This window comes from Fistularia commersonii, chromosome 23, assembly GCF_037954325.1.
Source record: "Fistularia commersonii isolate RoL2024-O1a breed Wild chromosome 23, RoL_Fcom_v1.0, whole genome shotgun sequence".
Lineage (NCBI taxonomy): Eukaryota > Metazoa > Chordata > Actinopteri > Syngnathiformes > Fistulariidae > Fistularia > Fistularia commersonii.
Window position 1 is genome coordinate 13937653 of NC_141306.1, and position 69251 is coordinate 14006903.

Below are 69251 nucleotides of genomic sequence, written 5' to 3' on the forward strand. Positions count from 1 at the left end.
TCCAGAATCTGGGGGGCGTGGAGAGAAGATATTAGCATTTAATTGGGAAAACAAATACGTGTTAGCCCTCACATTTCAGCATGTGAGGAGCAGCTTACGGAACGGTAACAGATGTGCTACAATCACTGCTTGTGTAGCATAAATCGCTTCTTAAAGATACGAGATATATATCAGAGGCAATCCTTTGCTTTTGCAACTAACCTTCATTCCTCTCCTCTCCAGAGCATACCTCCATACCTCCACCTCTCTAGATTTTCCTCAACCTGTTCTCTGCTCTCACTACAGATCCCAATGTCATCTGCAAACATCATGGTCCATGGAGATTCCTGTGTAACCTCATCTGTCAGCCTGTCAATCACCACTGTAAACAACAAGGGGCTCAGCGCTGATCTCTGATGGAGTCCCACCTCCAGCAATTTCCTTCGGGATTAATAAAGTTGTTCTTATTCCTATTCTTATTCTTACCTCCACCTTGAACTTCTCTCTCACACCTACAGCACACCTCACCACTGTCTCACAGCTGGCATACATGTCCTGCACCAGTCTATCATACTTCTTTGCCACTCCAGACTTCCTCATATTGTTCCTCTCTCGAGGTCTACAAAGGCACAAGAAGCTCCCTTTGACCCTCTCCGTACTTCTCTTCCAGCATTCCTTAAGCAAATACTTTATATGTAGTACTCTTTCAAAGGAGATACTGGATCTGTAGTACTCTTTCCTCCTGCATAATGCCCTGATCAAATTTTCTTTGTGATTTGCTTGGTCTGATATTGATTTCCAGAGGCTTCCTAACAGTAGCTCCGTTATTTGCCAGTTAAAAAGAAGGTCGCAAACCAAGATATTTCTTTCGGAGGTCTGTGTTGTTCTTGGAACATCCCATAATCTATTGCCTCGTGTAAAACTGGGGAGCTATTCATGGAACTGACCAAAGACCTCTTCCCTTCTGAAGCTGTTTCCAGGGTGCAGGGTCTAACTGCCACTCTACTCGAGGGAGGCTAACGGAGGAGTGTTGTCTGCAAACACAAGTGTCCTCCACCTCATGCTCCTCTCTGACTGTGCAGCTACTCAACGAGCACAGAGGGCACACAGCGGAGCCTTACTTGATGTGCCCTAATCCAGAGGACGTGAGCATTTCGGAGATGTACGGGGAGAAGCTCATCTTGTAGACGTCCTTGGAAATGGTCTTGCTGCTCAGTGTAACCTCCTCCTCCCTCCAGTTCCACAGCGTCACCATGTAGTCAGGCGCGCTGCTCACGCTGACCAGCAGGCTTCCATCGGGGTTGAAGTCCACAAAGTTGTACACTAGCTCGGCGCCACCTGCAGACATGCAGGTTTAACACTGTCTCTCTGATGACAGAGGGAAATAACACAACACATCTCAGCACATTCACCTCTGAGGATGCGGTAGGGTCGCAGCGAGGGATACTCGTACACTATGATGTTCGGCTTGTGACCCTTCTCGGCCACGGCAAAGTACTCCTTGGAAGGATGCGCCTACACAGACACACACAGAAATGAACAAAAACCTTTGAAAACATGTTTCTTTACTACAATTAAAGCGACATTCATTCATTCACAGGGACACATGCAATCAGTCACCCTCTTCAGAAGAACTCAGAGACTCCGCACAGGAAGGACCCCTGCTGGAATCTGACCTGGTACCCAGTTGCAGTCGACCCCAGAGTCAATTCACTCAAAATAATCCACTCTACTTATTGGAAGCAGTTAGAGGTTTTCTCCACCCAAGCTTTGATCTCAACTCCATCAAGGTCAATGATTCCTTGAAAGGCATTCAAAAGCTTTTGATTTCAAACATCTCCAGGTCAAATTGTAGATTAATTTAATTTTTTTTTTGTCTTTCTTACCGCAACAGAGCCAATTCCTCCTCCGCTGCAGGAGCGGAGGAACTTGTGTTGCCTGGTGGAAACGTCGAGTAGGACGGCCAGGTTACCGGCCATGTAGATCACGGTCTTGTCGTCCAGCAGATGGAGGTTTGACCTGCGTCCGCTGTCATAGCCAAAGGAATGACTGAGGGGAGTTGAGGACCAAGATCGATTTGTGGCATCGTTAAAACTTTTAACAATCCTAGTAATCATGTAATCAAACAAGCAGGAATCATTGTCGTCTTCTTCTTTGCCTTCGGGCTTTTACCTTCAGGGGTCACCATAGCCAATCCACCTTCTCCATCTAACCCTATTCTCTGGATCCTCCTCTCCCACACCAACTAACTTCATATCCTCTCTCACCGCGTCCATCAATCTTCTCTTTGGTCTTCCTCGAGACCTCCTGTCTGGCAGCTCCTCCTTCAGCAACCTTCTACCCAGATCTTCACTTTGGTTTGGACATGAACAGAGGAGTGTTCATGTCTAAACCATCTCAGTCGTCACTTGGTCTTGGTCATACATGTCTTGCACCCGGGTAACAAATTCTTCTTCTCCTTTGGTCTTTTCCCTTCAGGGGTCTCCACAGCAAGTCCACCTTCTCCATCTAACCCTATTCTCTGGATCCTCCTCTTTCACACCAACTACCTTCATATCCTCTCTCGCTGTGTCCATCAATCTTCTCTTTGGTCTTCCTTGAGACATCCAATTCCAGAATCCATCTAGCAATATTATAACTTTCCCTCATCTGTCCATGACCCAACCATCTCAGTCTGGCTTCTCTGACCTTCTCTCCAAAACATCTAACATGTGCTGTTCCTCTGATACTCATTCCTGATCCTCTCCATCCTGGTCACGTCCCAAAGAGAACCTCAACATCTTCATCTCTGCAACCTCTAGTTCTGCCTGCTGTCTTTTGGTCATTGTCACTGTTTCTAGTCCATACAGCATCGCTGATCTGTCTTGTACACTGTCTTGTACACCTTTCCTTTCATTCTGGCTGATAGCCTTCTATCTCGTAGTACCTGACACTTCTCTCCACCCATTCCAGCCTGCTTGAGCCAATTTCTTCCCCTCTTTTCTACATTTTTTACTGTTCTGGACTGTTGACCCCAAGTACTTTGAAATCCTCCAGCGTCTTGATCTCCACTCCTTGTAGCCTCACCATTCCACTAGGGTTCCTCTCATTCACACACATATATTCTGTCTTGCTGCAACTAACTTTCATTCCTCTCCTTTCCAGAGCATACCTCCACCTCTCTAGATTTTCCTCGACCTGTTTTCTGCTCTCACTACAGATCACAACGTCATCTTCAACAATCATGGTCCATGGAGTTTCCTGCACCACTGCAAACAACAAGGGACTCAGAGGTGATCCCACCTTCACTTTGAACCTCTTTGTTATACTTACAGCACACCTCACCACTGTCTCACAGCTAGCATACATGTCCTGCACCAGTCTATCATACTTCTTTGCAACTCCAGACTTCCTTATACAATACGAGAGTTCCTCTCGGCAACCTGTCATATGCTTTTTCTAGGTCAACAAAAGTGCAATGCAGCTCCCTCTGACCTTCTCCGTTCTTCTCTATTAGCATTCTCAAAGCAAATACTGCATCTATAGTCCTCTTTCTAGGCATGAAGCCATACCGCTGTTCACAAATGCTGACTTCTGCTCTCAGTCTTGTTTCCACTACTCTTTCCCATAACTTCCTTGTATCCAACTAAAAATATCAATATATATATATAACAGTTCTTGACTAGTAGTCTTCACTCCTAACCTCACACTGGACCACATTGACCCACTCACACACACATTCACACACCGATGACGGCGCTAAACGGACCATCGGGAGCAGCTGGGTGTTCAGCGCCTTTCCCGAGGACACTTTCCCGAGGACGCAAACCTCCCCTTCCAGCTGAGACACAGCTGCCCCTCTGTTTTTCACCCTATTTTCACCTTCCCCCGTCTTTCCGCTAAGTCCAAACGCCGTCATCTTCTTTTCAGAAAGATACAGGAAGTGCAGGAGGTTCTCTGGGATGTCAGAGTCGGCCGTGATGAAGGCTCGCGAGTGCAGATCGTCGTAGTCGTAGTACATGTCGGCCGGGAGAGACTTTCGGGGCGGCGGGCTGTCGTCCCCCTGCGTTTTCACGGTGCGTTCGCTGTCACACTCTGTCAGGGGAGTAACATTTAAACAGTCAGTACTTCCCTTGTTTACCACACACCACTACCACCGTAATGTCAACTTCTTCTGTGACCCTTCATGCCGTGCAACTTATAGTGTTGTTTTGTTTATTTCAGGGCCCTCCGTGCTGCATTGCCTGCATGCAGAGTGTGACGCTGTGTACTATTTCCTCTAAAGAAGGAAGAAAGGCCTTCTGGATTGCTTTTAAAGATCCACCCTGGAGATTTATGGTCGCGTCACGTCCCTCGCTGCACTGCAGGGGTGAAAGCAGAGCTACATCTGTAATGTGCGGCGTCCCGCCGTTACCTTGGACGCTCTCCTGGGAAGCCGCCGGCTCGTCCATCTCCTCGGCGGACATCTTCTCTCGCCGCGATCCTTCAAAACACACATGAGGTTGCGTTCGGCCGTGTGAACCTCCCGCGCCGGGAAGCCCTTCACAGTGACATCACAGATGGGGTGCTGCCCCTCTGTGACGTCATATGCATCACAGCTCCCGCACGCACACCTATGTGACGTCAGCTTTTTGCACGGTAAAGCGTGGGGAAGCTATACTTCTGCGCTTTGGATGTTTCCAGCCTTACCGTCCGGGGGGGATTCGTCATCCGTGGACATTCCCCGCGTCCGAGATCAGTTCGTGGGGATTCCAGTGTTTTGCAGTCTGTTGCTCTCCCTGCGGGACACTGTAGATGCGTGTCGGAGCGCCGGGGACGCACGTTGCCATGGCGACGGCAACAACAACAACAACTGTAGCCCATGGCAACAGTCACCGGGTGTTAATTTTAGAGAGTTGCTTTCTGCGGTTCTAGAAAACAATAATAATAGTCATGCAATTATAAAAATGCCAAATTGTTGAGTGGGTACAAAATCAATTTTATTCCCTTCTTTTTCTAGTAGCTATAATCTGTTTTTTTCCGGTTGGTTTGTAGGTATTGATCCTTTATTTTGAGGTAAAGGGAGGAAACACACGGATGGGATCAGCACTTGTTGATTATTTTGATCATAATCGATGACGTCAGCGAGGGAAGGACTACAATCTCAGAATCCATTGCGAACACTTACATTTCCCATCGCATTTTAAAGTAAGATCGGCCAAATAAAAGGGAAAAATACACACCCAACTTTACCAGTTAGATGTTTTACAAACTACTTTTTAATTTTGTTTTGACGACCTACTAATTCAGTTCCGGCAGCGATGACGACATCTCATGTGGTCATCCAGGAGCCAATCAGATTGGTCGTTGTGGCCTATCGGGGCTTGTGGGTATTGTAGTCCTTTGCCAGCGATGCTACCGACAAAACGCACATTTCCTCATCCCAGACTGATATATTAAGTGTGCTGGTGAAAAGAAAAACTCTGCTGCTTGGCCGTTTAACGTCTCCGCGGGTATTCGGGTGGCAGTTAAATTTCCGAGCCTCCGCGGCTTTCGTGAAAAATGGTCGTAAACACCGTCGTAAAAACTACACGTCTTACGGCCAAAAAGCTCGAATGTGATTGGACGAATGCTCTCGTTTTGCCGTAAAGCGTTTTGTTGCTCGGCCAGAGAACGCATGGGAGCGACCCGGACAACGTGTGAACATATACAATGTAAGTCACGCCACCTGCTTATTTATACATTTGTGTAAAATCCACGACGACAATGTAGTTCCACTCGCTAAAATCGAGTGCACTTGCTAACTAGCTTGAAGAACGATGCACTCGATCTAAAGTAGCCCATTTCAACACCATTCTTGAGTTCAAACCTGATGCAAAGACTGTTATAAAAGCGAATAAGGGCAAACTAAATGTCAGATCTGCTGAACTGAGTCACATAATATCTCACAAAACGACTTAATAAAGTGTGTAAGGATGACAATTAAAATATGAAGGTGCACACTCGTTCATAGGCGAGTTATTATCTGCTTGGCAGCATTTTGATCATCTAACAATCCTGCTGTTTTCCCTCATCTCATTTCCTCCCTGACAACAGAATGGAGGCGAAAAATAAAAAGCCCTTTTCCCCGAAAGGTGGGAAGAAACTTGCACAGAAAGGAAAAGGTAAGTCCAATATACCGATCAACAACTGCATTAAGCGCATCCCTTTAACAAACTGTGTTATTTGGTATTCCATCTTTTTGTCCAGAGTCTTTTGGAACCACACGGCCTGGAAAGCCAGCCGGTAAGAAACCCTTCAAACCTTACAACAACGCAGACAAGAAAGGCAAACTGGAGAGGAGCGGAGACGGCGGCAAGAAGGAGCGCAAATTTGGATTCTCCAAAGGTGGAAAGGGGCCCAAGAGAAAACTGGCGTCGCTCAAAGAAGACGGGGAAGGAGAAGGCGGAGGTGAGACGTCGGCACGCATCAATTCTGCCGGATACATCGACCACCATCTTCCTATTTCGACGCGGTGTGTGTTGCGTGATTCAGGTCCGCGGCCAAAGAAGATGAAGAAAGGCGAGTTGAAGCCAAAGACAGGGGAGGAGACGGAGGAGGACCTGAAGCAAAACAGGCTGCAGAAGAAGAAGGAGCTGAAGAAGAGCAGGCAGCAGGCGGATCGGAAGGACATGTTTGACATCATCTGTCAATCCAAACATATCTGGGCAGATCTTCGGAGGTACACACACACACACACACACACACACACACACACACACACACTGACATCCTGTCAGAGCTCTTTCGGTCATAGATTGATGCCACCAAGGAGCTCCACTGAACGCCACATGAGGTCTTTCCTACCTGAGGCTATTAGACTTTTTAATTCCTCTTCCTTCAGCCGAGAGAATCTTTGTACTTTTTAAGACCTTAAAACACTTAAAAGCCTTGACTTTGACACTTTATGGTTTTATTTGTATTTCTTATTCTCCCTCCTTCCTACTATTATTTATTATTGTTATGTTTTTACTTGAAACTCTGGCACAACAATTTCCTTCGGGATAAATAAAGTTGTTCTTATTCTTATATGCTGATATTCTATAGTCTTGGTATCACAATGGGCCGTCTTTCCACCAAAAGTCATCCTGATTGGCTGCTTCGTATCCAGGATTCCATTTAAAACTAGGGGTTCAGGGAGAAGTCAAGTCAAAAGCCCGTTATCGTGCAGACGGATCCAGATGGGTCGAAAGAGAGCGTCTTGTAAGCATCTTACAACGGCGGACGCCTGATTCGATGCCGACGTGCATCACGGTACAGCCCTCAGCTAACACAGAGCTAGCCTAGCGCTAAATACAAGCATTCTCACAAGGGATGTTTGAAAGCTGTTCTTAAACAAATAGCACTTGGAAGATATAACAATCTCCTGTGATCCCATAATCTTCCCTCTGCAGCGCTACAAGTTGTCTTGATACAAATCAGCCAGTCAGGGTTGACATTCCCCGAGACGGTAACCCGGTACGGGTTGTTTTCGTCTGTTCTTCAGCTGCACCGGGAGTGATTCTCTATAAAGTACCATTCATGTGTGCGTGACAGGAAAAATTGTGACAGTGACTTGAAGAAGAAGTCCGTCAAGAAGCTCCACGACTTGATCCGAGGGAAGGTCAAGCAGGTGAGTTTGTCCCAAGACTTCTCCGGTTTTCTCCCGTCGTCCTTTTTTGACGCTCCCGCAAATTGAAATAAATCTCGGCGATATTTCTCGTCTCCCGCCCGCAGATGGCGTTCGCCCACGACTCGGTGCGAGTGCTGCAGTGTTTCGTCCAGTTCGGCAGCCACGAGCAGAGGCAGGAGGTGTTCGAGGAGCTCAAAGGTAGGCAGATGAGACGACGGGGTCCAAGGAGGGAACGTGGCCGCTTGAGTTTGCATACTCGTGTTGAGAAAAAACTGTTGCATTTAAAACCAAAAGGAATTTTAAAATACTTCCTTGGAGGGAATTTTCACCAATAATGAATGTGACATTTTCCATTTGCCATATCAGTGTTTCCCAACCGCTGTGCCGTGAGAGATCATCAGGTGTGCCGTGGAAAAATGCCCGCTTTCACCCGATTGGTCCGAAAATTATTTATCCAACGCAAATAATGTGTCTTCCTATGTCTATGTGGGCAGCGTGTCCATTCCATGGCATCAGGAAGTGAATTAACCTGTGCATCTGTTTATCAGAGTGATTAGTGACGCTTTGCGTGATACTTTTTTAAAATAAAAAGTACCGTAATTTCCGGACTATAGGGCGCACCTCCATATAAGCCGCACCGGCTAGCCGGTCGCTATCTTTAGCTTCCTCCTGCGTACTGAAACCGTCAAAGTCGTCTTCTTCGGTGTCGGAGTTGAACGGACACAGAATTTCCCGGTCATTTCATCGGTCCGATGTGACGAGGAGAAACGTTTTAGCGGCGTGAAGCTCGTTAGCGTCCCCCTCCCGAAGTCCATATATTAGCCGCATCGTTGTTTACTTGAAAAAAGTCGCGGCTTATCGTCCGGAAATGACGGTACTTGTATCTGCGTAAACAAACAGGCAGCGTTGTTGAAAACGACCAAGACGAGTGAGAAAGCAGTGAAAGCTGCTATAAAGTTGCTGAACTCGTCTCTAAATCCAAACAGCAAAACATTAATACGACCTGCCGGAAAAATGATTGGAGAAGAAAAGCTCGGCTCTGGCGTTGATAAAGAAATAGCCAGTTCTCTCCAATAATACCATTTTCAGACATATTGATGACATGTCTTGAAAAAAAGTGTTCTGGAAAAGTCGCACATCAGTGGGAAATTTGCATTGCAACTTGACGAATCTACAGATATTAGATATATTAGATTTCACACGAAGTAAATTGAGACTACGGTTTCATTCTAATTTGTTAAAAAGTGCTTTTGACATATTTATTTGGTGGTGTGCCGTGTGATTTTTCTAATGTAAAATATGTGCCGTGGCTCAAAAAAGGTTGGGAAACACTGATCCAAGGCCATGTCAAACACTTTCATTTGTTTCATCCGATTTTTAAAGAAACAAACCAGAAGCAGAGCTTTATAAGAGCACTTGTGATTGGATCTGATAAACTGCAGAGTTTCCTGAGCCTCTTGCTACGATGGGTTTTTGGGTAAATGTGTCCCGTTCAGTGTTTGATGGTGTATGCACTTACCGTAATTTCTGGACTATAGGGCGCACCTCCATATAAGCCGCACCCGCTAGCCGATCGCTATCTTTAGCTTCCTCCTGCGCACTAAAACCGTCAAAGTCGTCTTCTTCGGCGTCGGAGTTGAACGGACTCAGAATTTCCCGCTCATTTCATCGGTCCGATGTGACGAGGATAAACCCTGCGCTATATCGCCATTGAAATTCGTTTTCCGCAACGCTGCAATTTCTGCACGAGGACGCTAGTTTTATTAGCGCGCCGACCTCACGAACCTCCTGTCCGACAGACGACATCATCGCTCTCTGCAAGTCTCAGTACGGCAGACACGTGGTGAAGAAGCTGCTGATGTACGGGTGAGTCCTTCCAGATCGCCGATGTCTTCCACGCGTCTCGCCGTTGCGGTTGCGTTTTATTTTATTTTTTTTCCCCCCGTTCGCAGGAACAAGGAGCTGGTGGCGGCTCTCATGGTGTTATTCAAAGGCCACGTCCGTCCCATGCTCCGCCACGCCGCCGCCTCCTCCATCATCGAGTTCGCCTACAACGACAAGGCGGTGCTCGCCCAGAGGCTCATGCTGACAGAGGAGCTGTACGGGAACACCTTCATCGTCTGCAAGGTGAACCCAGAAGACCTGTGTGTGTGTGTGTGTGTGTGTAGCAGCTGCATCTCACTGGGGATTTACCTGTGTGTGTTCAGTCATCGGTGTGTAACACCATCGAGAAAGTCGCAGAGGCCAATCCGGACAAGCTGAACGCCATCATCGATGAAATGAAGCAGATTCTCACGCCCATGGCTCAGAAGTAAGAGTCACACACACACACACACACACAGACACACACACACACACACGAGCACCGGCTGCAGGATGTGGAATTTACCGCCTCGTCCGTCGAGACGGTCTGGATTTAAAATCCGTCACTTCGACGTACGACCTCCGTGTTCCGTTCCAGGGAGCAGGTCATCAAGCACTCGCTGGTCCACAAGGTCTTCCTGGACTTCTTCCTCTTCACCCCCGAGAAGCAGAGATCGGTGAGTCGCCCTCGTTCGATCTCCCGCGTCTGGATTTGCGCGAAACGTCCACGTCGCCCGCGTTGAATCGCGTTGTCTTTGTGTTCCGACGCGAGCAGGAGATGATCGAGTCCATCAGGGAGTCGGTGGTCTACATGGCCCACACACACGACGGTGCACGCGTGGCCATGCACTGCTTGTGGCACGGGACGGCAAAGGTACACACACACACACACACACACACACACACACACACACACTCAGCGGCAGGCATGGTCTTCTCCTCTTCTTCTTCTTCTTTCGGCTTTTCCCTTCAGGTGTCACCACAGCAAATCCACTTTCTCCATCTAACCCTATTCTCTGGATCCTCCTCTCTCACACCAACTACCTTCATATCTTCTCTCACGACGTCCATAAATCTTCTCTTTGGTCTTCCTCCAGACCTCCTGCCTGGCAGCTCCAATTCCAGCATCCGTCTACCAATATATTCTCTATCCCTCCTCTGTCCATGACCCAACCATCTCCGTCTGGCTTCTCTGACCTTCTCTCCAAAACATCGAACTGTCCCTCTGATGGACTCATTCCTGATCCTCTCCATCCTGGTCACTCCCAAAGAGAACCTCAACATCTTCATCTCTGCAACTTCTAGTTCTGCCTGCTGTCTTTTGGTCATTGGAACAGTTTCTAGTCCAAACATCATCGCTGGTCTCACCACTGTCTTGTCCACCTTTCCTTTTATTCTGCCTGATGTTCTTCTATCTCTTGGTACCCCTGACACTTTTCTCCACCCATTCCAACCTGCTTGGACCGTCTCTTCACCTCTTCTCCACACTCTCCTACGCTCTGGACTGTTGACCCCAAGGACCCGAAATCCTCCAGCTTCTTGATCTCCACTCCCTGTAGCCTCACCGTTCCACCCGAGTTCCTCTCATTCACACACATATATTCTGTCTTGTTGCGACTAACTTTCATTCCTCTCCTTTCCAGAGCATACCTCCACCTCTCTAGATGTTCCTCTACCTGCTCTCACTACAGATCACAATGTCATCCGCAAACATCATGGTCCATGGGGATTCCTGTCTAACCTCATCTGTCAGCCTGTCCATCACCATTGCAAACAAGAAGGGTCTCAGAGCTGATCCCTGATGGAGTCCCACCTCCACCTTGAACTTCTCTGTTACCCCTACAGCACACCGTACCACTGTCTCACAGCGAGCATACATGTCCTGCACCAGTCTAACATACTTCTCTGCCACTCCAGACATGGTCTTCTCCTCAACGTCTCCAAACCAGACGCTCTCACCTCCACCGGCTCCCGACAAATAATTTTTTTTCCGCTGTTTCAGGACAGAAAAGTCATCATCAAAACCATGAAGACGTACATGGTGAAGTTTGCAACGGTGAGTTTCAGTGTCCGTCCGACTGCGGAGGTGATTTGAAAGAACGTCCCTCTGACGAAGGTGTATCTCCTCTCCAGGGGGAGTTTGCTCACCTGGTCCTTCTGGCTGCGTTCGACAGCGTGGACGACACCAAGCTGGTCCGGCAGGCCGTGCTCTCGGTAGGTCCTCCTCGCGCCGCCGGGCTCGAGCGCCGTGGACTCCGGCGCCGACGCTTCCCTCTTTTGTCCGCCTCCTCAGGAGATCCTGTCCTCCCTGGATGAAGTGATCGGCAATAAATACGGCAAGAAGGTGCTGCTGTACCTGCTGAGTCCCCGGGATCCGGCTCACCTGCTGCCCGAGATCATCAAGCTGCTGGAGCTCGGAGACGGAAACGCTCACAGGTAACGCCGCGTCGGTGCTACATCGGAAAACACCACTGGGTTCGCAGTCGGGCGGAGCTTTCACTGCTTTTTCCCCGGAGGAACGTCGTGCAGTTCCTATTTCCTGGTTCATTTTTTTTTTTTCGAGACTTAAAAATGCCCCACGATTCGATTCGATACGATTTTTTTTTTTTCAACTATTTCAAATTTTGAATAAATCGACGGAAGCTGTAATATCATATATTTGATTTCAGAAAGATATATTGAAGAGCCTTTCTTTAGCCTTACATGAAAAAGAACTTAATATTAGTGCAATGGCCACAAAAGTGCAAACAAAATAAATATAAAAAATAAAACATAGGCCTATGCTTCCTTTACTATAAAATATAAATAAAATACTCCACAGTCAGTGCAATGAGCCAGAATGTGCACGAGCAGTAAAAAGTAGGCCTGTACTTCCTTCAATATAAAATAAAAATGCATAGGTTCCTAAGATATACTTAAGGGGTGTAAAAAAAAAATACTGATATGTTTTTGGCCCTTTTCGAGCCGCTCGGTAACTTTTGTGGGAAAAATGTACCCGGCTGGAACATTCGCCTTCAACGACACCGTGCCGTCTTTTCAGGTGAGCCGACAAATCAGAAGCGTTGCCACGGTAGCTCACTTCAATTCCACATCCTTTACCAATTCTTTCCCGTTTTTGCGGAAGCCGAAATACTTCCACACGAACGATTTTCAACCTACAGGAGTGTGTAAGTCCGCGTCCTTCCCAGCCATATCAATGTCCGCCTCCCGAATGTTTAAATGCGAGTGCTGTGCCAAAGAGGGTGTGTCTGCTGAAAGAGGGGAAGGGAAGCGAAGTAGGTGGAGATAAAGTAGGTTACCGTGAGAATTAGGCCTCAGAGCGGACTAAAACCAGAGGTAGAATGCATACGTGGATCGATACTCTTGCCGACGAGTCGATGCATCGGATCGTCAGCTGTCAGATCCATATATCGATACATACCATTTTTTTTTTAAGAATAAGAACAACTTTATTAACCCCGAAGGAAATTGCCGTGCCAGAGTTACAGAAAATATAACCGTAATAAATAATAAAAGGCAGAATTAGAAATAAAAATAAACTATAAAGTGTCTCAGTGAAACTATAAGTGTCTTAGTAACAAGTGAGGTAAAGAGTGCACAATAGTATGATAGAATATTGCACAGTGTAGCTGTTATGAGATGAAATATTGGACAGTTTCTGAATATTGCACAGAAATGTGATATTGCACATTTTTGGTTTGTTTTTTAGGTTAAAGATAGGTTTTTATGGTTTTATGGTTTACACCGCTAGTTTGGAAGAAGTCCTGATAAACGTCCGGTGGATATACTCGTTGGAAAAGCAGGGTCGCGCATTCCTCCTCATCACGTGATGACGTCTCACAGTTCCATTTTCTTTGCAATTGATAGTAAAATAATGGTGTGAGGTTGGAGATTCTACGATTTGAGTGTCCTCGCGTCACACAAGGACTCCCATCCGAATAAACCGTAAATACAACGAATGCATGTAAACATTGTGCGTTGCAATTATGACGGAAAATCCCAACACGTCAAAATGGTCAGAACCGGCCTGAGATGGAGCTCCTCCTCAGAAGAAGTGTTAGCTAACCGCTAACAGGGTTCTGTGCGGATGACGATGAACTCTTCCATCATCTGATGGTTAAAATATAAAGTGTGAATGCGCGGCTTCTTCGGCGGCGATGCCACTTCCTGTCTTCCGCCCGCAGTAAAAAAGACAGCGCGACCCGGAGGATGGAGCTGCTGGAAGTCGTTTCCCCGCCGCTCCTGGACTATCTCCGTGACAACGCCGCCGCCATGGCGCTGGACAAAGCCAGCAGCGTCACCGTCAGCGACATCCTGTCGTCGGCCTGCGGCGACCTGCGGCCCGCCATGACGGCGGTGGCTCGGCTGGCCAATCGCACGCTGGTGCCGGGCGGCACCGACGGACAGGTGCGTGTCCGGGGCCTTCAAACTCAAGGTTATCTTTCTTAACCGGTTAGTAGCTAACTAGTAGTTAACTATGAAGCCGCGTTTCTCCGTCTCAGCTCCACATGGCCGAGCATCCGGCCGGACACCTGGTGCTGAAGTGGCTCATCGAGCAGGACCTGACGCTGGCAGAGGCCGGCAAGGAAGGTCCGACACACACACGCACACACACACACACACACACACACACTGTCAATTAACGTGGTGGTCACTTTTTCACACAAATTGATCCTCGGACACATTTCGGTGTGTTTAAAGCGACAACCAATCACCTGCATCCTCTTCTCTCACACCCACTCACGTACAAACAAATAAGAAATAGTTCCTTTGTTCCAGATATAAAAACGTTAAAAGATCTTCTACTAAAATCGACTAAAATCTAAGCGCGTCTCGATTTATATCGAAGATGAGAAACTCTATTGATCCCCGTAGAGGAAATTCGTAACAGTTATGTCAAAATGACTTGAAAGAAAGCAGGATTAATAAATGGATTGCAGAAAGACAACATTCGGCGTGAGTTTTAATCTCCTGATGAACAAACTGACCCCCGTTTGTTTGTCCGTCCGCCTCCTCAGAGCGGTTCGGGAGAATCCTGGTGGACACGGTCGGAACGGAGAACCTGACCAGCTGGGTCCGGGTCAACAGAGGAGCCATGGTGCTCTGCAGGTCAGTGCACGTCCACACGGGGTCGCGAACGCTCGGCGGTAAAATACAGTGACCGCGACGTAGCGAGGAGACAGCTTACGAGTTTTCTGAGATCCGAGTGGGAGCTCGTGGTTTTTTTTTTGGCTTTGGGTCTGAGTTAGGTAGCCTAGAGCAGGGATTCTTAACCTTTCTTCTTCTTCTTTTTCTTTCGGCTTTTCCCTTCAGGTGTCGCCACAGCGAGTCAACTTTCTCCATCTAACCCTATTCTCTGGATCCTCCTCTCTCACACCAACTACCTTCATATCTTCTCTCACTACGTCCATAAACCCTCTCTTTGGTCTTCCTCCAGACCTCTTGCCTGGCAGCTTCACCTTCAGCAACCTTCTACCCAGATCTTAACCATGGTTTGGACATGAACACTCCTTTGTTCATGTCCAAAACATCTCAATCATCACTTTGTCTCGGTCATACATGTCTTGCACCCCTGCGACAGAGTCTTCTTCTCCTTTGAGCTTTTCCCTTCAGGTGTCGCCACAGCGAGTCAACGTTCTCCATCTAACCCTATTCTCTGGATCCTCCTCTCTCACACCAACTACCTTCATATCTTCTCTCACTACGTCCATAAATCTTTTTGGTCTTCCTCCAGACCTCCAACTCCAGCATCCGTCTACCAATATATTCTCCATCCCTCCTCTGTCCATGACCCAACCATCTCAGTCTGGCTTCTCTGACCTTCTCTCCAAAACATCTAACATGTGCCGTCCCTCTGATAGACTCATTCCTGATCCTCTCCATCCTGGTCACTCCCAAAGAGAACCTCAACATCTTCATCTCTGCAACCTCTAGTTCTGCCTGCTGTCTTTTGGTCATTGGAACAGTTTCTAGTCCAAACATCATCGCTGGTCTCACCACTGTCTTGTACACCTTTCCTTTTATTCTGGCTGAAAGTCTTCTATCACATAGTAGCAGTGATTCTTAACCATTGGGCCCAAACTTGGGCCCCGAGCGCCACCTAGTGGGCTGCAAAAAAAAATCTGTTTTGTCCGTGTGGGCCGCGAGGGCTGCGGGACCCAATAACAACTCCCGACCATGTAGCGGCGCTAATGCATCCGTCAGTTGTTACTTTAACCAGCTCCATAAGTAAGGAGAAGACACTCAGCTAGCTGGACACAAACAAGATGGAGAAATATTTAAAATGAAAAACTGAAGACGACCCCACGCCAAAAAGTACATTTTTGCACAAGTGCAATCCAGACTTCATGAAGTACGGCTTGGTAAACGGAGGTAGCGCCCAGTGTGTGGAGTGTGTGTTAACGCTGTCTAACGAAGCACTTGAGCTGTCAAAACTACAGCGGCGCCTGGAGACCGAGCATCCGACGCTTGTGGGAAAGCCGGTGGAATTTTTCAAGAGAAAAGAAGACGGGCTGCAGATGCAGAAAAGATGGTCACTGTCACTGACTGGCAACTCTAAACGTGCACTGAAAGCTAGCTAGCTCGTACACTGCAAGTGGATTTAGTTTATTGAATTGGATACAAATCAAAGAGTGAGATAATTAGAAACCTATACAGTGTATACATATTAAATAATATAATATAATTAATAATGATAAATAATATATATTAAAATTATATTTAATGGGCCCTGGGCCACTCTGTGCTGAAAAAAAATGGGCCTCAGGGTCAGAAAGGTAAAGAACCCCTGGTCTAGAAGAACATCTTGGAAGAGTCGTATTTTAGTAAAAGGAGCGGCTTCACTTTGTTTGTAAATGACGTTTGCGCGTCCCGTTCAGCATAGCATCGTAGCATTAAGCGCGGGGACGGTAAATTAATGGATAGATCAACGAATGAAAAAGGCCGCCGCCGCCATCTTCACCTGACCTTCAAGATAAACACACTGAAATAAACCAGTTTGTGAGTTAAAAAGTCCATTTGACCCATTTATAAACATTAGGATTCATCGCGGTTCAGTTCATTTACATTGAACTGGATGTACGAAGTCCGTCGCAACAAATTAAAAGTGTAAGTCGAGGCGCCTCGAGTTGCCTGAAGTCTTTTTTGCAAGCTTTTCCGTGCAACTCCTGAGAAGTTACCGGCTAAATGTGCCAAAAAAAAAAGGGCAGAAATGTCACGCACATCCTGCCCTCGCAAATAATTTGTTTTTTTTTTTTTAAACCCCGCCTTCTCGCCGCGCAGCCTCCTGAACAGCTGCGACAAGTCGGTGGCGTCGGACGTGAAGACGGCCCTCCTGCCCATCGCCTCGGACCTGGCCGGCGCCAGCAGCAACAAGGGAGCGGAGATCCTGCTGGAGAACCTCAACAAATAGACACTGGCTCGTGTCAGATGAGCTCCACACACACACACACACACACATGAACACACACATCACCTGGAACATGGATCGCAGTCACCTGGACCCACGCCGCGCCGCACATTTGGAGTTTTACAAGTTTTCGCAAGTAACCGCAATGAGCGGCGGACGTTTTTCCATTAAGCTTCACGTCAAAGCGGCTTCGGTTGCTCAGACCCGACTCTGCCACCGTCACCTGGACTTTGCAGCTGTAGAAATTAATTAGGAAGTAAAGTGCGCTGTAATATATTGTTTTCTGCAAATAGTTCTAAACCTTCGGTTTTTATTTCCCGTCATTTTTAAACTTTTGGGGTGCGAGGAAACCGGCTCAATGTGACTCCCGCAACCAGGGCTTCTTTCCAAGATCTAGGTGACGCAATGTGTACTTTTTTAGAAGCGCTAACGTTGCAGATGTTGTTAAAAAACCCAAAAGCGAGACATTGTCCTTTGCGGTTTTACTTCCTGTCCGTCTTTTGTATTTTCAATCGCTACTTTTCAAAGAATAAAACCCGTCTGGTGAAATTCAGAAGTAGATACTGCAGAAAGAGTGATTTGTGTTTAAAGCTGAAGACGTGAAGGTCATTGCCGTGCTTGCTAAGCAGTGCATCCACTAGAGGGCAATACAACGTTCACCTCCAACTTCTGGTTCAGACCACGGCTTTCTTAGAAAGAGGCGGCATGTGGACGGAGAATTCTTCTCCCCGGTTCTACCGGCGCCGCGTTGTCTTTTTCTGTTCTTTCACTGGTCGCCTGAGCATACCGCGCCGGGTTGTGCATCTCCAAACTTGCCGAAAACGTCGCGATTTTGTCGGGAAAAGATCGCTGAGGTAGAACAGGGTTTAACATGGAGCGTAAATGAAAGCGACTCAAGATACGGTGAGGAACGGTGTCATGTACACCTTTTGAGGAGTTCTGATTGTGTGTGTGTGTGAGGGCACCATGTAGACCTTTCCCAGGACTCCAGTCCTGCAGGAGTTTGAAATGTATGATTTTTATTGTAGTTTTTGGGGCACAAGTACCGTATCTTCACAGCCATAAGGCGCCCTGTACTAAAAGGCGCAGTCTCGCTTATGTGTGCCATCGCTGTATTTTACACACATATAAGGCGCACCTGATTATAAGGCGCACCTGATTATAAGGCGCGGGTTTTATATACAATCCACGCCAACACTTCCCTCTTTAACATAGTGTCCTCTACTATGTCCGCCTTACAACAACTCACACAAGCATACAAGTTTGGGTATTTAAAAATAGAGCGGAAGCAGAACTGACTTTGGTTTTCACATTTTTTTACCGGTAATCGTCATCAATCGAACCCGTGGAAGTCCTCATCCTCTGTTTCTGATTTGAACAGCTGCGCTAAATCTCCATCAAACATGCCAGGTTCACTTTCTTCACCGTCGGAGTCACTTTCAGTGCCGTTAAGCACCTCAGAAATGACGCCGGCTTTTGTGAAAGCTCGAATAACAGTGCCGGCGGACACGTTAGCCCGAGCATCTACCATCCATTCGTAAATTGTGGCCTAACTCGTCCGGCGCTGCCATCCACTCTTAGTTAAACCTTGGTCTCCAAGAAGACTTTTCGTACCCCGTTGTGCGTCTTGCTACCGTGCTGGTCCACTTCTTCTCCACAGTGACTCACCGGGATGTCCAAAGTGAGCGGCACCTCGTCCATGTTGGTGACGTGGCTGGATGTGTTTGTCGGCCATGTTTTCAGGGTTGTTAAAACAACAATGTTCTGCTTGAGGCACATACCCGTTCTTTTACGTACAACCAACGCCCACACTTAAACGTTCTCATGGTGTTCTCCACTACGTCCGCCTTACAACAACAACACACACAGGGTGCACTGCACTATAGGGCGCGCCGCTCATTTTGAAGAAAATCTAAGACTTTTATGTGCGCCTTGTAGTCGTGGAAATACGGTACTTTGCACATGTTTTAAATGGAATTTCCACGGGGGGGAAGCGAATGAGTAGGTGAGGCCAGAATGAAAGGAAGGTAGTTGTAGATGGTGGGAAACACCGGGAGCCGCAATTACTTTTTGACGTCTAAAATAAAGGTACCACTGTATATATTGCTTTTTATTACCTTTACACTTTGTATAAACAAGTGTGTTGCTTCTGAAATTCACAAAGTATTACAGGGAAAATTAAATTTTAATTACCTAATGAACTCATTTTGAGCTTTGGGCTTTCAGAGCGTGTAGCGGAGCCTTGACCTGAATTTTAAAAATAAATCAGGAAAAAATCGCTGTGTCAGTAAACAATAAAAATAATTATTTGCAAATTATCTTCATAAATATTTTTTACCTGGTTTATGGGACTTCTGCTCCTGAACTTCTGCAAATCGGGACTTTACCGGCTGGCGGGTATACTGGCTTCCGCCAGTGTGACGTTATTTTGAGCGGCGAAAAATAACAAATACAATTTTATTTAATATTTCAAGATCACAATAATCTTCCAATTTAGAACTCAAAATTAAAAAAAAGGAATTAACACAAATGAAATACACTTCAATTAAATATTTATCATTTATTTTCCCAAGACACTCGGAGCCGCGGGTTGCCGACCCCTGATCTAGAGGAAAACCAAAGAGCTGGTTTATGGAGCGCCGCAAAAGAGAAGAAGAATATGTCAGGCAGGAGAGGAGGTTCATGGAGGAGAAGGTTGTAAACTCCGACGAGAATTGAAGACCGGTATCTTGTGTTGCCAAATAACTTTATTGTTGTGATAAAGTTACCCAGGTGACGTACACCTGTAGATCCACCACTCTGGTTCAGAGACTCGGAACTCCTCCTATCTGCTGGACAGCGCCTCGGCCTCGGCCTCAGGGGTGCCGTCGGCCGAAGTGTCCGACGCCCTGCGGTCGTTGCTGGCCTTCCTCTCCGAGAGCGCGTTCTGTTTTCCCGTCGAACCGCAGCACAGTTTCTGAGCGCACTGAGTCTGACAGGAGAGCTCGCAGAGGGAGTCCTGAGACTCCGGCCAGAACGTGACAAACTCGGGCTGGATGGTGGTGGCGTGGATGCCTTCGTCGTGGAACAAGTCCTTGATGCGTTTAGCCACCTCCATGTACGACGTGGGATCCTGGCACTTGATGTGCGCCGTGGCGATGATGCGGCTGCCCGCTAGCTGCCAGATGTGCAGCTCGTGAATGGCCAGGACGCCTTCCAGACACAGCAGCCGCTCTATGAGCCGGTGTATGTTTATTTGCTTGGGCACAGTCTGCAGTAGAATGAGGGCCGACTCCTTCAACAGCGGGAAGGTGGTGTACAACAGGATGCTTACCATGATGAGGCAGAGCGTGGGGTCCAAGTACAGGACCCAGCAGGGTCCCGCCGTCTTCGTTGCCGCCGTCCGGGCCTCTTCGGGAAGGTCCACCGGCGTGGCGTTGCCTCCGAGCTCCGCCAAGCCGCTGCTCCCGCAGGGGTTGACGCACACCTCGCCTTCCTCGCATGGCTGCCACACAAAGGTGAAGATGATGGCGTTGACCACGACGATGACCGAGCCCAGGACGTCACCCAGCATGTGGAGGAAGACGCCGCGGGTGTTGAGCTGGGATGAAGAACCGTGGTCCATGTCCTGGCACTGGGCGCCACCAGTGATCTGCACTTCTGCGCGGCTCATTTCTGAAGATACAAGTCAAGGGTACTTTGGTTTACCAAAGGGAAGGGAGCTTAATTGGACAAATGTAAGGGGTAAGTTTTAGTAAGCTTCAGGAAGTAGTTTGTAGGGGACTTTGTTGTGGACATTTGTCTCTCACAAGTGATAATTTTCAGTGCCATGTCCGTGCACTGGGCGCCACCAGTGATCTGCACTTCTGCGCGGCTCATTTCTGAAGATACAAGTCAAGAGTACTTGGGTACCAAAGGGAAGGGAGCATGATTGGACGAATGTAAGCGGTAAGTTTTAGTAAACTCCAGGAAGTCGTTTGTAGGGGACTCGCAGGGGTGGTGGACATTAGGCTCTAACAAGTGATCATTTTCTTTTCCCAGCCTCACCACCGGGCCGGTCATTAATGAACACCATATCTGACTCTGAAGAAGCCAAAGACTGTGGTTTGTCCTCTATTACCAAGTATCTCCTTTTTCATGTCCTACCTCCATTATTCTTTTGTATGATGAAAAGATTTTTGTTGTGTAATGAAACACAAACTGCTGAGCCAAAAATTCAAAATGGCTAAGATGATAACGGGCAGGTAACAATTATGAAGTCAATGAAAAGTTCTAGATACACAAAGATTGAGAAAGTAGAACAGTAACTGGTCGAGGCTATTTTGCTCATTAAAACATTACTTTCTTTGAGATCCTTTTCACTCGAAAACAGATAAACAACATGAAACCTCAGTATTTCCTGGGTGAAATGAATTGCTGCATTCAAGATCTCTACCATGTGCTCTTTGGGGGACTTGAGCCCGTCCCACTTGTAGGACAAGAGGCGTAAGTCCCTCACAAGGCTCCGTGCAGAGACATACTGTACAACCGTTCACTCTTCAGGGTCTCCGATAAACCTCCAGCATGTGTTTGGACTGTGGGAGGAAGCTGGACAACCCCACGTAGACACAAGGAGAACATGGAGACTCCACACAGGAAGGGCCCCTGTTGGGATCCAACCAGGGACCTTCTGTGGATTTTGGAACGGCAACAGTCTAGACCGCCGTGCTGCAGCGTGAACAGGGTCCAGGTTTAGAGAAATCTAACAAATCCCCAAAAAAAGACGGGGAAACAGAGATGAAGTGCTCACCGTTCCTCTGCCTCACATTCCTGGGGCTGCTGTGGATCTCCAGGAAGCTGTTGGTGTCTGCAGCTTCGCTCCTCGCCCGATGGCACGCCTCCTCTTTACCCTTCTTATTCCTGTGGGAGTGATATCCACGTGGCAGCCCGGCGTGCTCGTGGAACAAACAAAGGCCGAGCAGATTGACCGCGAGCCCCACGGCGCCCACCCCGGCCACCAGCTCCGGGCTCTCGATTTCACGGGCCTCGGTGAAGTGCTCGATGGCCTCCAGCACGATGGTGAAGCACAGGGCCGTGAGGAAGACGGCGTTGACCAGCGCGCCCATGACCTCCGCCCTGATCCACCCAAAGGTATTCTTGTTGGTCGCCTGAGTTTTCTCGGCCAGCTGGACCGCGATCAGAGCCACGACGAGCGCGATAACATCGGAGAGCATGTGGAAGGAGTCCGACAGCATGGAAAGGGACGCCGTCATCCGGCTGACCACCACCTCCACGATGAAAAACCCAAAAGTCAGCAAGAGCATGCAGAACAGCCGTACATGAGTGGACTCGGCGGCCATTTCTCCAAGTCGGCGACTTCGTCGACTCAACTCTTCGAATTCCCAAGTCGGCTGAATGCCAGGAACGCGGCGCCGGTTGCCGAAAAGAACTCAACTGAGAAAGTGCAAGTACATATTTCAGAAAAAACGGAAGAATTTGCAATCAGACTCTGCCAGCTGGCGAGGCGACAACGGGTGCGAGGATCTGCCCCTTTAATCTTGCGGCGAAGTCCTTCATGCGATCGAGTGGGAACGTACCGTCATCCTGCTCTATCTAGGAATCAGTTAGCAGAAACCTTCACAGCTTAAATGGGTTTCCATTGCGGGTACCTAATATGAGCCATCACAGCTCGCCCTTTCACCGAGGCCAGCCCCCTGGCGTTGGCATGCTTCCCTCACCTTGTGACATCACCGCTCCCCTTCTGCCTCATGTCACATCATAGCTTCATCAGCGCCGGCCCTGGACCCTGGGGGTCAGTTCAGACGCCCCCACCTTCTCCGCAGGAGAGACTTTTCCCTATTTGGTACTTCACCGACTGATGGAACTTTTAATGGTGCAACCCATCAGAGTGATGAAAACATGCAGGCCTGATAAATGTACCGAACTACGTGCTGCCGCCACATTCTGCTCAGCAAAAGCATACAAGTACACCCTGGAAGCGGCAGCAGACGTTTTCTAATTGCAAAAGTGGCTTAAAGATGTAGAGTGCGCTTTTGTGTCCGGCGCCGCTGGGTTCCCGACAACATTCACTCCTGCGACCCTGAATGGACCCTGTGAGGTTTGGCCAGCGCTGAGGGCGAACTGTTTCCAACGCAGGGAGGCAGGGAGGCACTGTGATGCCTCCCCTCCATCTTTGGAACGCCAACGTCACGCGTACGATGTAATTTACTCGCAGGATTTTCAAAGAGCAACCTGTGATGTCAGAAGGGGAAGGCGTGGTACTTTTCTCCAGGCACTGTAGCCGAACAAATCTTGCCGGGCAGTGGACTCAAGTAGGCGAGAAGACAGTGGCCGATATTTGGAAGGTAGTGGAGGGAAATGACATTTTATCCAAATAAGATTTGTCTGTTTTTCTTCCGCAATTGACTTTTCAACTGACAACACTCGCTAAACGGAGCCCTCTGCAGGCGGGTTCACCATGACCCATAACCCAGCTGCTGCTGCTGCGCTGACCCCTTACGACGCGCTGCTCCAAATCAAGAAGAGGCAGGAGAAGCAGCGACGCCGGAAACAAGAGGCACAGGTTGTTTTTCAAACGATCACGCTCTTACTATTTACGGGACGGTAGCGCAGAGATTACTCTCAGCAAGAAGGTCTCTGATTGGTTTCCGGAAGGGGGGGCTCTGTGTTTGGAGTCTCCATGTTCTCCCCGTGTCCGTGCGGGGTTCCTCCAAGTTCTCCGGCGTCCTCCTACATTGGAAACTCAAAATTTTCCAGAGAGTGAATGGTTCAGGGTGAACTCAGCTAGATTACCCTTCTGCCCGCAACCCCAGACAGCAGGATGAACAGTCTAGACCAGGGGTCGGCAACCCGTAACACCCAAAGAGACATTTGGACCCGGCTTCCTCGGGAAAGAAAACACTGGAAGCCGCAATTGCTTTTTGACGTCTAAAATAAAGGTACCACTGTATATATTGCTTTTTATTACCTCTACACTTTGTAAAAACAAGTGTGTAGTGCAGGGGTGGGCAAACTACGGCCCGCGGGCCACATCCGGCCCGTTGGTCTTCTTTATCCGGCCCGCCAAAGATTGGTACAGAATTCATACCTGATGTGAACGATCGAGTTACGGGATCAGTGAATGTGGGAAATCAAACAGGAGATTTTGTCATTTTTGGAGCTACTTGAGAATTTTCCTGATCTGAATGACACAGATCGGCTTTGTGATTTAGCCTCAAACCCTCAAACGTCAGAGCCTTCAAAACCAAACTGGTTCATTTTCAAAGCAAATGTCAGACAAATGTCGGATAAGTCTGATATGTCCTGTTAACGAATGTGTTTCTTTTTTAAATTTTTTTATATGTATGGTATCTCGTGCTGACCCTTCTGTCAAATTTTAAAAGTCAATGCGGCCCCGGAGCCAAAAAGTTTGCACACCCCTGGTGCAGTGTGTTGCTTCTGAAATTCACAAAGTATTACGGAGAAAATTAAATTTTATTTATGGAATGAACTCATTTTGAGCTTTGGGCTTTCAGAGCGTGTAGCGGAGCCTTGACCTGAATTTTAAAAATAAATCGGGAAAAAAATCACTGTGTCGGTAAACACTAAAAAAACAAATATTTGCAAAATATCTTCATAAATATTTATTTTACCTGGTTTATGGGACTTCTGCTCCTGAACTTTTGCGCACAGCATCTGCAAATCGGGACTTTACCGGCTTCCGCGAATGTGACGTTATTTTGAGCGGCGAAAAATAATAAATATAATTTTATTTAATATTTCAAGATCACAATAGATCCGAGTTAGAACTAGAAGTTAAAAAAAGGAATTAACACAAATGAAATACACTTCAATTAAATGTTAATATTTATTTTCCCAAGACACTCGGATCCGCATGGGTTTGCCGACCCCTGGTCTAGATAAAGAGTGAACGAATGCAAATCTACGGATCCAATTTTGGAGAGGCACCGTGATGCGTGTCAGTTATTGTCCCACGTGAAACCAAAATGAACTGAATCAGTTTTTCTTTTCTTCACAACACTTGTGCATTTCCGCCTGCAGATGGTCCAGACTGAAATAGCTCAGTTTGAGTCAAACAGGGAGAAACTCTTGAGCTGTGGTTTGACGCCGTTGCCGTGGTGAGGGAAGGGCATCTTTTTGTATCCGCACCGCTTTCCAATTTTTTTAATCCCAGAGACAAACACTAACATCGCACTTCCGCCGTCCTCCAGTGGACAGGATGACACCGACGACCCGACCCCAAGTCGCCATGAGGTGTCCGGAAGAGGGAGCAAGGCGGTCCAGGAGTCCGGTCACCAGTACATTCAGGAGATCCGACAGAGGCTGAGAGAGAACGCCGAAGCTTGTGAGCAGAGAGAGAGAAGACGAGACAGATTCCTGGTGGAGCAGCTCCGGGCCCATGAAGCCCAGGAGGTGAGCAAAACACCAACGTTTTCAACTATTCGCCTCCAAAGGCCATTCGGCAACCTTAACTCACGATTAACTTTCGTGGACTTTTACGTCGTTAAAAGGAAAAGCGACGACAGGAGGCGCTCGTGAGGCGTCTGACTCGGCAGACCCAGCAGGAGCAGCGCTTGGCAGCGCAGCTTCTTCAGATGCGTAAGCAGAAGGAGGTGATCCGGGAGAATCGCTTCTTCAGGGAGCAGCTGTACCAGCAGCGGCGAGAGAGGGACTTCCAGGAAGCTCTGGAGAGAGAGGCGGTGAGGGACGACGGAGACGAGGGATGGATAGTCCCTTTGTTGGCGCCCGGTTGCGACACCTTTCTCGCTCCACCTCTGCAAGCCAATAGGCCACTTGTTCAGATGGCAGGGCTGGGTTGGTGGACTGGGTCAGCATCCTTGAAACCGTTTCCTACGTTGGTGTCTACTCCACCTTAGCCAAGCAGTATTCTTCTTCTCCTTTGGGTCGCTCCCTTCAGGGGTCGCCACAGTGAATGTATCCTCCTCTCTCACACCAACCAACACTCTTTTGCTACCTCCGTATATCTCCTGCTTGGCAGTTCTGATTTCGGCATCTGTCTACCAATATATTCACTATCCCGCCTCTGTTGAGACACCTTCTCACTCCCAGTGCGTCAACAGCCTGACGAATGAGGAAGGTTCTCTTCGCGTCACATACCGATGCATGCGAACCCCTTTCTTGTCTTTTTATCGGCAAACCCGGCGTGCCCTGTCTACATCTGTATCTATTCCTGAAGGGTCATCGCTAAATGGCAAGAAGGGGTACCTAACGTGTCCATCGATTCGGGAGTGAGAATATGTAGTCTGTGCATGACCAAATATCTCCCTCTCTAACCCTCTGAAGGACTCATTCCTGATCCCATCCATCCCCGTCACTCCAAAAGAGAAGCTTGACGTCTTCATCTCTGCTGCCTCCAGTTCTGCTTCCTGTCTTTTCCTCAGTGCCGCGGCCTCTAAACCACCTGAACTCGTTTCTTCACCTCTTCCTCTGGCACTGTTGACCCCAAGTACTTGAAATGCTCCACCTTCTTCTTCTCCACTCCCTGTAGCCTCACTGTTCCACTCGAGTCCCACTCAGTCACATACATGTATTCTGTCTTGCTGGTGAACCTTCGTTCCTCCCCCTGCCCTCCAAGGGCATACCGCCACCTTCAACCTCTCTAGATGTTCCCCCATCTGCTCCCTGCTCTCACCAGAGATCACAATGTCCTCTACAAACATCATGGTTCGTCATCATCAGCTGTCCGCCCGTCCGTCATGAAGGGGCCTGCAGCTGACCCTGATGTAGTCCCAACCCAAGCAATGTTGTATTCTCTGTAAAAATTGTCCTTTTAATGCCTCCAACCGGCGTCTGTTCTTAGACCCTGGCCCGACAGGCCAAGTTGGACCGCGCAGAGGAGCTCAGGATGGAGCTGGAGATCTGTGACAAGATCGCCGCAGAGTCCACTCAGCGCCGATACGAGAAGCGCAAGAACACCTGCAGGCTGATTTTGGAGCAGATTGTCGATTTAGCCGTCGTGGTGGGCGAGTATCGTCTGCTCACGGCGAAGTATGTCCCTTTACCGCCGCTACCCACACCTAACTTCCCGTGACATCACGTCAAACCCTCAAACTGACTGAATTTGTCACAGTCTGATCCCTGCAAAACTGATGAGAGAGTGGAAGGAGCTGCTGTTCATGGGACTCCCTCTCTACGAGCCGATAAACACCGAGGAGATTAAACTTCCCGCGGTGAAGACAGACGACCCCGTGGATCTGCAGAAGCTGGAGATACTCAATAACCAAGACTATGATGACTACACCGTGAGTGAAATTTTGTGTGTTTGCGTTGTGTGACCGCACTTCCCTCACTCTTGTCTTGTGGTTGTCAGAATATTACAGGCGAGTGGGCGTGGCCAGAGGAGGCAGGGGAGGCCAGCGCTCCTCCGGGCAACAACAACATCCTCGGGCACATTGTGCTAAAGCTGAGGAACCTGGTCAATCCGCCCGTCGTGGAAGTCGCCCCGCCGTCATTCCCTCGCTTCACCCTCAAGGCCAGTGTCCTGGGCAAGTTCTGCTCCGGGAAAAGCACCTGCCTGGCCAAGCTTGCTCAAGGTGCGTTTCCCGGAAACTCCCTGGACGAGTACCTCACCGGCACACTGCGACGCGCCGCAGTTATATCCGACGGGAGCCGGTAAGACCTATTCATAGGGAGCCAAAGCACAAGCCAGTCGTCCGGTGACACTTTCCATGCAGAGCAGGTTTGGACCGAACTCTTCAAGATGATCTACAGATGATCTACAGAAACGCGCAACAGATCTCAGCGCGATATGGGCGGCCTTCTGCCTCGACCGGTCGGGGCCGAGAGACGGAAAGCAAGAGTGTGATAGAGACGGGGGGTATGAGGGCTGGCAGGGACAGGCACTCATGAGCTTCTACTACTAGTCACGTGTTGTTAGTTGACATGATACAATCATGGCTTTTAACGTGAGTAAAATACAACGCCGGATGCCCGGCAGGAATGAGAGAGCCCAGGGACTCGGGGGAAGATATGAGGTTACGATCATGCATTGACGATGGGATGCTAGCTGAGCCCGAGGGTAGTACATATCCAATCAGTGAGGTGCATCCCAAAAAGCCGGGCTTGTAAATCAGTGGTAACCACGAGGTCTGGTGCGAAGGTTGGGGATACTCGCAGATACTCAGCCAGGCTCTAGTCAACTCCCTCCTTGCCGGTGCCCCAGCGGTGACCATCAGGCCTCTGGAGCTTCTTCAGAAAGCGGCAGCCCGCCTGGTGTTCAGCCGTCCCAATTTCTCCCACACAACTCCCCTTCTTATGTCCCTTCACCGGCTCCCGGTAGCCGCCCACATCAAGTTCAAGACCCTGGTGCTCGCCTAGCGGGCGGTGAACGGGACAGTCCCGTCTTACCTCCAGGATTTGGTCAATCCACATGTCCCTACTCGTCCCCTCTGATCTGCCACCTCTTGGCGACCGTCCACCCCATCACTCAGAGCCCCCGGCTGCCGATTGAACCGGTCTCGGCTCTTCTCGGCTCCTCAGTGGTGGAACGAACTCCCGGAAAAAGTCAGAACAGTGGGGTCGCTGCCCATCTTTCGCCGTGAGCTGAAAGGATACCTCTTCACCAAGCACTACCCTGCTAATCGCACTCAGCCCCCAACCTCCCCTGAAAAAAAAAGGAAGGAATGAACGTATGTATGTACAGTATATGTTTTTGAGATGGCTCTTTGGTTGAGTTGTCACTTCTGACTTCCGACTACTGGTTCTTCGGATCTTCAGTGACTGAATTGCACTTTTTGTGACTCGCTTTGGATAAAAGCGTCTGCCAAATGTAATGTAAACATGTAATGGATCGAGGCAAAATGATGAATCCTGTCGTTGTTCATCTAGACCTGCACCTGACCGGATATGTCTTTCCCACTGTAGCCCACGGCGTACATGTTTTGTCAGCGGACTTGCTCGTACAGGAAGCTCTGACTGCCTATCAAAATGGAGAGAAGGTGAGATCTTTCGTGAAATAGGTTGAAATGTTTCTCCTGGTCATCCCACCTGACAGAAGTCCTTGCACAGGTGAAAAAGGAGAGAGAGGAGAAAGACAAGGATCGGCCGGTCGCTCCCAGATTAAAGAAATCTGGTGGGTCAGAAGACCAGAATGTTCTTCCGCAATCTGTTCTTCAGCATTATCCCAGTGACTGAACGATGTTTCATCTCCCAAGACTCATCTTCGCGCCTTCATCGTGATTCAGGCCCTGTTTGTCAAGAGGAAGGTGGAAACCGTAGGGTACGTGTCTTTGTGCAGTTGTTGCTCACGTTGATGTTTCCTCCACTGACTCCTCCAAATTGCATCCCAGCTCTCCACCCGGGCCCTGCAGGGAGCTGCTGTGCAGAAGGAGCTCCAGGAAGGAAACGCCGTCCCCGATAAGCTGGTGGTTGATATTATCGTGGAGGCCATCAGGTATCAGCCGCGTTTCTGTGTCTCCGTCGTTTCTCCAAAGGGCTGTTTGACAAGTTCTCCTTGAAATTGAACTTGAAGTTGAAAAGTCAGCAACCTCAGCATCTTTTTGCACCAGTCTCTTCTCTGCAACACACTTGTTTCTATTTATACTATATTTATACATTTTCCAGGACCCCTTACCTATTACCATTTCGTTTCTATGACCCGCATCATGTTCTCCGTTCACCTGCTATTGTAGAACCATTTCTTTGGTGTAATTGTTTTACATTGCCTGTTCATGTTGGACCAATATCCTGATTTGCATATTCTTCTATTATTACTATTTGCACACTTTTCGGCCCCGTAACGCTTCTGTGACCGCCTATCTTATCTTATATACTGTATTTTCCGCACCATAAGGCGCACTGGATTATAAGGCGCACCTTCAATGAATGGTCTATTTTTTCAAAAATTTCATATATAAGGCGCACCGCATTATAAGGCGCATATAATAGAAGATACAGTCGTGGCTGGGGTTGCGTTATGCATCCACTAAATGGAGCTGCACTAAAGGGAATGCCAACAAAACAGTCAGATAAGTCAGTCAAACTTCATTAATAAAATACAAACCAACGTTCTGACAACTCCGTTAACTCCCAAAACAAGTTAGTGCATTGACAATACGGTACCGTACGTACCTGTAGCTCTTACCGACATTTGCGCCGCCTTCGTTGAAAACAATTAATTTCCGACTCCATTTATCACAGTTCAAATCGTTTCATAAAACGAAAGCACCAAGATGAATTAATTGATGTTCATGTTGCTAGCGAGCTAGCGCTGTTGCATTCATTGGAAAAGTGACTGTAGAGACGCTTCTACGCACACACACACACACAAATGGAAACGCAAATGCGTACTTCCATCAGTCATATATCCCAGCATGCACCGTGTGCTACGTCTCATACAGGAGAAAATGGAGTCGGCGGCTGCTTCCCGTAGTTGCGAGACCTCTTGTGGCTCAATATTGATCCATATATAAGGCGCACTGGGTTATAAGGCGCACTGTCGGTTTTTGAGAAGGCTTTTAGGTGCGCCTTATAGTGCGGAAAATACGGTAGATATTAGATAAAGTCTATAAAAACGCACACTTTCAACATGTTAGTGTGTTAGCTAAAAAAAAGTCCCATTGGCAGGACCATACCCGCCTTTTCCTGTTGGGTCCTGGACGGCTTTCCGGTGGACGTCGCGCAGGCCCACCTGCTGGAAAAGGCCCTGGGCGGGACCGTCGACAGAGTCAAGGAGGTTATGATTAGCAGGACGGATCTGGTCAACGCTCCCAATGCACCCAAGCCACCACCGCCGGCGCCTCCCATGCTGGACCTGGTGCTGCTGCTGGACGTCAGCGATGAGTGTGCGGCGGAGCGAGCGCTCAGCCGGGACGGTAGGTGACGCCTTCGCTGACTGGGTGCACATATGGTACATTCACGGCTTCTGGACACATGAACTCCTCACTCGTACGTTCTCATGTCCAATGTCCACAAATGGGGACATTATATTCCCTAATATGCGCCGTTGATTTGTGGTTGTCGTGATTTGGCTGAAGACACTGGGAGAAGGTTGGCTGCAGCGAGACGAAATCCAGGGTGTGTGAATGAGAGGAACTCAAGTGGAGGTGAAGAAGGTGGAGTACGTAGTCAGGGTGAACAGTCCAGACAGATGGCGAGGGGGCAGAAGAGGTGGAGAAACAGGTGCGAGCAAGTTGGAATGAGTGGAGAAAAGTGTCCATGGGACAAGAGTATGGAAGGAAAGGTGGAGAAGACGGAGGTGGGACCAACCATGTCTGGTTTGTAGATACTGAGAAGACAGGAGGAAGAGCTGGAGGCTGCAGAGGTGAGGAATGCCGAGGTTCCTCTTTGGGAGCGAGGAGGATCAGGAAGGGACAAGGTGATAGAAGTTGACTTGGATAGAGGAGGGACGGTTAAGATCTGGGGAGAAGGAAGCTGAGGTCGGAGCTGCTCGGCAGAAGGTCTAGATGAAGACCAGAGGAGGTTAACGGAGGATGCAGAGGAGATGGTGAGATGGAGGCAGACGATTGGGCAAATGATTTCTTTACTTGTTCAGGTCACACTGAGCGCAAACAGCAGAGGGAGAAATTAAAATTAAGCAATAGCAGCATGGAAAAGTCACGGAAGAAAACAGGAAACTTCAAATGGGACTTCTCTCTCCACCACAGGTTTACGTAGCAAGGCTGCAGCTCCTAAAAACCCTCCGCCGCAAGATAACTCGACACAGATTCCACACAGGTACGAAATGCCGTCAGAAAGGACAATTCAAGGCGAACATCCGACTAGTAATGTGCGGTTCTTGGTTTTCGTGGAAACACCCCCTCTTCGAAATAAAGGATCATGGCTTTTAAGGAATCCTGGCCCAAATTGGAGGAGTGGTACGGTGGGAAGCAGAACATTTTGGTTTGCGTAGACGCGGATGCGGATGAGGACGAGCTTTGCAGGAGAGCGGAGGCCGTCATGCTGCAAGTTATCGCCCAATCGCCCCAATGTAAGTGATCTCCATTGGATCATCCCCATTAGTGAATTTGCGGATCCTCGTGCGAGTCGGCACGGGGCAACAACTACGTTTTGTACATCCGGTATACTGTACGTCTATGTTAGGTGCTGCTTTTGAGGACAGGGGACGTGACACTGCAGAATTTTCCTCCTCTGCAGCATCTGGACTTGTAGACCAGCCAGCGGGCGCGACCAACCTGGACCAGGGTCTCATGGAGTCTTGCTGGTCCCTGCACGAGGAAAGAGATGGATGTATGCCCTCCCCTTTTTACGAAGTTCTTGCATGTGTCTAAGGTCTGTTTCTTGTTTTTCGGAAATAAAATCGAGCCTTCCTTCCCCCCCCGAACGATCAGTGGACCAATCGAGGAGGGCGTCGGTGTCGTCACTGACGATCGATGACACTCAAGGACCGACCAAGAAGCAACGCAAGTCCTCTCCCTATCCAGGATCACCAGGATGGGTCTTTGTGGACGAGCCTCTGTCTTTTGTAGGAAACTTTCCCTCTCTCTCGCAGAATCTGTGCTTGTTGCCGACAAACTGGCAGGACATTTTGGTTTTGGACGTCCTTCGTGGCTTTGGATTCATGTCAATCTTTTTCTTCTTCGCTGCTCTCCATCTCCATCTCCATCTGCAGGAGCTCGCGGAGAACCTATGCCGCCACTGGGACATCATATGCGAGTCCTACGTGAACAACGTTAAGATGGTGATGCGGCTTTTACGCGCCGAGAGGACTCTGATCGACAACCACTTATACAACATCAGGTATCTGGAACGCCCCACTGTAGTCAAATAATCAGTCCCCGGTGGCGCAGTGGTTAGCGCCTCCGCCTCAGAGCTAGAAGGTGCCTGGTTGGATTCCCACAAGGTGCCTTTCTCTTTGGAGTCTCCATGTTTTCCCTGTATCTGCATGGGGTTCCTCCAACAGTCCACAGTTGTAGTTATAAACAACTTTTGCGGACAAAGACAAGAGAACGGACACATCTAATGGTTATACAAGAGTTCTATTGGAGCAGAAAATTGGGCCAAACTATCACCCTACCTTTGAATCTCCATCAGGTGTGGTCTGCTGGGAGGTGTAAAATTAAAAACCCCAAAAATTGGTACTTCCACCCTTCAGGTAGTGTTTTGTACCGTTCCTTTGTCTGCAGACAGGAATACATGCACTACCTGGGCCGTCCGGACCTGAAGCAGGAATTAGTATCTCAGTGGCAGAAGGACTTCAACAGCATACCTGACGACATGAGGGCTGACGAAGATACCAAAGCAGAGCTACACCAGCGCCTGGATGTAAGAAATAAGGTCCAAACTACAGTATTACGTGCTGGAGTGATGAGGAGATAAAGGTCAAGAGTTGTCCGGTTCGCGAACAGGACCTCCGGGAACGCTTGTGGGACATCAGCGACAAGCGCAAAGAGGAAGATGAGAAGGAGGTGGTGGTGCTGAAGAACGACGGCTGGTTGGAGGATCACACTGCGATCCTCATCAACCATCACTCCAGACTCATGCAGGTCATTCATGAACTTGATCAACATCTCCACTTGTCTTGCTCCATTTTGTTGAAACGCTCCCGTCGTGCAGGTGGAGTTGAATCGTTTCCAGGACACCTTCTGCATTCTCAAAGATTACTACATGAGCATGTACAAGCAAGGGCTGCCGGATCAACCGTCCAACTTTGTGTGCCTCTCCCTTCTGGATATCCCCGATCTGAACGATCAGAAAGAAAGGCAAGAAAAAAGATGGCGGTATGAACGGAAATCTCAGTTTTGTGGGGATGAAATACTGAATGTGAGCGATTCCATCTTAGCAACGCTGATCCCGCTGTCGCTACTGTCACTGGTCACAGAAATGAGGGCGAAGACGCCAAGAAAAATAAACAGTAAGTAAGATTTTTCTCAAAATCCACACTCAGTGGCACAAAATCACCACCTTTCCTTTTCTCCCTCAGCATTCCCCTTGTCTGCAGACAGCCTGACAATTCCGGAGCGGCGAACAAAAATAATGGCCAGGAGCAGCCAGCGCCTGCGAAGGCAAGTTGCAGTATGACTTCTTTTTTTCTTTTGGGCTGTTCCCTTCAGGGGGGTCAGCGTGGCCAATCATCTGCCACCATTAATTCCTTACCTTTCCATTCTCTTCTGGCATACCATCTCACTCCATGTCCTCTTTCCCTCCATCCATCAGTCTCCTCTCTGGTCTTCCTCTAGACCTCCTACCTGGTCTGGTGGTCCTATTCCGCTGATCTTTTGCTCTGCTGTGAATAATCGAATGGGAAAATAACTTGTGCTGTCCCTCTGAAGGGACAAAGAGGACCTCCTTGGCTTCACCTCTGCTGCCTCCAGCTCCGCTTCCTGTCCTTTCCTCGATGTCTCTAAACCAGACAAGATATCTTCTGCACCCAACAGTTTAACTGTCGCTCTTTTATTGCACCTGACACTTTTCTCTAACCGTTCCAACTTGCTTGCATACGTTTATCCACCTCTCCTTCAACCTCTCTGTTGTTCTGGATTGTTGACCTCCACCTTCATCTCCACTCTCTGCAGCCTCACCATTCCACCGTTCCTCTTATATGTTCATTCTGTATCTTTCTTGCCAACCTTCATACCTATATACCTCCACCTCTCCAGACTTGTTCCCTGCTCTCACTTCAGATGGCAATGTCATCTGCGAACTGTCTAACCTCATCTGTAAGCCTGTCCGTTACCATAGCAAATAAGAACTTTAGCTTCTTTGTCACACTTGACATCACATCTCAGCGCTGTCCCAAATCTGGCATACATGTCCTGCACCAGTCGAACATACCTATTAAGTTGGTGTAACGTCTGGGAATCACCCCCCAAACAATCCAGAATACGTTTGAACACGGAGCAGTAACTGTTGCAGACCATTGCCTTTCCTCCAGCCACTACAGGATAAACTGACATCAGACAATGAAGAAGCACTCAAAGCCATTCGCAAATGGGTGAGTCCTTGTGTGAACATCGACTCCTATCTCCTGAATTTCACTGTGAGATCTCTGTCGATTGACTGATGTGCAAGGCACATGTGTGCGCAGGTGACAGGAGAGGCTCATCGTGGCCAGTATGAAATGCAAGAGCCCAAGGAGAAGGTGGAGGAGGAGGAGAAAGAAAAGCCCCCAGTCATTGAGCCCAAGAAGTCCAAGGGGGGGAAGCAGACGTCGAAAAAACAGAAAGGCATGTATTTTCGGAGTTCGCGTAACTAGTGATTTCTGATACTCTCGGGGTTCCTCCCACAGTCCAAAAACACACAGGAGGTTCATTGGAGACCCTATATTGTCCAGATGTGTGAATAAGAAGCTGAATGGTTCTGCGGTGGAAGCTCGGCTCACAGTTTAATTTGTTCTTTGACTCTGTTCACGAACCCAAATGTTTGTGAACCCAATCAATGTTTCCCGCTGAAATTAATGTAAACCGTAGTGATCCATTCTCCAGCCCCAAAAAACATACCGCACTCTTCTGAGACTTTTTGGGGGTTTATTTGGGGCAAAAAAATGCAGCAAGGAACTAGAGAAAACCTTAATTATTGCTGCCTTTCTGCCGTTCTTTCTCTTCTTGCCAGCACTTGTACTCGGCAAAAGTAAAGCCTTTTCGCATAGGCGACCCTCGCTAATGCTAACTAACAGTAGCTTTCTTTCGTTAATGTAGTCGCCCCTTTAGCCTCATCAGCTGTCTTTAGCTCATCTTTGTTCTTCAGGATCGTACAGATGGTTGACTTTGCTGTGTTAGCAAGATCTGTCATACCCAACCACTCTCACGTTTAAGCTATTATTTCCCTCTTCAGATCGACTGTAACTTCTTCTTAACAACACTAGCACTTAACATTTTTGGAGCCATTATGAAGCTAGCTCACTGGAAATAAAGGACAAAAAAAAGCAATAACAGGAGAGCCTCTACGCTACAGCTCCACACGGCAGTTAGCCTGGGAGTTTGTTTGCAGCTTTGTTCCAAATTTAATCCAAAACTCTGTTCGTAAGCCGGTTTGTTCGTAATTATGGGATGTTCATAGGCCGCGGTAGTACTGTATGTCTGTACAGTGGGGAGAACAAGTATTTGGTACATTGCTTTTCCAAAGCATTGAGGTCTGTCATTTTTATCATAGGTACTCTTCAACTGTGAGTGACGGCATGTTAATCAAAAATCCAGAAAATCACATTGTATGATGTTTAAATAATTAATTTGCTTTTTATTGCATGACATAGTATCTGATCACCCAGCAACAAATAAGAGCGGCGGCTCTCACAGACCTATTAGTTGTTCTTTAAGAAGCCCTCCTGTTTTGCACTTGTTACCTGGATTAACTGCACCAGTTTGAACTCCTTACCCGTAGAAAAGACACCTGTCCGCACACTCAATCAAACAAACTCCAACCTCTCCACAATGGCAAGACCAGAGAGCTGTGGAAGGACGTCAGGCATAAAATTGCGGGACGGGCTACGGGACAAGAGGCAAGCAGCTTGGCGAGAAGGCCACAACTGTTGGCGCAATTATTAGAAAATGGAAGAAGTTCAAATTGACGGTCAATCTGCCTCGGTCTGGGGCTCCATGCAGGATCTGACCTCGCGGGGCATCAATGATCACGAGGAAGGTAAGGGATCAGCCCAGAATGACACGGCTGGACCTGGTCCATGACCTGAAGAGAACCGGGACTGCGGTCTCAAAGAAAACCATGAGTAACATGCTACGCCGTCATGGATCAAAAAATCATGCAGTGCTCTAGCCAGTGCGTGTCCGGGCCCGTCTGAAGTTTGCCAATGACCATCTGGATGATCCAGAGGAGGAACAGAAGAAGGTGGTCTGTGGTCTGATGAGACAAAAATAGAGCTATTTGGTCTAAACTCCACTCGCCGTGTTTGGAGGAAGAAGAAGGACAAGTACAACCCCGAGAACATCATCTCAAGCGTGAAGCACGGAGGTGGAGACATCATTCTTTGGGAATGCTGGACTGTTGACACTCGGTACTTGAAAACCTCCACCTTCATCTCCACTCCCTGCAGCCTCACCATTCCACCGTTCCTCTTATATGCTCATTCTGTATCTTACTTGCCAACCTTCATACCTCCATTCCTCCACCTCTTCAGACCTGTTCCCTGCTCTCACTTCAGATGGCAATGTCATCTGCAAACATCGTGGTCTATGGAGGTTCCTGTCCAACCTCATCTGTAAGCCTGTCCATTGCCATAGCAAATAAGAAGGGGCTCAGAACTGATTCCTGGTGAAGTCCCACCTCCAACTTCAGCTTCTCTGTCACACTTGACGTCACATCTCAGCGCTGTCTCAAATCTGGCATACGTGTCCTGCACCAGTCGAACATACTAGTATATGTGTGTGTAACCTCTGGGAATCACCCCCCAAACAATCCAGAATACATTTGAACACAGAGCAGTAACTGTTGCAGACCATTACCTTTCCTCCAGCCACTACAGGATAAACTGACATCAGACAATGAAGAAGCACTGAAAGCCATTCGCAAATTAGTGAGTCCTTGTGTGAACATCGACTCCTGTCTCCTACTCCTATGTCAAGGCCCATCTGAAGTTTGCCAGTTTGGAGGAAGAAGAAGGACGAGTACAACCCCAAGAACACCATCCGAAGTGTGAGGCACGGAGGTGGAAACATCATTCTTTGGGAATGCTTTTCAGCAAAGGGAATGGGACGACCGTACTGTATTTAGGGGAGGATAGACGGGGTCGTGTATCGCAAGATCTTGTCCGACAACCTCCTTCCCTCAGAGAGAGCCTCAAAGATGGGTCGTGGCCGGGTCTTCCGGCATGACAATGACCCCAAATACACAGCCGGAGCAATTAAGGAATGGCTCCGTAAGAAGCATCTCAAGATCCTGGAGTGGCCTAGACAGTCGTCAGACCTGAACCCAATAGAAAATCTTTTGAGTGAGCTGAAAGAGTCCATATCGCCCAGCGACTACCGTGAAATGCGAAGGATCTGGAGAAGATCTACATGAAGGAGTGGACCAGAATCCCCGCCGCAGTGTGTGTAAACCTGCTCAACAACTGCAGGAAACGTCCGATCTCTGGAATTGCCAACGAAGGCTTCCGTACCAAATATTAACAGACAGACCTCTACATGCTTTGCATGCTGAAAAATCGGCAGTGTGTCAAATACTTGTTCTCGCCACTGTATGGGGAGGGATGTGATCGATCCAGGGTGAACCCTTGCCCTCTCGCTCATCGGCAGCTGGGATAGGCTTCAGTTCCCTGCGGTTGTGACCCCAGCATAAGGGGTAAGGTAATAATGGATGCATGAATTCATGTTTTGCTAATTGTTGTAGCCACCGCATGTGTTTGGTTCACTGGCCGTAATAACATTTCTACCAAGAGACTTAAGATACGACAAATTTATACTCTTTAGAGTTGGAAAGAGACGGTAAAAGGGTTGTTAGCTGAGGGATTCTTAAGTGCTCTTGTGCAGAACAAGAAGGTGCAGAAAGGTACATGAGACTTATAGCATCCTTTGTCGGTGGGCAACTTTCATTGAAATGAACTTGTTCAGTCCAGTTTTGCAGGTGCAACCAAAAGCTCACGTCAGGGCTCAGTGTTTGAAAAGGAAGGACTATCTGTAAAGTAAAAACAAACCTAGAAGATGTCAGATTTGTCAGGTTTCTTGGCAAAAAAATGCACATATCAGATTCAAAGAGCAGCGAATACAGCGTTAATTTTGTTGAGATACGGTTGGAATATCCTTACCTTTCAAAAACAGATTCACCGGCTCCTGCTCCAGAGGCCAGCCCTCCGCCGTCCACGGAAGAACCCGTGGAGAAGATTAATCCGGAAAAAAAAAAAATCCACAAGGAATACTCGGCTGCGCTGAAACACGAGGGTACGTTTCCCTTTCGTGTGTTTTACACGACTGCGTTGACTGGTTTTAAACAAATATGTGATCCTCTTTATTCAAGAGCAATCGACAAGGGTGCGCCTCTCCCTGGTGAAAGGACACGGGCTTCTGCTGGTGCAGTCCCTCCAGAATCGAGTAGAGGAGGTCTTTGTCAACATGAGGAAGTCCCTGAGGGAGCATTACCTTGCAGAAATGGCGAGGTACAGAAGAGTCTTTGCTCTGTGGTTGGATGTGTGGACCCCCCCTAACTGAGGGCCATTCCTGAATTCACCAAAAAAAAAAAAAAAAAACGTTAACCCCTTTCAAACAGAAGAGTTGAAGGGTTAGCTCACTAACCATTAGCTCCGTTCAGACTTATTTTGTCTAAAATTTTAATGTTCATCTGCTAGCCCTTGGAATGCTTCTGTGGCGCAGCAGGCCAGAAGAGCTTGGATCTCTTTGTGGCTTGATTTCTTGCTAGCTCTGTCCATTTGGCAGGAAAACAGCTGACCAGTGACCACAGTCATTTCTAAAAATGGCACTGCGGTCCACAGAAAAAGCATACGACAGGGTGCTAAGAGAGGAGCTCTGGTATTGTATGAGGAAGTCTGGAGTGGCAGAGAAGTATGTTAGACTGGTGCAGGACATGTATGCTAACTGTGAGACAGTGGTGAGGTGTGCTGTAGGTGTAACAGAGAAGTTCAAGGTAGAGGTGGGGCTCCAGGAGGTATCAGCTCTGACCCCCTTCTTGTTTGCAATGGTGATGGACAGGCTGACAGATGAGGTTTGACAGGAATCTCCATGGACCATGATGTTTGCAGATGACATTATGATCTGTAGTGAGAGAAGGGGGAGGAAAATCTTGAGGTGGAGGTATGCTCTGGAAAGGAGAGGAATGAAGGTTAGTCGCAGCATGACTGAATACTTGCGTGTGAATGAGAGGAACCTGGGTGGAACGGTGAGGCTACAGGGAGTGGAGATCAAGAAGTTGGAGGGTGTCAGGTACTTGGGGTCAACAGTCCAGAGCAGCGAAGAGTGTGGAGAAGAGGTGGAGAGGTCGGGTTCAAGCAGGTTGGAATGGGTGGAGAAAAGTGTCAGGAGTACGAAGAGATAGAAGAACATCAGCCAGAATGAAAGGAAAGGTGTACAAGACACAAGACAGTGGTGAGACCAGCGATGCTGTATGGACAAGAAACAGTAACAATGATGAAACAACAGGAGACAGAGCTAGAGGTTGCAGAGATGAAGATGCTAAGGTTCTCTTTGGGAGTGACCAGGATGGATAGGATCAGGAATGAGACCGTCAGAGGAACAGCGCATGTTAGATGTTTTGGAGAGAAGGTCAGAGATGGTTGGGTCATGGACAGAGGAGGGATAGAGGATATATTGGTAGACGGGAGCTGGAAGTAGAGCTGCCAGGCTGGAGGTCTGGAGGAAGACCAAAGAGAAGATTTCCGGACGTAGTGAGAGAGGATATGAAGGTAGTTGGTGTGAGAGAGGAGGATCCAGAGAATAGGATTAGATGGAAAAGGTACATTGGCTGTGGCGACCCCTGACGGGAAAAATCCAAAGGAGAAGGAGAAGAGACTCTGTGGTCCACAAGAAGAATATGCATCGTATGAGTTCCTGTAGAACCATAAAAAGACCCTGCCGCAGACTTGCAGCTAAAATGGCACCAAGAAGTGCGGCCCACTGTATCTGGCTCCTCTGGTGTCCCAATGCTTGGCCAGGGTCCTGAAAAGGTTCAAGGAATTGCAAAAAGTTCCAACTGTGCGAGGGGAGCTACAGTGAACACAATGGCCCATCCGTTTGCCTCAACTGATTTGGCGCCTCCTCAAACCCCACTGGAGCACCAGCTCCTCAGGCAGTTCGCGGGATTGCTGCTGTGAGTGGAGACGATATCTTCAATCTGATTCCAGACTGTAGTTATCGGGCGGTTCCTTCTATTACGGACTCAATCTTGGGGCCATTTTAGGGATCCGTAGGGTTTCAGAGCCAGCATTCACGGTTGGAGTCGGATAGTTTGAAGCTGGTAAAAGTATCTTCACATCATCTGACTTTCACTCAGATGGTCAGTAAGCCAAAACTGTAATTCATACAATGTCATGACCATAGATCCCTATCCTTCTTGGGACTCGTGGTATTAGAACTGAGAACTTCAAGTATCACTTGTATTTCTCCAGTGTTTCTGGCTTCTAGGATGCAACCAAACATTAAAAAAAGAGTGCCATCTAAGCGGCACAGTTGACTGTTTCGCTCTCTCTCCAGCATTGACCAGCTTGCAGAGGTTGTCTGCCACCACATCGAGTCTTGCTCCAAGCTGCAATGTGAGCTGGTGCTGGTAAGGGTATCTTCTGTCATTCTCAAATGAAATACTGATGATTTATATGATTGCTAGCACGCAGTGACACTCGCAATGTCCTTCCAGATTGCAAAGATTAGCAGTCTGTCAGGGTTTTCCTAAGAATACCCGTATTTGGTATTTCCAGGAATGCACTGACTTCTTCATGAATGGAGATTACCACTTTGTGGCGAGTCCGCCTCCCCCTCTCCGCCCCCTTCCCATAGAGAAACCCAATCATTCCACGTTGTCCATCGTCCAGCTTGAGTCGCTCCGTTGCCACATGTACAACATGGCTCCGTCAGGTAAACTTGGAAGTCCGTCCGTCCGTCCGTCCGTCCGTCAATCCCCTGACTTTGCCTCTAATTTCAGGCTTCATTTCGAGTTCCGAACTCTTCGCCCTGCTTAGGGATCTCATGTCGGTCAACATGGGCAGGAACATTTTGCCGGAGCCTTGGATCAACATGAGCGAAACGCAGGTGTGTTCGAAGGTTGTGTCCAATGTGGTTTCAGCAGATGAACAACTGTGCCGGGGCAACTGCCAATTGAACAAGACAACATGGTCAATCACGAGTATATCCTTTCAGTTTGCATGGCTAACTTGTCGTAGCAAGTTGGGTCATTTCTAAGATGATCTTTAGATATCCGACAGGAGTGAGGTTTGGCGACAGCAACCAAGAAACACCGTCTTTTACCGGGCGGTAACCTCGGATGGATCCCAGCCTTCTGTCGCGACCGATTGTGGTAGACTAAGAGAGAGCGGGAGGGTCGGATAGCGCAGGCGCTAATGATCTCTTGCTAATGCTAACAGCGCGCAGAGAGCCTCGTGATACAAGTTGAAATGATTCATCGGAAGCTCCGGTAGTCATGAAAGAAGTATCCATGGTTGACAGGAGGCAATATTGCAGCAGTAGATCCAGCCACGCCCTCTTGGAACCTGCGAAATCCCTCATCCCAGGGATTCGACCCGTTTCAAAGATATCGCAAGTTGGCTCTTGATGAGTTGCATCAGCGGTTGAGAAGCGACGAGCCGAGATGAGAACCAAAGGATCAGACCGTTTCAATCGGTTCAGAAAACGTCTGAAATGATTGTGTACGAGAGTACTTGCCCGATGTGCGCAATATAAAGGAAGGGCACTTTATCGCCGTTGTTTCCTTACTTGTCCCCAGTTGACGGAGTTGGTGTGTTTGTTAACGGACGACTACGAGCTGGTCGACTGGCGGCAGTTTCTGCTCAGTGCCGCCCTCCCGTGGCCTCAACCTTCCATCGCTCAGCTGCTGGCGCTGCTTCGCCGTTTCAAAGCGTTGGATCCCGGCAACACGGGTTACATATCCCTGGAACAATACTTGCAGGTTGGCACATTAGCTCACGCCTCGTACGAGTGCTGCACCTGGTGCCGCCCTCCATCAGCAAATGAAGGTATATTTTTGTGGTCACCAGACGGAGTTGTGGTTTTCCAGCGAGGGTATCCAGTGGGTCCCGGAGGACCCCTACGATCCTTTGCCCTACGACCGTCTGGCAAACCTGCGAGAGGTGATCCGATGACAGGGTGGTCTAAGGCACATTGGTGTGCCGTGGAAAAATGCCCACTTTCACCTGATTGGTCCGAAACTTATTTATCCAACGCAAATAATGTGTCTTCCTATGTCTATGTGGGCAGCGTGTCCATTCCATGGCAACGGTAGTGAATTAACCTGTGCATCTGTTTATCAGAGTGATTAGTGACGCTTTGCGTGATACATTTTTAAAATAAAAAGTACTTGTATCTGCGTAAACAAACAGGCAGCGTTGTTGAAAACGACCAAGACGAGTGAGAAAGCAGTGAAAGCTGCTATAAAGTCGCTGAACTCGTCTCTAAATCCAAACAGCAAAACATTAATACGACCTGCCGGCAAAATGATTGGAGAAGAAATGCTCGGCTCTGGCGTTGATAAAGAAATAGCCAGTTCTCTCCAATAATACCATTTCCAGACATATTGATGACATGTCTTGAAAAAAGTGCTCTGGAAAAGTTGCACATCAGTGGGAAATTTGCATTGCAACTTGACGAATCTACAGATATTAGATGTATTAGATTTCACACGAAGTAAATTGAGACTTGTTTCATTCTAATTTGTTAAAAACTGTTTTTGGCATATTTATTTGGTGGTGTGCCGTGTGATTTTTCTAATGTAAAATATGTGCCGTGGCTCAAAAAAGGTTGGGAAACGCTGGTCTAAGGCCATGTCAAATCCGATTTTTAAAGAAACAAACCAGAAGCAGAACTTTATAAGTGCACTTGTGATTGGATCTGATAAACTGCAGATTTTCCAGAGCCTCTTGCTACGATGGGTTTTAGGGTAAATGTGTCCCGTCCAGCGTTTGATGGTTTTTGTAGTTACCGTAATTTCCGGACTATTGGGCGCACCTCAATATAAGCCGCACCGGCTAGCCGATCGCTATCTTTAGCTTCGTCCTGCGCGCTAAAACCGTCGAAGTCGTCTTCTTCGGTGTCGGAGTTGAACGGACTCAGAATTTCCCGCTCATTTCATCGGTCTGACGTGACGAGGATAAACGTTTTAGCGGCGTGAAGCTTGTTAGCGTCCCCCACCCACAAAAGTCCATATATCAGCCGCATCGTTGTTTACGTGAAAAAAGTCGCGGCTCATCGTCCAGAAATTACGGTATTAACCTGTGGAAATCTGATGACTGAACTTACCGAACTTTAGAGCTTTATTTCTCTCGGTGACACAAATCTGGAAAGAGCCACCACCATGTCATAGGTCTTTCTTGATGAACCGTTACTTAATCCATGCTTTCCCGTCATAGTTCTTCTTCCAGCTGTTTGCGGACTCCTCCATCTCGCCACCTCGCCTGGACTACGTGTCGACGCTGCTGTACTTTACGGCCGATCCTAATCCCAAACGGGGACTTAACAGAGCGCTCTGCCTGATGGACCTCCATCTCAAGGGTCTGCCGTCGGCTCTTCTTGATCGGGTGAGTTAAAACACGGACGTGGACGAACGGCGATCCGATGTTTCACGGCTCATCAAGCCAGCTTCTGTGAACAGTCTTTGCCCAGCATGGAGGAAGCCGGAGAATCCGGCGTCGCGTCACCTGATGTTGAAAACCAGGGTGAAGGGAGCACGTCTTGCAGCTTGCCGGAGGACCAAGAAGTGTCCATCCCCGGTCTCCTCGCGGTCACCTGCCACAAACTTAGCAGAGTGATGGACGCGACTCTTCCGCCAGGCTGCATGAATCAGGAGGAAACCACTCAGGTAGAGTTACTGCAGGGTTTCCATGACGGTGGTCGTCGCCAAGGACGGTTAGCTAATACCCGTCGAAGGGTAGTCCAGCAATACCTTGACTTAAGAGTTTATTCGTCTTTGTGACCGAGCTCGTAACTCGATTCTCTCACATATCGTCTCAAATTTTCACCATTAAAATGAATTGAAATGTTTTTGATCCGTTCCGAACCTCCGGTTCCGTTACGTGTTTTAAAAAAAAGAGATTTTTTTTCCTCATAAATAGCAGATAAGAGGAGGAGAAAGTTGGGGGACTTTCTTGTGTTTACGTTGAAAATATTACACTGACTTGTTTTTTCTTGTACATTTGGCCGTCTCTGGAGTCGGAAGAAAAAGCTTCAAAAAGGATTTAAGGCAACTCAAGCCGTGTCGCGCTTTGTATAACATTTATGCCTTGACTTGAGAGTTTCGTTTGTTGTATGACCGAGCTCATACATCAAATTAAATTTCCCCATTAAAATGAACTGAAACACGATCAATTCTTTCCAGCAAAATGTTTTTTTGAATGACTTAAAACAGAATTTTAAATTCTCAAGTAATTTACAAAAAATAATAATAATTTATAATATAAGAGAGTGCAAAGAAGTAAAACTGGTTTAATTCAAGAGTATTCATCTCGAAGCGCAGGTGAAGTTGGCAGCAGCGGTGGCGGAGGAGGTTGCAGGAGTTGGTGTTCTATTTGTAACTTAAGTTACTAGCTACACGTTTGAAGCGACAATGCTAAGCTAAATGGAACGTGCACTTTTTGCTACACTTTATGTGTCAACGCTCATCCCCCTCGCTTGTAACTCAGATCTCGGCTCGTATCCCTGAGGACAAAATCCGAAGAGTGATCGGATTTCAGAAGTTGTTGCACTCATGAGTCGAGGTTCCTCGGTACCTCAATGCTACTTTTAACCTCCTCAAAACTTCCTTGAAACTCAGTCTAGATCTCAAAACATACCATATCGCTCGAGCCCTCGCGGCAAACAATTGGCCAAGAGTTCCTCGATGCTACCTTTATATTCACTGTTCAGGAGTACTGATTTTTCCCCCCTCCAGCACCTGGTGCAGATCTTCGCCGAGCTAGGCTACAACCAGGAGGACCACGTCCCGCTCTCCATCCTCTCCCAGCATCCCTCCATCCAAGGTCTGACGGACAGCTCGTTGCGCCACCAGCTGGTGGTAAGTCAGACCTCCACGGTGACCAGAAGATACTTCACTGGCGCGCCACCTGTTTGGGAGCAGCTGCTTTCAAAGCATGCATTTCAAGGCGAGAGGGAACTTTCTTTTTGGGTTTCACCATCTTTCTTTCTCTGCTTCAGGACATTCATCAGGTGCTGCTCGCCTGTCACGATGAAGGAGATACCGCCACTCCGCCAGTCTCGTAAACGGATATATAGATGTTTTGGAAAATCAGTTGACAAGGAATAAAGATTGGCAACTTAAAACCACAAAGTTGAGTAAAAATCCAAACACTCACACACAAAAAATTGATTTGTTCAATGCAAATCATGTGTCTCGGTATGTCCGTCTATGTGGGCAGGAAGAGCAATGAAATGCTCTTCCACTGGATGGCAACATCTACCTGCTGCTGTTTTCTCAAACGGCGGTCGTGAGCGATGCTTAGAGTGAGAAGGCGGCAGTGCTACGAATAAAAATGTTTTAAAAGAAAAAGCACTCTGGTCCTGAAGAACACTGTGACCCAGATGGAGGCCCAAGTATGAGTCAGGGGAGGCGGGAGAGGTCGTGCCTCACTTGCCAATCTTGGAAAGAAAAAAATGTCAAATGAAAAGAAGAATGAAATGGTTCTATTTATCGGGGATTTGCACTAGAGAGGTATTTTTCATTTTACTCCACCTGCTTTAGTTTCAACTGTTTTCACATTTGCTGTTGAAATACTGAGAAGAGACGTGCGGTGAGGCCGCGGACTGCTGTGCCTCCATGACATCTGACCGCTGGCACTAAGCTCTGCACTAGGACGGTATTGCTATCTCTCGATATGTCGCTATTAAAACGTTTAAACGCTTTTTGCTCGATGACCAACATTTTTTGCGTCAAGCGCACTTGTGCTACTAGTTTCTAGCAATCATTAATTGACCGCCAAGAGCTGCGAGGTGAGGCACGCAGTTGTCCTGCCTCATGGTAGGCGTGCCTCACGGGCCATAAACTCACCGTACGTCACAGAGGTCAGAAGAAAGAAAAAAAGGCGAGCTAAAGACAATACAATGAAAGTTAGATTGCGTGGCCCCAAAAAGGGAGGGCTCTTTGGAGGGGGAACTCATTTCACTTGGGTCACTTGTATCCGTGATCTGCTTCTTTGGGTCGCCAACCATACCCGGTGACCAGAGGCAGGGTCGGGAACGTAGCCTTTCAGCTCAGCTCCCTCTGCACCGCGAAGGACCGACGCAGGGACCTCAAGACACTTGAACTTCTCTACAAGCGGCAACAATTTTTTCTTGCAATTGTAAGAACTCAAAAGGTATATTATTCTCTGTTCTACTGGCAGCGTGCACACTGACTACTGGCCATGTTTTTTAAACTTTATATTCTGGTGCTTTGAACAAGTTCAAAGTATTTCTCATCTTGAGGAGAACAAGAAGAGGACTAATTCCCTTGAGGTAAAAGCAATTTTCATATACTTTGTTTTAATTTGGTCTTGTCTCACTTTTTTCATAAAACTGAAATGAATTTTTTGGGCTCTAACCTTTATTGTTGTTATTGTTGCAAAGTCCATGGACCAAAGTGACCTACCAGATCCATATTCTATGTTATTTATCTTAGCCATTTGATTTAAATGCTTATAATTATCTGTTGTGCTATATTGACTTATCGAAGGACTGGAGATACAAGCGTCCTCCAGGTGCGGCACAGTACCGCCTGCCTCACCTGGTGACTTTTTATTGTTCGACTTTTTATTGTTACAGCAAGAATAATTGTGTCAAACACTTGCATGAGAGACATTCCCCAGGCTGCAGAAGGTCATGATGTGTTTAATAATACAGTAAATCTTTCTACATGAAAAGGAACCTGGAATGAGCAGTTTTTTGAGGGAGGTAAGGTGAGGCTCGCCACTGCTGCGCCTTGGGTATCTGCCCTGGATTCGAATGGATTTTGTGCAAATTCAGTGATTTTTAATTCTTCTTCTTTTGGCTTTTCCCTTCAGGTGTCGCCACAGCGAGTCAACTTTCTCCATCTAACCCTATTCTCTGTATCCTCCTCTCTCACACCAACTACCTTCATATCTTCTCTCACTACGTCCATAAATCTTCTCTTTGGTCTTCCTCCAGACCTCTTGCCTGGCAGCTCCAATTCCAGCATCCGTCTACCAATATATTCTCTATCCCTCCTCTGTCCATGACCCAACCATCTCAGTCTGGCTTCTCTGACCTTCTCTCCAAAACATCTAACATGTGCTGTTCCTCTGATGGACTCATTCCTGATCCTCTCCATCCTGGTCACTCCCAAAGAGAACCTCAACATCTTCATCTCTGCAACGTCTAGTTCTGCCTGCTGTCTTTCAGGTCATTGGAACAGTTTCTAGTCCAAACATCATCGCTGGTCTCACCACTGTCTTGTACACCTTTCCTTTCATTCTGGCTGAAAGTCTTCTATCCCTTCGTACCCCTGACACTTTTCTCCATTCATTCCAACCTGCTTGGGCCGTCTCTTCACCTCTTTTCCACACTCTCCGTTGCTCTGGACTGTTGACCCTAAGTACCTGAAATCCTCCAGCTTCTTGATCTCCACTCCCTGTAGCCTCACAGTTCCACCCGAGTTCCTCTCATTCACACACACATATTCTGTCTTGCTGCGACTAACTTTCATTCCTCTCCTTTCCAGAGCATACCTCCACCTTTCTAGATTTTCCTCTACCTGTTTTCTGCCCTCACTACAGATCACAATGTTATCTGCAAACATTCCTGTCTAACCTCATCTGTCAGCCTGTCCATCACCATTGCGAACAAGAAGGGGCTCAGAGCTGATCCTTGATGGAGTCCCACCTCCACCTTGAACTTCTCTGTTACCCCTACAGCACACCGTACCAATGTCTCACAGCTAGCATACATGTCCTGCACCAGTTTAACATACTTCTCTGCCACTCCAGACTTCCTCAGACAACTCCTCCTCTCTTGGCACCCTATCATATGCTTTTTCTAGGTCTACAAAATGTCTCCTTATCTACTTTCCTTCCAGATGACACAGCAAGTACTCTTCTACCTGTCTCCCTGATAACACTAGCTGCTGTTGTCCAATCATCTGGAAGCTCACCCTGACCACCCAGACCCTTTCTCAACTCCTCCCTGAAAACCATGCAACACTCCTCCCTTTTCAGCTTCCACCCCTTTGTCGTTTTTTTGCGATTTTAATTAAAATGTAAAAAAAAAAAAAAAATGATTGGAATCATACAGAAGATACAATTGTAACATGAATTAATGGACAAACATTAGTAATTTTTTTTTAATTTTGATGAGAGTTGAGGCACTGCCTCATCTGCCTCCCCTGACTGAACATCACTGTTTCCACTGTTTTTTGAATCATGCGTTAACATCCTCCGGTCGAGAGCAAATGAGAAGCACCAAAATGCAACCCTGAGAACGCAGTACCTGTCGTGTCGGAGTTTATGCTAAGCTAAGTGATCACACACATATTAAGGGTGTGTTACACAAACACACCGTGGAGTTTGATGATTAAGTAAAGTAGGTTTATTATTAAGAAGAGGCAGACGGGGCGGATGGTCGGCCGTCACCTCCCTGGTCCAGATGGCCGCGCTGTATTCTTTTCCGTTATCTTGGGCCACTGCTGAACTCTGGGTCACATGTTCGGGTCGACAGCAATGGCAGAACAAAAAGGGATGATGAAGATGGTGGCGGACACAACAAAATTCATTCGGAAACGAATAAAAAGATTCCCTGGAGGTAAATCTGTCAGCAAGAACTTCTCCGTCTCCGCCCGAGAGTACGTAGGACTCTGGAGAAGCAGTAATCCTCGGATCACTGCGTTCGCCACGTTCTCGGCTGGACCGCGTCCTCGTAGCACTCGGCGAACTTCCTGGCCGCCCTCTTGGCGAAGTGTACGTTTCCCCGGGCCTTGGTGACGGCGGCGTACTCATGGGACTTGAGCTTGGCGTAGTAGTCGGAGAACTTGTTGTAGAGGATGGAGATGGGCATACCGTTGAGGATGATGCCAAAGGAGATGCAGGCAAAGGCGAAGATGCGGCCCAGGTTGGTCTCAGGGAACATGTCGCCGTAGCCCACCGTGGAGATACTCACCTGTCGGAAGAGGAACAGATCGTGGAGGGCCATTATTTGATTCTTGGAATGATTGACAGGAAGTACTAAGTTAGCCATCTTAACCGGCGAACGGCGTGTTTGCGTGTGTTGGTCGACTCACGGCGGCCCACCACCACGCGTGGGGGATGGAGGTGAAGTTGGTGTTGTAGACGTCGTGCTCCACGGTGTAGACCATGGCCGAGAACATGAAGATCCCCATGCCGATGAAAAGCAGCAAACAGCCCACCTGCGCGCAGACACGCAAACGACAAATCCCAAGACCTTCTGACAAGTTATGGATCCCGATGGTTCGGTGGTGGGAAATACTCTATTAGTCCAAGCGGTGTATTTGCGACTGACCTGCTGGTAACACTGCCTCAGCGTGAAGCCAAAGGCCCGGAGGCCCGTGGAGTGACGGGCCAGCTTCAGAATCCGGAAAATCCGCATCAGGCGCATGATCCTCAGAACCTGCCCCACCTAGCAAGGGAGGAAAAGTTCATCATTTCCAACGTGCTGGTGCTTCCAGGCTCCTGAGGCGTACTTCAACCATTTCAGGTCTAAATAAGATGTTGCCCATATGAAAGCGTACACCTGACTCCTAGGAGGACACCAATGAGGAGAGTCCTGCTCGAGAACGGAAAAACAAACTCTCCCACCAAGGGGAACAACCAAGTCCAGTGGACTCACTGAGATTTGACAAGGGATAACAAGGGGATCACTGTGAGACAACTTGGGGATAACTAGAGAATAATGAGGGGATCACCATGGGATTAATAAGGGATGACAATGGGATGACAAGGGGGTGACAAGGGGATGACAAGGGGATAACTAGGGGATGACAAGGCGATAACTAGGGGATGACAAGGGGATAACTAGGGGATGACAAGGGGATGACTTGGGAATGACAAGGGGATGACAAGGGGATGACAAGGGGATAACTAGGGGATGACAAGGGGATGACAAGGGGACAACTAGGGGATGACAAGGGGATAACTAGGGGATGACAAGGGGATGACAAGGGGACAACTAGGGGATGACAAGGGGATAACTAGGGGATGACAAGGGGATGACTTGGGAATGACAAGGGGATGACAAGGGGATGACAAGGGGATAACTAGGGGATGACAAGGGGATGACTTGGGAATGACAAGGGGTGACAAGGGGATGACAAGGGGATAACTAGGGGATGACAAGGGGATGACAAGGGGACAACTAGGGGATGACAAGGGGATAACTAGGGAATGACAAGGGGATAACTCTGGGATCACTGGGGGATCACAAGGTGATAACTAGGGGATCACTACGGGATCACTAGGGGATAAATAGGGGATGACAAGGGGATAACTCCAGGATCACTAGGTGGTAACTCTGGGATAATGTAGGGCACTGACATTCCCGATATATGAATATGAACATAAATGATACTTTGAGGCAACGGGTAGATTTTAATATATGACAACATGACATTTGCGATCTGATGAGGACTGACGCCACTGACTCGGCTCATTCGGGACTAAAGCAACAAGAAAAGGTCATTGTGGAATGATTGGAGAACATACTGGACCTTTCTCTTTGCAGTTGTTTAAAGTACTTGTATTAACTATTTACATACAATTTGTCATTTGGCAAAAACTAAACGTCATCGTCAACCTTTCAGCCTCCAGGAACGCTGGAGTTAGATTCCATTCGACTAATAAGAAGCAGCTTCAAACGAATCACTGTGAACTCCAAAATGTATATGGGGAAAGCAGACAAGAAGAAACCTTCATTTCGTATATTATTCTTACTTTTTGTCCATTTTTATTGCCAATTGTACATTAACTGGATGTAAACCTACTAACTGGCGATATTATTCTTACCTTTCCAACCCGCCCGACTGTCTCGATGTCTTCCGAATGCGGACGTATGTCCTCGTCCTCAAAGCACTCCAGCGCCATCTGCAGGTAGTGCGGCAGGATGGCGACGAGGTCCACCGTGTTCAGCACGCTCCGTCCGAAACACTTGAGGTCCGGGGTGGAAGCCAGGCGCAGAAGGTACTCCAGCGTGAAGAAGGCGATGCAGAAGGTCTCCACGTGCTCGCCTTGGAACCTCCCCTTCATCTGGCCCGATCCTGTCTGGAAGGCGGATGCGGATATTTGTTATACGCGTTGGAGAACCTGATGAAGTGTGTGTTGCGCTCAGGCAAACCAGCACACCCTGTACTGCATCTCCTCCACGGTGTTGAGCGTCATGGCGACCAGCGAGATCAGCACAAAGATGGAGGACGCCACCGCCATCAGCTTCGCGGGCACCGACGAAAAGGGCATCTCCATCAGGTTCCAGATTTTCCTGCGCGTCGGGCCGAAGACCATCCTGCGGTACAGCGCTTCGTTCTCCTCCATCTCCACCTGAGGGACGCGTGATGAGATACTTCATAAGGTGCTGGACAGAAAGGACCGGTCGCGTCAAGAGTCAAGAAGAGACGAGGTCACGACGACACAAGGGACGGTTGCAGCGATCGCGCATCTGAATCTATGCCAGGAAGTGGCTTATTGTCCTCCCTCCATCTGTCAAGACTCCGGATCCAAGCTCTGATTTGCAAAGTAGGTCACGCAAGAGAGAGACGGAGAGTCGGTCGGATTATTGACTGAATCTGACAGGTGAAACTCCGAGGCGTTGCGTCCCGAAGGGTGGCAGGAGGCCATCGCTTCTTCTAGATACATTTCAAGTTGATTTGATCCCTGGGGTTTCGCTTGCGAAGCGCTGACAAACAGTTGAGCGGATGGAGGGTGACCTGAAAATGTCATGTTTCCATGTTTCTCACTCTTTGGGGCTTCACTTAAACGGAGAATATTACGGTATTCGAGCGCCTGCTAACAGCAGCAACATCATTCGGAAGCCTTCTTGCAAACGCGTTCCTTCTAATTTGACTGAAGAAACCGAAGATGTGTTTGATTTGGTGTTGGCATTTTTTTTTTTTCCATTACATTACATTACATTGCATTGCATTTGGCAGACGCTTTTATCCAAAGCGACTTACAATAGAGGACATGAGGACTGCAAATACACTTGCAAATACAAGATGCACAGGAAATATACAGAACAGTAAGCTGGGGTTCGTGAGTTGTTTTTTTTTTTTTTTGTTACAACTTGCTGCCTAACCTGATCTGGGGCATCAGCGCAGTAAAAAGTCCTGAAAGAGAACAGTTTTTACCTGTTTCTTGAAGGTTGAGAGAGATGATACTAGTCTTGTTGCTTCCGGAAGTTTGTTCCACCACTGAGGTAGTAGAACTGAGAACAGTTTTGCCTGAGATGGCTTAGAGCGAGCAGAAGGTACTGCTAGTAGGTTTGTATTAGAGGAACATAAGGTCTTATCATTTGGTTCAGATATGCTGGACCTGTTCCTGAGGTGGTTTTGAAGGCCAGGGTCAGGACCTTGTGCTTGATCCTGGCAGCTACTGGATGAGCAGAGGTGTAACATGAGCCCTTTTGGGTTGAGTGAATACCAACCGCGCTGCAACATTCTGAACCATCTGCGGTGGTTTTATTGCACGAGCGGGTCGTCCAGCTAGGAGGGAATTGCAGTCGTCCAATAGCTGAACCAATAGCTGTGCCGACTGTTGGGTCAGGTAGGGTCTGATTTTCTGAATGTTGTACAGCACAAATCTGCAGGTCCGGGCAGTTGAAGTAATTTGGTTGGAGAATGACAGCTGATCGTTGATCATGACGCCGAGGTTTTTTTGCAACTTTTTTGCAACTTTACATAAAGATGGGAGGATAAAAACTGCTCTAAACAACTCCAAGTCAATCACACTTGTGCGAAATCAAGCAACACGGATTGATTTTGACCCGTTTTAAAGACGTCACGTCACAGTCGGATCAGACTGTCGTGTTTTTCCACTTTCAATTTGAGCGTGACTCCGAATCCAAACCTCCATGGTTTCATAAATTTGATTTCCATTGATCATTTGTGCGTGATTTTGTTGTCAGCGCATTCAATTATGTAAAGAAAAAAAAATATTCAATAAGAATATTTCATTCATTTGGATCTAGGATGTGTTATTTTAGTGTTCCCTTCATTAATACAAAATGTATTCTTATTTTCCTTTTGTTGGAGGCTTTATTTCTATAGTATTTTTTATGTTCAATGTTGTTTATTTTATTTTGAGATGGTTTTAAATGATAACTCACCTCTCAGAATCTGACTTTGCGCCTTTACCTACAAAGAGGCATGTTTGTTTTGTATAACTTTATCCGCACACAGGAGGCAGATTTTAAATACACTGCAGTTATGAGCCACCTTGACGTAAACTTGGGGTATCATAGAAGTACCTCAAGATGGAACTTCCTCCTTGTGGAAACACAAATATGGTCTAAGCCAGTCAAACTCCCTCGAAGGGCCACATGGAACGATTCCAACAATCGGACCGTTTTTTTCTGGAAGGCTAACTTTAGCATACTTAGCTTTGTGCTTGGTGTCAAAATGTCGACGTAGATTGTACTCGTTGACAACCGACGCTGCCTCATAACACAAAGAAGAGGGCACTTTTTCTCCTCGAAGCACCAACATGTATTTGGCGTCCCATCTTTCTTGAAACAGCCTTCTGTCTGCATCAACTTTTCTCTTTCTGGAAATGCAGGGCTCATTTTTATTTCTCAATGCCACATTGATGTGGATACACTGCGACCCAACGGATGCCGTCACTTTGCGGGTAAAGTGATCGACATGAATTGCGGTAAATGTGGTTTGTGGTCAGTCCTCGCAGGCCACTTTTGGCCCACGGGCCTCGAGTTTGACACATGTAGCCTAAGCTAAGGCATCGTGCAAAGTCTTCTTTGCTGTGGTTAGATTCCCCGGATCGGATCAGCTCACCTCCGCCATCAGCTGGCGTTGTATTTTCAGCTGCTCGCTCAGCTCGTCCTGCCTCTCCTCGAAGGAGATGCGGCAGCAGCGCTGGCTGTTCCTGATCCGGACGCCCCAGTAGTTGATCTCCTCCAGGAAGTTTCGGGGGCACAGCTCATCTTTGATGCACAGCACGCCCGTCCTCCAGGAGACAGAAACACAGGAGAGGCAGGGATAACTTGAGGATTTCATGATCCCGACATGAGAGGCCCATGAAAACATTCATTTGTTATCGGTACTATTTACCCTGCGGTCGGTGAGGTATGTCTTATCGAGATAATGCGTTTGGACTGCGAGAGGAACCTGGAGAACATGGAGACTCCATGGAATCTGAGGCGGAAGCGCTAACCGCTGCACCACCGCGCCGCCCGTCAACAACAACCCTCTAGGATACTTTAGCTCACCTATAAAAGTTGAAGATATTGTGAAAGATTTTGGGATCGCGGTCAAAGAAGAACTCGTTGCTCTGGACGATGTAGTCGTCGCACAGGTCCAGCTTCCTGCTGTGGTCCGTGTACACGGCCAACCGGCCAATCCGGGTCTTGGGGTACCTGACGGCCAACCTGTAGGGCAGGTGATACACCTGGAGGGCAGGAAAGAACACGGGGAGTGATTGTACTCCATCCAACTCACGGCCAATCATCTGGATCCATCTAACCCTCTCCTTAGTATCTACCTTCCTGTACCTCCTCTCAGGTCTTCCTCCAGACCTCCTCTCTGACAGCTTCCTTCTACCCGGATCTTCTCCAGACCTCTTCTGTCCATGTCCAAACCATCACAGTGTGACTTCATCTCCAGACCATCTACCATGCGCTGTCCCTCTGATGGACTCCTTCGCGACCCTCTGCGTCCTCCTCGCTCCCAAAGAGAACCTCCTCATCTTCATCTCTGCTGCCTCCAGCTCTGCCTCCTGTCTTCTCCTCGATGTCTCCAGACCAAACACCATGGCTGTTCTCACCTGCATCTTCCCCACCTTTCCTTCGTTATCACCCCCGACACTTTTCTCCACCGCCGTTCCAACCTGCTTGCAGATGTTTCTCCACCTCCTTTTCACCTTCTCTGTTACTCTACGATTGCACATCCCGATAGATGATATCGAAATCGAGAGAGTTCTCATAAATACAATTTCAGGTGTTATTATTGAAAATAAACTAAGCTGGAAATCACATATTAAGAATAAAATATCAAAACCTATGTCAATGTTGAACCTTCGTCTCCTTTGGGCTTTTCCCTTCATGGGTCTCCACACTGAATCCACCTTCTCCATCACCAACTGCCTTCATATCCTCTCATGACATCCACCCATCTTCTCTTTGGTCTTCCTCGAGACCTCCTATTCCAGTATCCGTCTACCAATATATCACTCTGTCCATTACACAACCATCTCTGACCTTCTCTCCAAAACATCTAACACGTGCCGTCCCTCTGATGGACTCATTCCTGATCCTCTCCATCCTGGTCGCTCCCAAAGAGAACCTCAACATCTTCATCTCTGCAACCTCTAGTTCTGCCTCCTGTCTTTTGGTCATTGTCACTGTTTGTAGATCATCTCACTAGTGTCTCCTCCACCTTTCCTTTCCTTCTGGCTGATGTTCTTCTATCTCTTGGTACCCCTGACACTTTTCTCCACCCGTTCCAACCTGCTTGAACCCGTCTCTTCACCCCTTTTCCACACCCTCCTACGCTCTGGACTGTTGACCCCGAGTACCTGAAATCCTCCAACTTCTTGATCTCACTACAGATCACAATGTCATCTGCAAACATCATGGTCCACGGAGACTCCTTTCTAACCTCATCTGTCAGCCTGTCCATCACCACTGCAAACAAGAAGGGGCTCAGAGCTGATCCTTGATGGAGTCCCACCTCCTCCTTGAACTTCTCTGGTACTCCTACAGCACACCTCACCACTGTCTCACAGCTAGCATACATGTCCTGCACCAGTCTAACATACTTCTCTGCCCTTCCAGACTTCCTCATACAATACCAGAGTTCCTCTGTTGTCATATGCTTTGTCTAGGTCTGCAAAAGTGCAGTGCAGCTCCCTCTGACCTTCTCCGTTCTTCTCTATTAGCATTCTCAAAGCAAATACTGCATCTGTAGTACTCTTTCTAGGCATGAGGCCATACTGCTGTTCACAAACGCCGACTTCTGCTCTCAGTCTAGTTTCAACTACTCTTTCCCATAACTTCATTTTATGGCTCATCAACTGTATCCTTCTATCGTTGATGCAATTCTGCACACGCCCCTTGTGGTTAATATTAAACATAACCTTAATTGTCACTGCAAAAAGAAAACATTTAGGAAACTTGATAGATGCCAAAGCTCATTTGGAAATCAGTCATCGATTCACGAGCCGCACCCCTCATCCTGCACTCAGGGGTGCCGGAGCAGATCCCGGCCCCTGGACCGGCTGCCGGTCCATCACATGACCACATATAGAGGCATGCAGCAGAACCTGAGCTTGCGAATACCCCGATTACAAATAAATCGAGTTTTCAATCAAATTTTGAATCAGGCTGCGAACATACAAACCGTCGTTAATCCTTGTGTTCTCCTTGTTATATTGCTTTTTCGTACTTTTTTTTTTCAGCAAGCTAGCCTCATTATGGCTCCCAACAAGTCAAGAGTGCTAGTTATGGCGATGTTTAGAAGAAGTTAAGAACGAATCGATCCGCAGAAGACAACGACAGCTTGGCGCGAGTGTCTCGCCGAGCAGTACGACGCGAGCCAAGTCAACCATCCGTACCATCCTGAGGAACAAAGATGCGCTAAAGACGGCTAATGAGGCTAAAAGGGACGGCTACGCTAACAAAGCAAAGGTCTCGAGTCTGACAAGAGAAAAGTGCTTGCTAGTTAGCAGCGACATTACCGTGCCTCCGACGTTGATGTTGAGGGTGAAGTGTTTGGTCGGGGAGAGCAGATGGGCGGGGGGGAAGCCGTCGTCTTCTCCTTCCTCTTCGTACTCGGCATAGAGGTCATAGATGTCTCTGCCGAGGTCCTTCTCAGATGGAGACAGAACGGAGTTGTTCATTCATTCATCCATTCGTTCACTGTCATTTCAAACGAATTCCTGACTAAAACACAGCCTGGTATGTCAGCGTTGGACCTGCACCAGGAGGTTTCTGCTCCACCCTGTCCTCCTGTCTTGCTCTGTGAGGTTCCTCCAGGTCTCCATGGCATTTGGTGCCTCTGCATACAACTTGAATCCATGTTTTGATTTATTCTACCGCCTTCTCCTGAAGCTCATCGTCTCCTGACCCTTTACGTTTTAATCTCCAACGCCCTTCGACCGGCGCCTTCTCGCTGATCCTCATACCCTCTGGCTCCACTTTTAGGGCATACAAGAAGATACAAGCCCTCCGACGCAGATACAATTCGACAAATAAAGCGTCTGACCTGCATGGAGTTCCAGGGCTTCGCGAATATCTTGGTGAGGTCCACGCTCTCCACCGGGTCGCTCACAGCCGGGGTCTTGTTGCAGTGTTTGTAGCTCGGAAATAAACTCCTGCTACGGTTTCTGAGTCGGGTTAGCATGATCGCGGCCGAACGCGCGCGCTAACGCTAACATCTACGCCCGCCTCCACCCGGCTACGGGGTTGGAAGTAGCTTTCATCATCTGCCGCTGCCGACTGAGACGATCCGGGTGCTTAAAGTTTTAAATAGTATTATCCTCCTCTATCCATCTCTTGATCCCCCTCCTACTGCTTTACTCCGCCGCCGTGTAGCTTCACACTGGGCTCCTCCCTCGCGATGCTGCTATTATCGTCTCCCCGCGCCTTTCGTCACCCCGGCCTTTTTTTGCCGAAAAAGGTAGTTTTGGCTGGCGTGACGCACTTGCAATGTGTGCGCGACGTATTTCGGCGTAACATTAGCGGCAAGCGAAACCCCTACAATCAAACTGATGGTTTGTGGGAAACTTAATTCGGGAAAACAGAGGCGTCCAAGTCTCCGCGGCAATGTTCCTAAATTCAAATCGCACATCTGTTTTGTCAAACCCGTAGCGCGAACAGCTACATGCTAATAGCTGAAATTATATATTGTCTTTAGTACAGTATAGCCTTGTTTTCGCGGGGGTTACGTTCCAAAAAGAACCCGTGAAAGGCAAAACCCATGAATTAGAAACCTTTATTTTTTTTTACAATTATTATACAATTAAATACTCTATAATACATTGCTGCTGTCGTCCTTATGTTTTTTTCTTCCTTCTTTATGGAACGAACGGAAGATTCATTAATTCCGTAATGCCGACCTACAGCCGCATAGCTTTTAGCTTCCCTTAGCATGTCCAGAAGTTTAGCTTTACCTGCCATAGATAGCATCTTCCTGCCGCAGGTGCTTTTGTCGCTCCAGAGCGTTTTGTCAACATTATGGGTTTTAGAGAAATTGCAAGAGAATTTGCACGTACGTCATGTAAATTCGTCAAGCTGTTTTACGTACGTGTACATATTAAACCGCAACGTTATTGACGCACAGGTAGAGAAGAAGCGGAGTGACTTTTTAGCCAATCAGAATGCAGAACACGATGCACCATGCAAATCCGTGAAGTAGCGAAACCGTGAAAAGTAAACCGCGTTATAGCGAGGGATCGCTGTATTTCAATTGCTCTAAAATAAACTTTGAGAACTTACAACAGTCTTAACGTTTGAAAGTAAGCTTTCAGAGAAGTCTTGTAGTAGAATCACAGAATCATCAGTCAGCTGATATATATATCTCTCAGCTGAGTAAACCAATGGCAGCATACGTAGCGGCTAGGCTAACGCTAACTATAAGCTTTCTCAGAAGGGACGGCTACTTGTGATTCCCTTTTTTGAACCCGGTTCCCACCAGCAGTTTAATGTCAATATCTTTCCTATTATTGCATATTTCATCATGAGTAATACATATTGAGTATTTTAGACTCAAACATACTTTACACACTAGGGTGTTTAGGTCACTTTGCTGCTAAGTTATGAAATCTCTGCTCAAGGCTGGAAGTTGTGGACACATTTCATATGTTTCTTTGCCATTGAGCTCAAGCAAGTATATCAATTAACAGTGTCGCCGTGTTCTTTCCCATTTTCCTGCGAAACTAACGGCAATTCCACCTCGCAGCCGGAAGATCCCTGCTCGGATTCCCAGAATTAGCAACGTGGATAATACATGAATTAAATCAAGAAGGTAGATTAATGTTAAAATCTACTCAAAGCGATCGAAGATGTTTTTTCCAATCTCTTTTTTTAAATATCATTTGCGCCTTTTTTTTTTTTTTTTTTTAATGAAACGATGTTTAACGCGGTGCAACAATTAAAGATGTTTTTTCCAATTGCTTTTTTTAAAAATAATTTGCGACAATCTTTTCTTTTTTTTTTAATGAATCGATGTTTAACGGGGTGCAACAAAGATGTTTTTTCCAATCGCTTTTTTTAAAAATAATTTGCGCCTTTTTTTTTTTTATGAATCGATGTTTAAGGCGGTGCAACAATCAAAGATGTTTTTTCCAATCGCTTTTTTTAAAAATCATTTGTGACTTTTTTTTTTTTTTTTTTTTTCTAATGAATCGATGTTTAAGGCGGTGCAACAATCAAAGATGTTTTTTCCAATCACTTTTTTTTTAAAATCATTTGCAGCTTTTTTTTTTTTTTTTTTAATGAATCGATGTTTAACGCGGTGCAACAATCAAAGATGTTTTTTCCAATTGCTTTTTTTAAAAATAATTTGCGACAATCCTTTTTTTTTGTAATGAATCGATGTTTAAGGCGGTGCAACAATCAAATATGTTTTTTCCAATCACTTTTTTTTTTAAATCATTTGCACCTTTTTTTTTTTTTTTTTTTAAAGAATCAATGTTTGACGCGGTGCAACAATCAAATATGTTTTTTCCAATCACTTTTTTTTTTTTAAATCATTTGCACCTTTTTTTTTTTTTTTTTTCTTTTAATGAATCAATATTTAACGCGGTGCATGGAACCACGGGGTTTGGACACAAAGTCAAGTGTTTGCCCCTCCAAGGGGTTTAACTCCAACTGGCCATCTGGCAGGTCGGGCAAATTACAAATGTGAGGGAAGGGGACAAGTTCAGGACGGAGTGAGAGTCCCCATACATCCAAAGGAATATCTCCGCTTAATCCAAGTGTTCATGATGTATTAAGTCCCGCTGGGACTCGCGGTCCGATAGGTGGAAACTAATCCCCGGGGCAGTTTAATGGGGATAATGAACGGATGGAGCCGGAGTCGAAAACGCTCGGCCGCTGGTCGTCGGCGTCGAGCTCCCTGACCCGTTTCCTGATCCGGACCAGGGGGATTTTCCGCGGGGATTAAGAAGAAGAAGAAGAAGAAGCAGTTTAACAATTGTGCAATCTAAAGGACGGACAGGTCCGGAGATTACATTTATTTAAATCGCCTGTTCAGGGAACAAAATTCAAGATGTTCCAGTGACCGACCGTTTTGATGGAGATTCATCATTGGTATCATATTTGCCTTTTGGATTTTACAGTAATTGAGCTCCAAACCCAGGAAGCCTCTCTTTGCTGCTATCTGGTGGTGAGGTTGAGCTGTTCAATCGTGCAAAATCACAACATTTGTTTGTTTGTTTGTTTGTTTAGAAGTTTATTAGGACAGTGTACGAATACATGAAGCACAGAGGTAGAGATGTTTGTACCAGATTGTAGCTCATAGCTAATTTCCATCTGTAGTCCTGGGAAAACAATGCAAATATAAAACTGTACAAATAGACAATATATGTAAAGTATACAAAGAGGCAATAAAATAACTATACAATATATAAACAGGCAATAAAATAAGTAAAACTCAAGTTGAAAGTGATATAAGATAAGAACAACTTTATTTATCCCGAAGGAAATTGTTGTGCCAGAGTTTCAAGCAAAAACATAACAATAATAGATAACAGTAGGAAGGAGGGAGAATAAGAAATACAATAAAATATAAATTGTCAAGGTTAAGGCTATCAAGTGTTTAAGGTCTTAAGTACAAAGATTTGAAGATTCCCTGCGGCTGAGGAAAGAATTATTGAATATTGTCGTGATATTATTAGTTTGCTCATCTGATGGCGAAATACCCGTCTGGAATTGTTAGCGTTAGCATGTTTGCTGCTCCAGAATCCAATTTTTAACGGCCCTGTAAAGGTGTAAAAATCACTCATGTTCTTCAGATTGTCTGGAAGCCCATTCCATTCTTTTTTGGCTTTACAGGAAAAGGCAGATTGAGAAAAGGCAGACTTTCTTTTAGGAACATCGCAGTCTCCTCTAGACGCCGACCTCAGCACTGGACTTGTGAGTTTGGAGCGAGGCTTGATATGGCAACGATGGTAGTGCCTTGGCTTTTTATCAAGAATTTTGATTGTGTAAAGATCTCAGAGATTTTAGGGTTGTCAGGTTAGCCTGAGACCAGGATGATACGCGATATAAAATGTGGGATATGATGGCGGCATCAAGGTAGGACTTTGCAGCTTCTGCCGTTCCTGATATGTCGAAAGTTCGAAATGTTAAACGTTTGACGAACGAACCGCGCGAAACTCCATCTCGACTCTATTTACACACCTTCCCCTGGGGTTGCCGTGAATCCAAAATGTATCTGTGCTTAACTTTACATGTTAATTTGCACTTTTTCACTTTGCAAATTCACTCCACTGTCGACCATCGGACGATTTCTTTGGTAGCGGTTGGCGTCGCGCAATCGCGGCCAAACTAGTCAAAGGGCTGCGAACGACATCGGAATTATCGCGTGCTGCCCGCGCACACCTTATTTCCATCACATTCACGGCCCTTTATTGTGCTTATTTATCGTAACTTGCCAAACAACTCACCCCTGCAAACCGCCGGGCTTCTTTTTGGCGACGTCTCCTCCGCTTTTAACGCCCCGCAAGAACAACATACCGGCGGAGAAGCCGATGACCCGCTTTCCAACGAAGATCCGAAGTACCAGTAGTTGGAAGTCAGAAGTGACCGCTCAACCAAATAGCCATCTCAGAACCATATACATACAAACATTCATTTCTTCATTTTTTATTTTTTGGGGGTGCTAAGTGCGATTTGCAGGGTAGTGCTCGGTGAAGAGGTATGTTTTCAGCCACTCCTCTGTTCTGACCTTTTTCAGGAGTTTGTTCGGGATCCGAGACCGGTTGGATCGGCTCCTGGATCCGGTCGGGAGCTCGGAGTGACGGGGTGGACGGTCGCCAAGAGGCGGCAGATCGGAGGGGACGGGAAGGGACATGTGGTTCCACCATATCCTGGAGACAAGACGGGGCCGTCCCATTCACCGCCCGGTAGGTAAATAGAATTAACAAAAAAAGGAGAAAATTTAGGAAAAAGAGACACTAAGGTGAGGAGAAACTCTGGCCGCTGCCTGAGACGGTGCCGGAAGTACGCAAATACACTCACCAGCCACTTTATTAGGTACACCATGCTAGTAACGGGTTGGACCCCCTTTTGCCTTCAGAACTGCCTCAATTCTTGGTGGCATAGATTCAACAAGGTGCTGGAAGCGTTCCTCAGAGTTTGGTCCATATTGACATGATGGCATCACACGGTTGGCGCAGATTTGTCGGCTGCACATCCGTGATGCCAATCTCCCGTTCCACCACATCCCAAAGATGCTCTATTGGATTGAGATCTGGTGACTGCGGAGGCCGTTTGAGTCCAGTGAACTCATTGTCATGTTCAAGAAGCCAGTCTGAGATGATTCCAGCTTTATGACGTGGCGCATTATCCTGCTGAAAGTAGCCGTCAGAAGTTGGGTACATTGTGGTCATAAAGGGATGGACCTGGTCAGCAGCAATACTCAGGTAGGCTGTGGCGTCGCAACGATGCTCAATTGGTACCAAGGGGCCCAAAGAGTGCCAAGAAAATATTCCCCACACCGTTACACCTCCACCACCAGCCTGAACCGTTGATCCAAGGCAGGATGGATCCATGCTTTCATGTTGTCGACGCCAAATTCTGACCCGACCGTCCGAATGTCGCAGCAGAAATCGAGACCCATCAGACCAGGCGACGTTTTTCCAAACCTCTATTGTCCAATTTCGATGAGCTCGTGCAAATTGTAGCCTCAGTTTCCTGTTCTTAGCTGAAAGGAGTGGTCTTCTTCTGCTGCTGTAGCCCATCTGCCTCAGAGTTGGACGTCCTGTGCGTTCAGAGATGCTCTTCTGCCTACCTTGGTTGGAACGAGTGGTTATTTGAGCCACTGCTGCCTTTCTATCAGCTGGAACCAGTCTGGCCGTTCTCCTCTGACCTCTGGCATCAACAAGGCATTTCTGAACTGCCGCTCCTTGGATATTTCTTCTTTTTCAGACCATTCTCTGTAAACCCAAGAGATGGTTGTGCGTGAAAACCCCAGTAGATCAGCAGTTTCTGAAATACTCAGACCAGCCCTTCTGGCACCAACAACCATGCCCCGTTCAAAGTCACTCAAATCACCTTTCTTCCCCAAACTGATGCTCGGTTTGAACTGCAGGAGATCGTCTTGACCACGTCTACATGCCTAAATGCACTGAGTTGCCGCCATGTGATTGGCTGATAAGAAATTAAGTGTTAACGAGCGGTTGGACAGGTGTACCTAATAAAGTGTCCGGTAAGTGTATATAATCATGATATACAGAGCATCAAAATTATTTTTTTTTTTAAATCAAACCAAGCAAATGCATCTCTCACACAAAGAAAAAATAAAGTGAGATAAATAACTCTTTGAAGATGAATTTTCCACTCAAAAAGTGCCGACAGGAAACCCTTCATGCAGTTTGCAGACACTGACATAACTAGACAAGTCGCACGAGTGATCATTAACAACAGCTTTCTGGCTCAGTTTATCTTCTCATCGGAGGAATTCGCTCGATATTGTGTCGGTATATTTTTTCTTGAGGGCCTTATTTGGTTTTTCAAGCGTTGCCAGTTGATTCTCCAGGCAGGTGATAAATTCCTTCTTCTTCCATCTGCAGTTCCTGCAGTTCTTCCCTGTTCTTCATCAGGCGGAGCTTCTGGCTTGTGGTCCTGGTGTTTCCAGGTTCACAGATGTCAGCATCTGTAAGTCCACAGGTTCTGACTGGACAAAACTATCGTTCCAAGAAACAAACCTGAGAATCGCCGGATCTTTCCTCACTCCGAGAAGTTGTAAAAGAAAAAAAAAATCTGTAAAATCAGTCGTACTTCACAACTGCGCGTCACTTTACGTTGGTCTTTCGCGTAAAATTCCGATCAAATTTATTGACGTTTGCGGTCGTATCGTGACAAAATGTGTGGAAGATGACTTTTGCACGTGCTTTGGATCCGACTCGGTATGAACTCGAACACAAGGAAGTCAAAAACAGGAAAATCATGAAAAAACAAGAGCTTTAAAATGATGCAAAGCACTTTATTAGTATCGTATCACGATTGCAGCCTGCGTCTAACAGACGTGTTCATTTCCACCCAGTAGAACATTAATATCGAATATTAATATCAAGACGTTCCCTTTCCACCGGGATGATTAGTTTCAATGCGATTGTTGTGATTTTAATGGTGGTCATTCATTTCCGTCACTCCTCTTCGACCTTCTTCCACGTCGTTTTTGGTTTTCCTTTTGCTTCTTCACCGTTCGAGCAGCACGTCGTCTATCAACGGTTTTGTACGAACGCTTCATTTCGTAAAGTGATATTTGGTGTTCGATGGAAGCACTGGTTCTCCTTCGCCACTTATCCCTCGTTCAGGGTCGGCCGATCCCAGCTGTGATTGGTTCATCCTGGATCCAAAGGACCATGTCAGACACCCGAACATTCACTTGCCTATTTACATGTCATGCAAAGACATCCGAGCTGTTTGCAGATGGCGCTGTGGTGTAGTGAGAAGAGGTAACAGGTTGAGGAACATCTAGAGAGGTGGAAGTATGCTCTGGAGAGGAGAAGAATGAAGGTTAGTCAAAGATAGACAGAGCGTATGGGTGTGAATGAGAGGAACCCAGGTAGAACGGTGAGGCTACAGGGAGTGGAGATCGAGAAGTTGGAGGATTTCAGGTACTTGGGGTCAACAGTCCAGAGCGTAGGAGAGTGTGGAAAAGAGGTGAAGAGACGGTCCAAGCAGGTTGGAATGGGTGGAGAAAAGTGTCAGGGGTACCAAGAGATAGAAGAACATCAGCCAGAAGGAAAGGAAAGGTGGAGGAGACACTGGTGAGATGATCTACAAACACCGACAATGACCAAAAGACAGGAGGCAGAGCTGGAGGTTGCAGAGATGAAGATGTTGAGGTTCTCTTTGGGAGTGACCAGGATGGAGAGGATCGGGAATGAGTCCATCAGAGGAACAGCACATGTTAGATGTTTTGGAGAGAAGGTCAGAGATGGCTGGGTCATGGACAGAGGAGGGATAGTGAATGGATTGGTAGACGGATGCTGGAACTGGAAGTCTCGAGGAAGACCAAAGAGAAGATTGACGGACGTCGTGAGAGAGGATATGGAGGTCGTTGGTGTGAGAGAGGAGGATCCAGAGAATAGGGTTAGATGGAGTGGGTAGACTTGCTGTGGAGACCCCTAAAGGGAAAAGACCAAAGGAGAAGAATTTGTTACCCGGGTGCAAGACATGTATGACCGAGACCAAGTGACGACTGAGATGGTTTGGACATGAACACTCCTCTCTTCATCTCCAAACCAAAGTGAAGATCTGAGTAGAAGGTTGCTGAAGGAGGAGCTGTCAGACAGGAGGTCGAGAGGAAGACCAAAGAGAGGATAGACGGAAGTAGCGAGAGAGGATGTGAAGGTAGTTGGTGTGAGAGAGGACGATCCAGAGAATAGGGTTAGATGGAGAAGATGCATTAGCCGTTGAGACCCCTGAAGGGAAAAGCCCGAAGGAGAAGGAGAAGAAGAAGTTGTTACACGGGCGCAGGACATGTATGACCGAGACAAAGTGATGACCGAGATAGTTTGGACACGAACACTCCGCCGCGAAGAAGACAATGACATCCCAACCATTCACCCTGTCATGTAAAAATACAAATCATTCGTTCACACGTCATACAGCGATACAACCGTTCACTCAATCATTCATCCACGCAGAGAGTCCTCCTGTGGGACTCCAACCGGGGAGCTTGTCAGGAAGCAGCGCTCGACCACCGTTGCTGAATTGTCCCTTGCAAAATAAGCGACGGAGACGCTGAACTTTGCTCAAGCATTTAATAGCGGCTGGTCCAGTCCTGCCTGGAAGGAAGGCGGAGGTTCTCCACGGGTCACACGGAGCTCAGCTCCTGCAACAGACGCTCCTTCTCCCGCTGCAGCTGCGCGATGCTCTGCTTGTTCTGCTCCAGCCGGTCCTCCAACCACTGCAGCAGCGGCCCGCTCACCGCGGACATCTGGCTGCACAGGTTCTTGGTGAACACCGAGCCGTTGTGGATCTTGGTGACCGGGTCCAGGTGCGCCAGGCTGTGGATCTTGCGGTAGGTGTCCTGCTCCTCCTGGCAGAGGATCCGCGGCAGCTCCACGGCGGACTCCAGGCACACCTTGCCGATGGCGTCGCGGGGCACGACGTGCACGGGGATGTCGACGCGTTCGTACTCGGAGCCCTTCTGCATCTGCACCGACTGGAAGCAGGTGTACAACACCCGGCCGGTGCGGGTGTTCTTGTCCTCGATGAAGCAGGAGAAGATCAGGCCCACGAAGCCCTGGTCCAGCATCTGGTACATGGCCTGCGTCCGCACGTCGACGTGGGACGGCCACACGGTGATGTGCGGGTGGGAGTGGTACCAGCCGACCACCCGCATCGGCCTGCCGGTCGTGTCCGCCAGCCGCTCCGCCTCCGTGGACGCCGCGGACAGCTGCTCCGGCGAGATCTCCACCCGGTCCTTCCGCTTGTCCGAGCGCCGGAGGATGATGACGGAGTGGATGTGCACGATGCGCGTTAACTCCACTTCCCCGATGCACAAACCCATCACTTCCTCCTTCTCCGTGCTCAGGGCGTGATTCATGCACACCAGGAAGGCGTCCGACTCCAGGTGCACCGCGCTCACCGCCATGTTTTTAACCCGCCGGAGCCAAAACAACCGCGGCGTCTCTTCCGGGTTCCGCGTGTTACATTCAAATGGGTCCGCCTGACGTCACTTCCGCCTAGCAAAGGTTCCGCTTCACAACAACGATAACAACAACACCAACAATAAGAATAAGAATAAAACAACTTTATTTATCCCGAAGGAAATCGTTGTGCCAGAGTTTCAAGTAAAACATAACAATGATAAATAATAGTAGTAGAAATTGTATTAACAGTAAAAAAAAAAAGGGGGGGGGATAAGTAATACAAATAAAACTATTAAGTGTCAAAGTCAAGGCTATAAAGTGTTTTAAGGTCTTGAATAGCGAATGGAGCAACATCTCTTGTTTTGGCAAATTTATACAACAACAACAACCGAGGTTATTGGGAATATTTGAGAAATCGGGATTTGATTTGAGTGTTATTTATTCCTTTGGGATTGACTTTTCAGCAATTAATGAAGTGTTATTTACTCACATGATAAGATGTGAATTAATAAGGGGGGTTATAGGGTTGGGGCTTCAAGCATTTTTCTTTCCAGTAAATAGTTACTTGTTCACCTGAAATAATAATAATGATTATCATAGCGATAGTCATTGTCATCATCATCATGACATATATAATAAAGTGGGGTTTATTTTATCTACATAGGAGTTGACTTTTGAGTCATTAAGTGTTATTCATTAAAATGATTACAAATAATTGTAAATTGAACGTATTTTAAAGCAGGTGATTTGGAGAGTTTAAAGCATTTTCTTTTGAGAAACTATATGTTACTTGTTCAAATAATAATAATGATAATAATAACCATCATAATCATAATCATGATGACAATAATAATAACATATGTGATAAAACCATGTCTTAAGTGTCATTTATGCATTTGAGATTAATTCCAAGGCGGTTTATTCATTCCAACCCTAAGAATAACAATGACAACAATACATTGTAAATTGAGTGCATTTGATAAGAATATGAAAGACATCGATCAATCGGTTTAAAAAAAATGCCTGGAGTTAACAGTTGTTACTTATAATACTAATACTATACTACAATAATAATATTAAAAATAATAGCAACAACAACAACAATTATTATTATTATTATCATCATAATCAATATAATTATAATAATTTATGAAAGACATTTCAAATTTGGTGTTTATGGGTTCGATGATAGGATGCTTTTAAGGGATTTTCTTTCGTAATAGTAATACATTTTGTGTAACATATTTTAAACAAGGTTCCCATAAATTGTAATATATATGAGTTGTAAGTCGATAAAGTGATAATAATAGTAATCATTTCAACATCATTTTTAACCAAGTTTTATTTAGATTAATAAATTGTTACTTGTTCATTGATTTTTAAATCTACTTATTAGACTGTCACTGATCCACACATGAAAAGTCATTCTTTTCTCTAAAATCTCTATATTGTTCCAGATCCTTTATTTAGAATAAAAAAAATTTTTGGAGAAGATGATTTGGAGAAGAATTGATGAGGTCATGCTCTGAAGGAGTACCAGGAGACAGTGGTACGGTGTGCTGTAGGGGTAACAGAGAAGTTCAAGGTGGAGGTGGAACTCCATCAGGGATCAGCTCTGAGCCCCTTCTTGTTCGCAATGGTGATGGACAGGCTGACAGATGAGGTTAGACAGGAACCTCCATGGACCATGATGTTTGCAGATGACATTGTGATCTGTAGTGAGAGCAGACAACAGGTAGAGGAACATCTAGAGAGGTGGAGGTATGCTCTGGAAAGGAGAGGAATGGAAGTTAGTCGCAGCAAGACAGAATATATGTGTGTGAATGAGAGGAACTCGGGTGGAACGGTGAGGCTACAGGGAGTGGAGATCAAGAAGCTGGAGGATTTCAGGT

The 69251-nt window shown here is 47.3% G+C and overlaps 5 protein-coding genes and 1 pseudogene across 7 annotated transcripts in view; 2 read left to right on the forward strand and 4 right to left on the reverse strand.

Moving 5' to 3' along the window:
• The window catches only part of cfap44 (cilia and flagella associated protein 44), an 18555-nt gene extending 14561 nt beyond the window's left edge, over positions 1 to 3994 (reverse strand). Inside the window, exons 1-5 of the mRNA XM_086170481.1 lie at positions 3897 to 3994; positions 1866 to 2028; positions 1392 to 1494; positions 1101 to 1317; positions 1 to 8 (exon numbers count right to left, since the gene is read on the reverse strand). The exon at positions 1 to 8 is cut by the window's left edge and continues 107 nt beyond it. Of these exons, the coding sequence (XP_086026607.1) occupies positions 1 to 8; positions 1101 to 1317; positions 1392 to 1494; positions 1866 to 2028; positions 3897 to 3979 (574 nt within the window). The 5' untranslated portion in view covers positions 3980 to 3994. The remainder of the gene's footprint in view (positions 9 to 1100; positions 1318 to 1391; positions 1495 to 1865; positions 2029 to 3896) is intronic.
• A 1563-nt stretch (positions 3995 to 5557) lies between these two features.
• pum3 (pumilio RNA-binding family member 3) lies at positions 5558 to 17416 on the forward strand. 3 transcript variants are annotated; one of them, XM_086170618.1, is made up of 18 exons: positions 5558 to 5651; positions 6034 to 6101; positions 6187 to 6387; positions 6472 to 6658; positions 7513 to 7588; positions 7693 to 7786; positions 9388 to 9454; positions 9541 to 9715; positions 9796 to 9899; positions 10050 to 10128; positions 10227 to 10325; positions 11454 to 11507; positions 11585 to 11665; positions 11745 to 11887; positions 13636 to 13858; positions 13954 to 14041; positions 14470 to 14560; positions 16733 to 17416. In XM_086170618.1, exons 2-18 carry the CDS (start codon positions 6035 to 6037, stop codon positions 16860 to 16862), a joined length of 1959 nt encoding a protein of 652 aa, XP_086026744.1. In that variant the 5' UTR covers positions 5558 to 5651; position 6034; the 3' UTR covers positions 16863 to 17416. The 3 variants fall into 3 exon arrangements, with proteins under 3 accessions (XP_086026744.1, XP_086026745.1, XP_086026743.1); XM_086170619.1 differs by lacking the exon at positions 16733 to 17416 and adding an exon at positions 14765 to 15776; XM_086170617.1 differs by having other exon boundaries at positions 6187 to 6658.
• Positions 17417 to 19683: 2267 nt separating this feature from the next.
• LOC147221092 (proton-coupled zinc antiporter SLC30A1 pseudogene) lies at positions 19684 to 22177 on the reverse strand (annotated as a pseudogene).
• A 1118-nt stretch (positions 22178 to 23295) lies between these two features.
• LOC147221093 (sperm flagella and cilia-associated protein 2-like) lies at positions 23296 to 45695 on the forward strand. Its single transcript, XM_086170126.1, has 33 exons — positions 23296 to 23400; positions 24879 to 24946; positions 25049 to 25250; positions 25349 to 25537; positions 26659 to 26846; positions 26929 to 27100; positions 27169 to 27391; positions 28722 to 28795; positions 29012 to 29071; positions 29147 to 29250; positions 30423 to 30670; positions 31463 to 31532; positions 31631 to 31785; positions 32147 to 32280; positions 32428 to 32555; positions 32942 to 33080; positions 33164 to 33301; positions 33372 to 33517; positions 33757 to 33820; positions 34690 to 34749; positions 34843 to 34981; positions 37537 to 37731; positions 38522 to 38641; positions 38718 to 38856; positions 40904 to 40976; positions 41125 to 41281; positions 41349 to 41455; positions 42147 to 42329; positions 42418 to 42510; positions 43786 to 43953; positions 44028 to 44234; positions 45303 to 45425; positions 45566 to 45695. Exons 1-33 carry the CDS (start codon positions 23296 to 23298, stop codon positions 45629 to 45631), a joined length of 4437 nt encoding a protein of 1478 aa, XP_086026252.1. The 3' UTR covers positions 45632 to 45695.
• A 1498-nt stretch (positions 45696 to 47193) lies between these two features.
• Positions 47194 to 58002, reverse strand: LOC147221094 (potassium voltage-gated channel subfamily V member 2-like). Its single transcript, XM_086170500.1, has 9 exons — positions 57792 to 58002; positions 57265 to 57393; positions 54800 to 54978; positions 54366 to 54537; positions 51709 to 51900; positions 51373 to 51627; positions 49874 to 49990; positions 49635 to 49760; positions 47194 to 49513 (listed from the first exon to the last, which is right to left on the reverse strand). The coding sequence occupies exons 1-9, from the start codon at positions 57927 to 57929 to the stop codon at positions 49235 to 49237; spliced, it is 1587 nt and encodes a 528-aa protein (XP_086026626.1). The 5' UTR covers positions 57930 to 58002; the 3' UTR covers positions 47194 to 49234.
• A 6713-nt stretch (positions 58003 to 64715) lies between these two features.
• brcc3 (BRCA1/BRCA2-containing complex, subunit 3) lies at positions 64716 to 67420 on the reverse strand. Its single transcript, XM_086170774.1, has one exon. The coding sequence runs from the start codon at positions 67359 to 67361 to the stop codon at positions 66579 to 66581; it is 783 nt and encodes a 260-aa protein (XP_086026900.1). The 5' UTR covers positions 67362 to 67420; the 3' UTR covers positions 64716 to 66578.
• Positions 67421 to 69251: the final 1831 nt, after the last annotated feature.

Excerpts from the sequence above, each read along its gene's own strand:
- LOC147221093 (XM_086170126.1), top strand. The coding sequence starts at position 23,296 with ATGACCCATAACCCAGCTGCTGCTGCTGCGCTGACCCCTTACGACGCG. Across the intron at positions 23,401-24,878 it reads GCCGGAAACAAGAGGCACAG|ATGGTCCAGACTGAAATAGC; the intron begins GTTGTTTTTCAA and ends TTCCGCCTGCAG. Across the intron at positions 37,732-38,521 it reads CATATCGCCCAGCGACTACC|ATTCACCGGCTCCTGCTCCA; the intron begins GTGAAATGCGAA and ends TTTCAAAAACAG.
- pum3 (XM_086170617.1), top strand. The coding sequence starts at position 6,035 with ATGGAGGCGAAAAATAAAAAGCCCTTTTCCCCGAAAGGTGGGAAGAAA. Across the intron at positions 7,787-9,387 it reads GGTGTTCGAGGAGCTCAAAG|ACGACATCATCGCTCTCTGC; the intron begins GTAGGCAGATGA and ends CCTGTCCGACAG. Across the intron at positions 9,900-10,049 it reads CTCACGCCCATGGCTCAGAA|GGAGCAGGTCATCAAGCACT; the intron begins GTAAGAGTCACA and ends GTTCCGTTCCAG.
- LOC147221094 (XM_086170500.1), bottom strand. The coding sequence starts at position 57,929 with ATGCTAACCCGACTCAGAAACCGTAGCAGGAGTTTATTTCCGAGCTAC. Across the intron at positions 54,979-57,264 it reads ACATCAACGTCGGAGGCACG|GTGTATCACCTGCCCTACAG; the intron begins GTAATGTCGCTG and ends CCTGCCCTCCAG. Across the intron at positions 54,538-54,799 it reads AATATCTTCAACTTTTATAG|GACGGGCGTGCTGTGCATCA; the intron begins GTGAGCTAAAGT and ends TGTCTCCTGGAG.
- brcc3 (XM_086170774.1), bottom strand. The coding sequence starts at position 67,361 with ATGGCGGTGAGCGCGGTGCACCTGGAGTCGGACGCCTTCCTGGTGTGC.